This window comes from Stenella coeruleoalba (genome assembly GCF_951394435.1).
Source record: "Stenella coeruleoalba genome assembly, chromosome: 7".
NCBI classification, from domain to species: domain Eukaryota; kingdom Metazoa; phylum Chordata; class Mammalia; order Artiodactyla; family Delphinidae; genus Stenella; species Stenella coeruleoalba.
In genome coordinates this window covers 32,915,784-32,987,363 of record NC_137153.1, presented here as the reverse complement: position 1 = coordinate 32,987,363, position 71,580 = coordinate 32,915,784, and the positions used below count along the sequence as shown (strand labels likewise).

At 44.3% G+C, this 71,580-nt stretch overlaps 1 protein-coding gene and 1 pseudogene across 12 annotated transcripts; both read left to right on the top strand.

Moving 5' to 3' along the window:
* The first annotated feature begins 36,466 nt into the window (after window positions 1-36,466).
* LOC307188485 (uncharacterized protein) lies at window positions 36,467-65,355 on the top strand. Of its 11 annotated transcripts, XM_079925638.1 has the most exons (11): window positions 36,467-37,419; window positions 39,384-39,490; window positions 40,524-40,599; window positions 41,584-44,812; window positions 57,426-57,516; window positions 60,881-60,943; window positions 61,360-61,559; window positions 62,031-62,163; window positions 62,592-63,144; window positions 63,239-63,322; window positions 63,746-64,003. In XM_079925638.1, the coding sequence occupies exons 9-11, from the start codon at window positions 62,780-62,782 to the stop codon at window positions 63,999-64,001; spliced, it is 705 nt and encodes a 234-aa protein (XP_079781764.1). In that variant the 5' UTR covers window positions 36,467-37,419; window positions 39,384-39,490; window positions 40,524-40,599; window positions 41,584-44,812; window positions 57,426-57,516; window positions 60,881-60,943; window positions 61,360-61,559; window positions 62,031-62,163; window positions 62,592-62,779; the 3' UTR covers window positions 64,002-64,003. The 11 variants fall into 11 exon arrangements, with proteins under 11 accessions (XP_079781764.1, XP_079781763.1, XP_079781761.1 ...); XM_079925637.1 differs by lacking the exon at window positions 60,881-60,943; XM_079925635.1 differs by having other exon boundaries at window positions 60,224-61,559.
* On the top strand, window positions 64,501-68,668 carry LOC307189548 (serine/arginine-rich splicing factor 3-like; annotated as a pseudogene). The gene is made up of 2 exons: window positions 64,501-64,679; window positions 67,863-68,668. The product of its transcript is annotated as a serine/arginine-rich splicing factor 3-like (transcript).
* Window positions 68,669-71,580: the final 2,912 nt, after the last annotated feature.

Sequence of the window (71,580 nt, the reverse complement as noted above, 5' to 3'; positions counted from 1 at the left end):
GTCCAAAGTAGAGAGAGGAAAAATATATTGGTGACATGTGGGACTGTTGAGGTTGTTTCCTCAGGAATTGGTGGGTATTGATCCTACTCTAGCACCTGCCATGAAGGAAACTTACTGTCTTCAGCTGATATGAGCCCCTAGGGGATATGTTAGCATCCCATTGACACAGGGTTATTCTTTCCAAAGATAATGGGCTCAAAATGCAGAGCTAGAAAATCAAAGCCCAATGTTGATCTACCTGGCACCAATCAGTAGGTACAAATGGTGTTTAGGGAGTTTGCAGCTTTCCTATCACCCTTTAAATGACATCATATAATCAGTAAGTCTTAAGTCTACCCGTATTCCAGGGAACAGAAAATCACCCCAGGTCTTTACTTCATCCTGCATTACTACATATCACCATTAGATGACAACAGTTGGCAAATAACTGCGTAGTCCAGGCTGGGAGTGATTTTTTTTTTTTTAAGGCAGAGCCGGGTCCACACTTGGGGAAGTAAAGCGTGGAAGGTGAGTCACATGAAATAGCTTTCAGTAGGCTTCAATTTTCTCCATTGTTCCCCATCTGATAGCCCATTTGGAAAAAAATGCCCCTGGGTATTCAGTATGTGAGGATTCCAAAGAACAATAGAACAACATCCCCTGAAGAACAGAATTCTGTCAAAGTGTTCTTCCATTGCTGTATCACAGGCCTTTGACTATTCAAGTGATACTGGAGGTATAAAGAAAATACTGTAGCAAATATGGCCTTGCAGTAGATCATGCATCTGCTTTAAGATTAGGTAAGTAATGATTTTAGGTAACTCAAGGATACATTTGGTGAAATGTTACCTAAGTAACATTTTGACATGTATAGACTTAACAAGACTTAAGTTTGCTTCCTTTGAGTGGAACCAAGGACGATGTTACAAGAGGAGAAGGGAGACATTTTCAAAAGTAAAGCTGGAACGAAATAAAATAAGGCCCGCTTGAAGAAGAAAAACAGCCAGTGTAAAAAGAGAAAAAGTGATTTATCCAAAAGATCAAAATCGGTAACTGCTGTTTCACTGATTTGGGCTGAGTTCTCTTAGCCAGCATTCTGCTCTAATTGACCAATCACAATCGTCCCTCTGAGAGAGAAAGGAGTATGCAAATAAAGCTATGTAGAAGCAAGGACACAACCCCTGGCTCCTATTCTCTCTGAATGAAGAGATCTACAAGTTGTCTCTGGCCTTGGGAAAGCTCTCCAGGCATTGGATGTGCTAAACACTCGAATTCCATCAACTCACCTGATACTCCCGAGGACCGCATGTTAGAAGCAGGGGTTATGGGTTGGATCCCTGGTCCGCGGAGCTAAGATCCCACACGCCTCCCAGCCAAAAAACCGAAACATAAAACAGAAGCAATACTGCAACAAATTCAATAAAGACTGTAAAAAACAAGGAAAAAGAAATGCAGGGTCCAAGACCAAGACTCTTTCCTCCTCCAGGGCAAGATGTGGCAAAGTGAGAGGAGATAACACCAGCCGCTGAGGGCTGTGAATTCAGCGCAGGCACCTGACCCTCTCCTCCGATAGGTGGTTCTCCATCCGGTTCCACTGACGGAAAGAATCAGAAGAGTCGGAGGTGGAGAAACGTGGGTCCTACCCGCTGCCAAACTGAGACCACAGCCTGCAACTGTTCCTTACCACCACCCACGATGATTGGGCAGCTCACGTCTGTGTTTGCAGTAGAGACAGCCATTTCTGTGCTACAACCTTGTCTGTTGTAGTAATAAAACTGCTTGCTATTTGTTTTGTTTTGAGCATCACATGGCCACTTCCATCGTAAAGTTTCTCATAGGTCTTCGCTTAATGGTTTTGGCAGATATTGATGACTGGGATGGAGTCATCAGAATGGAGGGTTTTTTTTTATTTCCAGCTTTATAGAGATTTAATTGACATATAACATTCTGTAAGTTTAAGGTGGATGCCTGTTGAATTGATACACTTGTATGTTGCAGAATGATTTCCACCAAGAATGGAGATTTTTTAATCCTATCATTCCTCCTGCATTTATTAGCTAGAATTATCCAATAAAGAATGTTCTCTCAACAATTGTTGAATTACCTGAAACAAAAGAGGCGGGGTAGATGCTTCTTTCTTACCGTCTATTTGTCTATTTTCAGAATAGTGAGCTGGTGCCCACACAACCTCCAAACTAACTTGTTGATTTTACATACTTGATGTGTTTCAAAGTGTTGTAATCATTATTTGTTTTTACATTCTTCCCAAATTTGGCCAGTGGGAAATCCTTCAAGTTGGCTCGTATAATCTTGCTCTGGGGCATAATAATATGCCCCTAATTCATCTCACTTTCTTCCCCAGAAGTAAAATTAGGCATTTTTCTAAGGAGCCCTGTTCCCTTTAAGATGGAAGTGGTACTTAGATTTTACATTCTGGGTACCCAGAGTGATCATTTAAACTGAGTTGGTCATGCTTCTAGGCCTTTTCAGTGGACAGGACTAGGAAATTTGTAGTTTTTAGAAAGAGAAAAATAAATCATAAATACTGATATTTCTAATTCAAATCAAAGATTACAGAATTTTTACTTCAATTCTTTTACTTTGTTTGTCTTTGTTTACTCTGAAAACCTTATCTCCTAAGTGTATTAACTTAATTTCTTAGTTGCTTTATCTTGCTCTCTATATAATGGTATTTAAAATAATAATGTGAATATTACCACTAACAACTAGCTGAAAGAATTCAATCTAAAAGATCTTTTTTAAAATTTATTTTATTGAAGTATAGTTGCTTTACAATGTTGTGTTAATTTCTACTGTACAGCAAAGTGATCAGTTATATATACATATACATTCTTCCATATTCTTTTCCATTATGGTTATCATAAGATATTGAATATAGTTCCCTGTGCTATACAGTAGGACCTTGTTGTTTATCCATTCTCTATATAATAGTTTTCATCTACTAACCCCAAACTCCCAATCCATCCCTCCCTCCCCTCACCTCCCCCTTGGCAACCACAAGTCTGTTCTCTATGTCTGAGTCTGTATCTGTTTCGTAGAAAAGTTCATTTATGTAAGAGATCTTTATACATTTTTTTTGTCCTTAGGATATATCTCCCTAGGAATGTAAAATCGAAATATGTCTTTTAAAATCAGTTGAAATAATTCTTGAGATGGTTATGCCACAGAATTGATATAAAGTTAAGTTCACTTTTTTCCAGTTTATTTTAAAGTTTTAGGGCTTGTTGTGTTTTGGTTGCTTTTCTCTTTGATTTAACTTTGTTTTTAATTATGTAAAATATTTACATGATTCCAAAGTCAAAAAAACAAAATAAATTTCATAGAGAAGTCTATGTCCCCTCCATATCCTCTAATTCCTTGTTCCCTCCATCCCATTTTTAATTAATTTTTGGTTTATCCAGCTACTGAAATTATAAATAAGTACGTATTTACTATGTCTCCTCCTTTCTTGTCTAAACTATAGCATTGTGCAAACACTGTGATGCATTTTGTTTTTGTTACTTAACAATATGTCTCAGCTGTCACTCTATATTACGATGTAGAGATCTTCCTGATTCCTTTTCACAGCTACATAATATGGCATTGTGTGGATGCTCCAAAGTTTATTTAACTAGCCTCCCTTCGATAGACATTTGGGTTGTTTCTAGCTTTTTGCTAATTGGTTCTCTACCTTTGTCTTATTTTGCCCTCCCAAGAGTCCAGTATGTTTGGCTTAGTCTTATTTTATAGAAAAAGAAACTACTGCATAAGTAGTTAAGGACTTGGCCAAAAGTCACAGAGTTAAGTGGGGAGGAGGGAACCAAGGATTCTCCCGCTTCCATAATTTCTGTTCTTTGCACAAATCTATATAGTTCATACTTCGGTGTAAATAGCTGGTAACACCTTTGTTTTAGAGTGAGAAGGAAGGGGAGGAAGTGAGAAGCACATGCTTTAGGGTAGATTGTGGAGGAAAATTTAGCCTTAAGTTCAAGGCTGGAATTTCAGGTCTCAGCCAGACTGTGGGAGGAGTATCTGAGGGAACAGCTGGCCTCTCTGGCATTGTCCCCAGTCAAAGGAATGCCACACATCCACAAGCAGGTGGGTCTATTTTTGGCAGAAGGACCTTCTCAGTGCCTGCTAAAATCACATCATGTCCCCTTCTATCGCAGGGCACTTTGCTCTTCTGGTAAATCCACTCAAGACTCCCTTTAAAGGATATAAAACAGTCCCTTCTCGACTCTTCCCTCATCTGTGACTACCCCCTTTGTCTTCTTTTGTACTCTAAAGACCAGGCAGAAAATGTTACATATACTAAACCACACAGAGCAAGCCCAGTTCTGATAAGTAAACATCATTTTACAGTCTTCTTATGGGAGAAATTAAGCTGATATTTACAGGAAGACTTAAAGACTTTGAACAGAATCTTTCATTAATTTTCCCTTTTTCCATCACTCTATTTCTTTAAGGGACAGTGTCAATTCTGAAGGAACATAAGCCCATATCATAATGTTATTTTAAAATGAGCATCTCAAGGTAGTGCCTCATCTAAGAATATGTTTAGCCCAATCTCCTCCTACCTTCTCCTCTCCGAAATAATCATATTTAAAATAAAGCACGGAGACCACTGTAAGACAGGAGGATCAGCAGCTTTTCAACTTCAAGACACAAATCATATTCACTGCACAGTCCTTCCCAAGGCGAAACAGTGGCCACTACATCTTATAGAGATTTTCCAAAAGGTTTTAAACAAAGGAGATTTCATCTCTGCCTTAGTAGTTGGAATACACCATTCCCTCAGTAGTCTTGTTAATAAAGGTTGTATTGTGCCATTGCTACACTTCTGAAACCAAACAGCACAAGTAAATTAGGCACATTATCATTGTACTGCAGACGAGGCAGCAGGGGGGGATCTGATCTGACTACGTGAGGATCTGATCTCATCATGGATCTGACCAGCTTTCAAAGCTAGTCTGGCTCAGGACTCTCCCCAGCTCAGTTGGGTGGACCCACTCAAGTAAAGCCAGTACCCCATAACTCTGACCTTTGTCTTGTCAACTTTGACATGTGAGTCAATGCCTGAAAGTTCACTCACTCAGCATACATGAAGTTACTTTCTGCCATGTGTCAGAGATGAGGAAGAAAGTTGTGAGCAAGACACACACACTCCCTGTTATCTGAGAGAAATGGGGAGAAATAGGGATATAGAAAGACAAATCTATACAAGTTAAGTGTTACAGCAGGACCTTGGGTACATTTTTAAGCTCTTTGTGCCTGTTCGTAAAGGAGGATGACAAAAGTAGCTAAATCACAAGGTTGTTATGAAGAGTAAAATACCTAGTATCAGGTATTATCTACCATAAATGTTAGATAGAGTTAGTTATTAAGTGAATTTAAAATTAATGTAAAGCTAGGTCTTCTCCCTATTCTTTCTGAAGTATATCTTTCTCCTCCAGAGTTTCATTTAATGAACCCAACAAGTCTGTAACATAGATGCTACCCACATTTGGAGAAGTTGAGGTCACAGAGATGAATGGGCTTCTCCAAGTCTTACACCTCACATAAAGTAGTGGTGGAACCCAGATCAACTCATATCAATTCAGCCCCCAAAATTCCTTATGCTTTTAATCCATACTTTATGCTACATTACCTGTGAGAATCAAAACTATGAATAAATACCCAGAAGAGAGAGAGATTAATTCTATCAGGAGGCATCTAGAGAGGCTTCTTGAAGAAAGAAAGTGGAGCATGCACTGCCCTGCTAATCCACCCATGGCTCCTTACTGCTTTACAATAAAGTACAAACCCTTTACCAAAGCCGGAAATCCTCTTTTCCTTTCCTTTTCCTTGAGTCCCCAACAAGTCCTATAAGTTATAGCCACGAATTTTATCCCAATACATCATTTTTATCTATCTGTCTACTGCTACCACCTTAACCCAAAGTACCACCATCTCACGTTCAGTTTGGTTTCCCTACTGATCTCCCTGCACCCCTTCCTGCCAACCTAAAATCCATTCTCTGCACAACAGCAAGGGTAAGGTTAAAATGCAAATCCGACTGTGGCACTCCCCCACTTTAAAGTCCTCCAGTAAATATCATTTGTATTTAGAATTAAATCTAAATTCCTTTCCGTGACACTACGTATACATGATCTGGTGTCTGCTTATTTTTCCCACTTCATCTAGTCAATGTCTTCTCTCCACTCATTATCCTGCAGCCATAAATGCCTCCTTTATTTTATCCAACAGAAAACATTTTTGATCTCATCTCATGGCTTTGCACTTGCTGTTTTCTCTGCCCAGGATGCCATGGTCTTTTCTTCCAGACTTGTTCCTCCTTATTGTTCAGATCTCAAATATCACCTCCTTAAAGAGATCTTCCCAAGACACTTCATTTAAAATAGGACCCCATTCCTCCTGCCCCTCCCACCCGCCCCGTTTTTTTCTATTACTACACACTGTTTAATTCCTTTAAGGTGCTAATCACACTCTATAATTTTTAATGACATATTTATTTGTTGACTGGATCCCCATTGAAATGTAAAACTCCAAGAAGATGGGGATTTTGTCTATATTGCTCCATATGATATCCTGGGCTTATAGTAGACATTCACGACATAGTTATTAAAAGGATGCAAGGAAGGGAGGAAAGGAAGTTTCAACAGCATTTTTTCAGCAGCATAAGACTTGAGCAGGTAAATGTATAAGGAAAGTAGGGAGGCAATTCATAGCAGAAGGAACAGCTTGAACACAAATCTTGAGTCAGATGAGTTCAAGATTTGTTTAAAGAAAGACACGTGTAGTAATGTGCCCAGAAAGTAGCTGTATAAGGAAACTAGGATCTTCAATCAGTTTACAAATGCTTGTCAAATGCCTGTGATGTCACAGATACTGTGCTGGATGTTCCCGTTACATACTGCTGCATAGCAGATTATCCTGAAACTTAGTGGCTTAAAACAATCACAATCATTTATCTTCCTGACAAAGCTGCAATTTGAGCAGAGCTCAGCAGGGGCAGCTCATCTCTGATCCACGTGGCATTGGCTTGGTAGATTCAACTAGGGGCTGGAAGATTGACTTCCAGGATGGTTCACTCACATGGCTAGTTAGCACTGGCTGTCGTCTGGGAGCTTGGCTCCAACTGTGAGCTGGGGCCCATGCTTCCTCTCCCTGTGGGCATTTTTACAGATTGTTTGAGTTTCCCCACAGCACAGTGGTTGGATTCCAACAGCAAGGGTCTAAAGGAGAGAAGCAAATGTGCATGGCATTTCTATGACCTATCTTTGGAAATAACATATCACCCTTCAGCTCTACTGTTTGAGACAGTCACAAAGTTCCATCCAGTTTCAAAGGGAGGAGACAGGGAATCCACCTCTGGATGGGGAAGTGACAAGGTTCTAGAAGAATACTTGAAATAGGAGATATTGTTGCAGCCACCTTTGTGAAATAGCAATATAACCTACTACTCAGGGATACAGCAGTGAGCTCGGAATTACAGTACCTGCCCTCAGGAAGCTCAGACTATAATGAGGAAGACAAACCCATATGGTTTTGTAAAGTGTAAGTTCAGGGATGGAGGAAAAATAAAGTGTTAAGCTGAGACCAAATGACCTGTTGCTACGCTCAAAATTTAACAGCTTAAAATAATAATCAGTTGCTTTCTCACAGTTCCAGTGGGTTAGGGATTCAGGAGTGATCTAGGTGGTTCTGGTTCAGAATCTCTCATAAGGCTGCAGTCACCACAGCAGACTGGACTGCAGTCGTTTAAACTCTTTCGCTTCCAAGATAGTTGCTGGCAGGAGGTCTCAGTTTTTTGCTACATGGACCCCTCCACAGGGGGGTCACAATGCTGGAGGCCAGAAGTCCACAACCAGGGGTCATACTCCCTCCAAAGGCTCTAAGGGAGGATCCATTCCATGTCTCTTCCAGCTTCCAGTGATTGCTGGCATTCTTAGCTTGTGACCACATATCACACAAATCTCTTCCTCCACCTTTACATAGACTTCTCATTGTGCCTGCCCTCTGCACATCTCCTATAAGGATACTCGGCATTGGATGTAGGGCCCCCCCAGATAATCCAGAATGATCTTCTCATCTCAGTATCTTTTACCTCAATTACATCTACAAAGACCCTTTTGCCAAATAAGGTAACCTGCCCAGGTTCTGGGGATTAAGACATGGATATATCTTTTGGGGGGCCACCATTGAGCACACTATGAGAGGCAAAGGAGAAGGATTATTTATTTATTTATGTGTTGACAGGAGAAGAGTTATTTTCCCGAAGGTCAGAAGGCTTACAAGTGGAGTGAATCAAAGATCTGCTGCACCACCAGTGATGACAAAGCACTCTTTTCCAAAGGTGACCTTCAACTCATTTACAAATTTTGAAAAGATCTAAGTGGTCCATAACACATTCTCTGAAAAGATGCCTTGCCATCAGCTTTGTCAGCTAACTGTGGGTCATGGGCTAGAGGGTGAAAATGTATCCAACAAGTAGTGACTGGCTTACATGCTTAGGCATGTGCCCTGTTTACACGATACTTTCTGCCAGAGTTAGCTTCATGCCAAGAGGCAAACTTGAAAAGCCACTATTGAAACAAGAGCTCCTGTTTTCGTCTGACCAGAATATCAGATTCTTTGCATCATTCACTCTCTTGGAGAATCAACCACTAGACCATCTGTGCTTCTCCCATTGTCCTTTAAATAAAGATTAATATGTGTTTGTTTCCAACTCCAGAGCTATGTCTGTGATGTGTCATAATCTATAGAACTCACATTTAAGGCACAGTCTTTCAGAGGCTAGTGGCAGCTCTACTGTATGCTTATTCTTCCAAGGGAAAGACACCTTCTTGTTTACAGTCTCCGAAAGAGAAAAAGAAAGGAAATACGCTTACTGAGCATGCTGGGCATGTTCCATTTGCTCCCAGATCCACTCTCCATCTCTCTCTACTCTGCTCCCCAGATCACTTCCTGTGACCTTAATGGACTCTCTTACCAAATGGCTTCAGGTTGGGTTTGGCCACTAGAGAATTCTGAAGGAATTGGAGGGAGAGAAAGCAAGAGGGAGGGAGGGAAGCTACTCTGTTCATTTCCCAGGCCCCCAGTTGTTTCCAAGGCTGGCAATATCTCTCACAGAGGTCTCAGCACCTCTCTGGCAGCTCCCTCGGCACAGCCTTCTCCATCTCCAAGTCCCAGGAAACACTGCTTTTACCCAGACTTTCAGGCCTGGAGCTGGTATCCCTAGAGTATTGCACTATCTTAATTTTTTATTGAAGTATAGTTGATTTATAATGTTGTGTTTGTTTCAGGTGTACAGCAAAGTGATTCAGTTACACATATACATATATATATTCTTTTTCAAATTATTTTCCATTATAGGTTATTACAAAATATTAAACATAGTTCCCCGTGCTCTACAGTAGGCCCTTGTTGTTTGTCTATTTTATATACAGTAGTGTGTATCTGTTCATCCCAAACTCCTAATTTATCCCGCCCATCCCACCCCATCCCACCTCCTGCTTTTCCCCTTTGGTAACAATAAGTTTGTTTTCTGTCTGTGTGTCTGTTTCGGTTTTGTAAATAAGCTGATTTGTATCATTTTTTAGATTCCACATATAAGTGATATCATATGATATTTGTTTTTCTTAGTATAATAATCTGTAGGTCCATCCATATTGCTGCAAATGGCATTATTACATTCTTTTTAAGGCTGAGTAATAGTCCATTTTGTGTATGTGTGTGTGTGTGTGTGTGTGTATATATATATATACACACACACACACACACACACACACACACACACACTACATCTTTACCCATTCATCTGTAGTATATATATATATATATATATATATATATATATATATATATATACACATACTACATCTTTATCCATTCATCTGTTGATGGAAACCTGGGTTGCTTCCATGTCTTGGCTATTGTAAATGGAGTATTGCATTATCTTTTGTGGTTTTCCTACACTTTGCATATACATTTTTAAAATAGTCCTGCTACTACACTTTCCTCAAATTTTCCTACTTTGAATGGACCACCTGTTTCCTAAAGGGACTCAGGCTGATGAAGCCCAATCCTTTCAAGGTTTTCTTCTAGATGTCCCTTTATTTCAGTGATTACAACAGTCCTACGGGGTAGGTACTCTTAACCCATGTTACGATGAGGAAATTGAAGCTTACTGAGGTGATATAACTTGTCCTAGGAGACAAGCTAGCAAGTGAGGAGTTAGGATTCAAACCCAGATTTGTCTAACTTCAAAGACCTTGGATTTTTAGCTATTTCTCCTCAACACTGAAGAAATGTCTTTTTTATTATTGAGTTATAATTGACATATGATATTAGTTCCAGGTGTACAACATAGTGATTTCATATTTTTACACATTGCAAAATGATCCCCATGGTAAATCTAGTTACCATCTGTCACCATATAGGGATATTATGATATTATTGAGTATATGCTCTATGCTGTAAAATACATCTCATTACTTATTTATTTTATAGCTGGAAGAAATGTCTTAAAGGATGCCTGGAGAAACAAAGCATTTTAAGGCACAAAAATGCCAGAATGGCTTAAATGCTTTATCAAAGTTAAACTTTATAAAGCCATTCTGAGGACCCATCTCTCCTTAGTATTGCATAAGGAAAGAAAAAAAAAAGACAACCCTACCCAGCAGCCACAATAATTGGAATGTAATTGACATCTTTACTGTATTCTCCTAAAAAGATGCCAGGAGTAAATTACATTTTCAATGCAGAGCCAGACTTCTTAAAAGCCTCTTTCTTTCCTTCATCATTCTTTCTATGTATTCCATATATGGCAGCTACTCACAAAATCTTTTCCAACCCATCCCAAGCTTTCAAGATTTCTCCCAACAGGCTCCCTGTCTCCATCTTTTCTGGATTCCTTTATCCTTTCTGGATATTTTCCCTCCTACCAGTAACTCTGCCTTTCCAATGAAAATCCCTGTTGTCTCTTCCAGGCTTTTCCAGATTTCCCTTTGGCACCATGTCCAATTAACACAGCTAAAGAGATGGATTGATTTATCAATCAGAGCAGCACAAGCATCTTCTGGGGAGAGTGGGAGTTACGTTAAGATTTCAAATAATTTTTTCTCTATATAATATAGATGTACTCAGGTTTCAAGGAGAAAAGATTTTGGTAGCACATATGAAATCTATACTAACGATGAAGGATAAACTATAAGTACTGGAGCATGGGAAGGGCAATGAGAGGGGTAAAGGGAATATTCAGTTCACATCTTATTCATTCCCTCAACTTCCCAGTGGGCTGCCAATGTAGTACAAATATTTGTTTCAGTTCAATTGTGTGAAACGCCAGACATATTTTATTTGAGAAACAGCATTATGGCTACATATTTTATCCATCGTAAATTGTGTTTGCACTTAAAATTATAATTATTAATAATGATATTTATTTCCCTATCAATCGATTTACCATTAGTTCTTCTGTGTCCCAATTTCTAACCAGGTAACTACACAGTCATCCCAGCAATACCCCCAAAGCAACTTCTACCTCCTGGAGAGTGATTATAAAATCCACTACCTTTCACATCTTTCCTTAAACACCTTAACTGATGGAAATTCAGGAAAAGATAGAATGGGTCTACAGTCAAGACAAGCTATTTGCAGTAGGTGCTTTTAAAAAAAGTCATTTATGGGTTGAAAGTAGTTCATCTGGAAGTATTCTCTTTGGCTAGCCCAAAAAAAAAAAGTTGATTAGCTCTGGGACTTAAAAGACAGACAGACCCTCACAGGAACATTAGACAATAACCCAATTCATCCTGAATCCACAGTTCATAAGATGACAAGGATCTTCATTTTTCTGGCCTCAAGAAAGGCATCAACCAAACTGAAAAGGAGACAGTTTGTTCTTTTTCTAGAGCCAAGTAGGGTAGGGAGTAGAGGAGGTGAGAAAGCTATCATTTGCTGAGCCCTGCTGTGTGTGAGACACTATTGCACAAGTTAATAACTTACCCTAGGGCACAAAATAAGGAAAGAAAGCAAATACAGAGACCAAGAGTTAAGGAGTATTTGTATGTTCATTATCTGGTCTCTCCACCTCCACTGTTCTAGAAGTTGTAACATCTAGGGGAGCAAGCAGCTCTTCAGTCTGTTGCTGAATCCCCAGAGCCTCACATAGCACTTGACACATTAAAAGGAGCTCAATGAACATATGCTAAGTAAATGAGCAAATGAATGAGTTCTTTCTTACTTCATAGCCCAGGGTTATCCTACTCCACCTTACTTGTGGCTAGAAAAACAAAACTCAAACAGCACTTGCTCTGAGATTTTAAGATGTCTCCTCTGCGGTGTATTGATATCAGGATAGACTTTCTTCCTTTACAAACCAAACCTCCTCGTCCAGATAAATTATCATGGAAAATGGCACAGTACCATCAAATTGGAAATGAAAACCACAATTCCTGTTTGCAAACAAACACAATACCCTTAATGGTCATGAGAACACCTAACTTCGACTCCCACAGTTAACTTGAGAGCAAATTGGAAAGTTCAGCAGAAAAATTACATTATAATGAAAATTCCCATGAACTAATGTTGCTTTAGGTTTGCTTTGGCTGTATTTGCAGCCAAAACCCAGTCAATCAACCAATTGTTCACCCTACACTATACCAAAAGAGTGGTTTGTCTGATTTTTTTTTTTGTCATTGAATTGATGAATTACTTTGGCATCATGTAGCCAGCTTTTATCTTGGCAAATAATAATTTTCTACTGGGAGAGCTATTCAACTGTGTGGTAGTACTTTATCACCAGCTGCGCGTAAGTGGTGCTGTTTGCAATTTGATAAACGTGCACAGAGGCTCAGAGGTCCCCAAACACAAGTCTGATATGTAAACATAATCAAATCGTACTATTAACCAGGGGATCGAGTTGTGATTGTTCATCCTTCTCTGTCTTTTTCAACTTCTCGGTAAAACATCCTCATACCTCATTCTGCACAGGTGAAGGGAGGGATATTTTTCAGTCTTAGATGGCACTAGAATGAGAGTTAAGTATTTTCCACCTGTTCTAAACTGAATTTGTGATTGGAGAAAACCACATCAAAACAATTTCATAAGAAAATGGAGCACTTCCAAAGGCTTTTAAGCTCATTTCAAAATATTGAGCAGTACCTAAGGAATGCAGAATAGCTTATTCTTTCAACTTTTCTCTACAAAGACTTTGGAATCATAGAATTTCAGGTTAAGAGGAACTAGAAATGAAAAACACACACACACAAATAATACACACACACACACACACACACACACACACACCTCCTTTCTAGACAACTAAGAACGAAAGTTAATTATTTAATTTAAGCCTTGCCAACAATTATGCCTTTTCTTCATTTTAAAGATTATGAAACTGAAGCAGAAAAATGAAGCAACTTACTATGTGTCCTATACGTGGTAAGTGCCAAAACTGGAACTCAATTCCATCCCTAAGTCCCAACTAATACACTGCACCACTTTGTTTCTATGATACTGCTGCCAACCTACGCTTGACTTCCTTTTTTGGCCATGAACTCCGTCTATCCAATCCTCAGACATCTCTGTTTGAGTTGTCTGCTCTGTGTTAAAAGTTACCTTTCTATAACTCCTACCTACTGAACCTAGATGTGGCCTAGGGCCATACTGAATAAGTGTAATCTCTCTTCCAAGTGACAGGGTTTTGAATATTTGAAGCTGACAATCGTGTCACATGGAGTTCTCTTTCTTGTGGGTTAATATTCCCAGATCCTTCAGCCATCCTTCATATAACATGGTTCACTCTCTTAATTGCTTTCTACTTTATACATGTTCCTCTTCAACTGTCATCTGGCCTCACCAAGAAGACCGGAAATCTCACCATCCTCAATCTATTAATGCAGCAAAAATCGAATTAAGATTTCTCCATTCTGCACCAATCCTATGTTTTGAAACCTCCACTTTATGGGCACCCAACCTTGCCTCAGAGTCTCGCAACCCTCACACAGAGTGTGAAATCTCTAACAATGCTCATCTGAAAACACTAAGCAAAACCTCTATGAAATTAATCAGAGATCCCAATGGGACTCTGCATTATGCATCCTAATCCACTTGAATGTCCTGTCTCTCTCCTCAAAGCCACATGGTCCAAGGATACCCTATTTCTAAATTCTTATTTATTCTCATAAATTCTTAAGTGCCTGCCACAAACCCAGTCACTCTTCTAGGAAAGTGGTCCCAGGTGGCCTTCCTTGCCAGAGTTGTCATTAATGTTAATAAGGTATAGTCACCTGTCACCCTTGCCATTGCTGACAAGACTGTCCCAAGGGGCTGTACAAGGTCTGGTTACCTTTGGAGCAACTATCATGAGCTACAGGGAAAATGATGAGATTCTTATCAAATGGTGCCAAAAAAACCTCATTATATACTCTCCTTAGAAAATATGTCAGAAAGGTAGTCTCCAAGCTCAAATGTGTGAGAAATATGTTTGTTTTAATTTCTTGACTTTATTTCTATTGCAAGTTCCCAGATTACTAGAGGTTTAATCTTAAGAAATTGAGGAGTCCCTCTCCTTTGAAAGGGGTTACCTCTAATTTGAGGGGATTTTATGGAGTGCTACTGCATCCTGCATGGTTGGGATGAGGGCATGTGATTTGGTTTATTTAACCTCACAGGCATCAACTGAGCTGTCTCCCTTTTTAGGTCCCCTTTCCTTCTTCAATCATTGATTCAATCATGTTTGGAATAGATGGTCTCCATTCTTTATTTTTTAAATTTATTTTGGCTGCGCCGGGTCTTAGTTGCGGCACGTGGGATCTCCATTGTGGCATGCGGGATCTTTTAGTTGCGGATTGTAGACTCTTAGTTGCGGCATGCAGACTTCTTAGTTGCAGCATGCACATGGGATCTAGTTCCCCAGCCAGGGATCGAACCCGGGCCCCCTGCATTGGGAGCACAGAGTCTTACCCACTGGACCAAACAGGGAAGTCCCTATGGTCTCTATTCTTGACTCTAGGCTTTCTCCTGGCTAACTTCCTAAACACTCAGGGTCATTCTTCGTACTTATGCCAGACAGAACTACAGGAAACTCAGTAGGGCTGTTTATGACTCTTTCCTCTTTGCATTTTCCCAAATCTCTGGGATAGTCTGTTCATACGCATCCTTTCAGATTCCCCCTGAATGCTTAGACTTTTGAAATACAAATATCAAGGAAGAACACTTTCGCCTTCTGATGTGCCATCATATTCCTGAGACAATGAGCTCAGAACCTCTTTCCTGTTATGTAATAGCAGAACGAAATTCTAGGAATAAACACTTTTAAAATGACATTCCAAAAAGCATTAGTCTTTTGCAAGTATAAGATGAGGGCACACAAAAAGATGGAAAAATCACTCAAACTCAGCAGCTGCCCCAAATGAGAATACAGGAAGTTTTCTGGTTACCATTACTATCCTTATTTCATAGGTGACCAAACTAAGATTATGAGAGGTTAAGAAACATGTGCACAGTCACCTACCTAGTAAATAGTAGAACCAGGATTTGAGCCCCAAAATCTGACCCCAGAGTAATGCTCTTAACTACTTCTGTGACAAGGAAAAGAGGCAGGAAGGAAAACCATAATGAAGGGCAATAGTGAACTAATGTTATGAAGAAACAGAAATGTATAGTGCCACAGAAGTGTGTAATGAGGGTCAAAGGAAGAATGGGGGGATCTGATCTAACCTGAAGCTTAAGAATAGATCTCTCTGAAGAAGTGACCTTTGGGCTGAGATCTGAAAGGTTGCCTAGGAGCTAACTGGTCACCAGGAAGAAAGAATAGCACGTGCAAAGGCCCTGAGGCAGGATGACCACAGCTTTGTGTAGACCTGAAAGGAGGCCAGGACGCCTGGAGCAGAGGGAGTGTCAGGGAGACTGGTGAGCGATGAGGTTAGAAAAGGAAACAGAAGTCACTTCTGGCTGGACCTTTTAAACTATGTTAATGAATTTTACTAGAAATGGCCATCCCATCAGAAGAACCTCAAGTCCTGCGTTTATATTATCTCTTCAAGCATTCATCATGAATGAACTAACAAGACTTCGAACTCACAAGGTGTAAAATCTGATTGGTTCAACTTGGCTGACGTAGTCCCCACTTATCCAATCAGCAGGAGGGGCAGGATCACGTGGTCTTCAGAGCCAATCATCATGAGGAAGAGTGGGCGTTCTAATACAAACAAATATATGTATCTGGGCACAAGTTGCTGCATTGACCAGCATCTCTGAAATTACAAGATCCCCAGACATACTCAGGTTTACCCTGGGCAGTGGGTTTTATTGTAAAGATAAAACAGGACATTAAGTAAAACCTGATGTTCATTCAGAAAACATTAGCTCTAGCAATGCACTGCACACAGCAAAAGCACTAGCCATTCCATCATGTGATCAGCCTCTCAGCAGCAGGCCTCCAGTCTGAATGCGCTGCGATTAAGGTTTCTTGGCATTAAGTCTCAGGGTGTGCTTCTTCTCCTCCTGTTATTATGACATAACTCTCTCTATCTTCGGGTCCAGTTCCACAAAAGCGAGGGTCTGACTGAGCCGAGCAGTCACCTTCTAGTATTAGGCTTCCATGTTGAAGAGCATGCTTCCCACGGGTCATTTCTGGGCAAAAGCTAAAGAGACCTGCCATCACCCCAATGACATTTCCTCCCCAGAGAGCAGAAGGCGGCACAGTGGTGCTGTGGGTGGAGCATGAAAGCTTACACAGTGTTGTTTTTAAGTTAATGTGCAACCAACATTTTTAAATAGAAAGCTTTCATGTAAAATTCCAGATTTCCAGCTGCCCTTGAAAACTTGGAATATCAGACAACACTAGCCACAGTCAACAGATACTGCATAGTGAGTGACCCGTGACCCCTTTAGAGGCCCATAAGCTCTCAGTTCAACATAGTCTCCAATATCCCTACCGTCAACCAGCTTCACTGATTTACTTACATGCCTGACCCTTGTAGGCATCTGAGTTGGCAAGCACTAAAGTATGTAATTACGTGCACTTTTCTCAAAAGGGAGTTCATGGTGAGGCAGGCACTTAAAGAGTCACTGACTACAGGACTGTCACAATATGAAGTTCAGAAACTCTACCCTAGTATAATTTCACTGCTACTGGCAACCCCTGAAACAATTTTGAGATAGTCTCTGAACACAGTTAACTGGGGTCCCTGCCAACTGTTGCCTATAAGGCAAGTGAACCTTCACTCTACTATGATAGCCTAACCAGACTCGACCTGATGATTTTGAGAAAGGTTAAGGATAGAGGAATGGCTCCTAGACATTGGACCAATTCCATTCCACATCTTAGGTCATCCTGCTCTGCCCTAATAATACCTGTTACAAAACACAGTAATAGGATCTCCTTGACAAGCTATGTGCTCCTCCTGGCTATCAGATGGCCCTGAGGAATGGATATTCATGCTGGTAAAATTGGGCACTTAGCCCCTAAACTAGCACGTTCAGGCTAGCATGTAGCATGTCTCAGTCTTGAGATGCTATGGCTTGTGGTAAAAACACATCTTACGGGCCAAACTGGTGTCCACCTACTGGCCAACCACGTGAACTTGGCCGAGCCCCTTCATCTTTTTCAGCTTCAATTTCTTCATCCACAAAATGTAGATAATAATACAGACCTCAGTGAATATTTTGAGGATTAAAGGCAGTGATGGGTGTCTTCCTTCTTTACCCAGGTAGGGTATAAAATAACTTCAAACCCAGCTATTTGAATTAAATTAAACCTCTCTAACCACCCCCAGCCCCCTCACCTTATCATCTTAAGAAGTTTCTTCTGGCCTTTTTCAGGTTACCACTCCTCCCAGGGCTTTCCCCAGTTCGAATATTTAGCCCTCGTTTTACAGAGAGAAAAGCTGCTCAGTCCCACAGGTGGCTGCATACTTTCAATGAGGCTGCAGCTGCCACTGTTTCAGAGTAAAAGCCGCCTGCCCCTCTTGGCTAATTCACTACCAAAATATCCCACTGTGCTGCCACATGCCCCTGACCACCAAACCCACAAGGCCAAGATGGGGCCCAGCTCAGTGCAGCTGCTGTGGTCAGCAGGCACGCAGCATGGGTGCAGAAAGAACCTCTGTGGATGATACAGGAGGGACCTGTCTCCCCTGGAGGCATATGTTGCTATGGAAGCTTCATTTGCCTATCCCAACTCTTGGGTCAGTTTTCATATTACTAACGTTTAGGCTACCTGGCTGATGTTTAGGTTATAACTGATGTCTTCTCTCCCCTATCCCTGCCTTAACCAAGAATTGGTTCTGATTGTCCTTTGCTTTACTCTAGCATAGAGACAAGAAAACTAAGTATTCAATTTTCCTAGCTGCAATCTAGCTAGAAGTGGTGATGTGACAGAGTTCTGACCAATGATATGTAAGTTTAGTGACACACACTCTAAGCCACTTTCCCAAAACAGACCTCCCATCCAGCATGGCTGAGTTGGAAAGCATTTCTGACACAGCATCACCCTGTGACAGAACCATTCTTTCTCCCGACTTCCTTAGTCTCCCAGGTCCCTGGAGATAGAGAAAGACCTTCCATCTCACACTCTCCAGCCCGTCTCCTACAATGGGATGAGTTTGTTTCATCCATGAGAAAACATCACAAACGGATAAAAGTCCTGGTCCAGCAGCAGGCACAGGGTGGATGCTCCTCTTGACCTCTTGATACTATTCAAAAATTCAACTATGTGCATATACTATTTTCCGACTAAAAATTTACTATCATTAGTGTATAACTGAGGCTTTTTCATTATGTTATTAGAAAGAAGCAACAGAGCATTTAGAGGGAAATATATAACTGTCCCAAGCATTTTGTGTCTGAAACAAATACTTCAGGATTTGGATAAGTAGGAGGAAATCTAGATTCTATTTCCAATGAACAAAATGCTTGACTAAGCCATAGAATCAAGGATGTAAGCTGTCTGGACTTAGACTACTCTACTCCCATTTTGGACACAATGCCCAGTATGTTTTTGGCCTTCAACCTGGGCAAAAGGCAAAGTCTGTGACCCATTTTGAGTCACGACAGCTTATTGGCTCATACCGAACAACATCTCTTCTATTCTTAAAAAGTGGATTAATGTGGAATTTGCTGTCTCTGCTATGATCCCTGAAAAGGGTTACGATTACGGAGACAAGCAAGGCCATCCGAGTTGGAGGCTCATTCTTGCTGTGTGTGCACTTGACAGTTTTCTCTGCGTGGTTCCCCAGTCCCATGCTTCTAAGGCCACAAGTGTGCTATCCTGCGGGGCCCAGCCAAAGAACTCCGGGTCGTGCATTTCATCAGTACATTCAAGGCCAACGTCACGCAAAATTTATTTCAGCTGTCTCCCAGCTCAGTTCTCACTTCTACAGAGAGAAGAATCCACTAATGGAGACCTTTGGTTTCAGTGTCAGTATGAGATTATGCTGAAAGAAGAGACTCTTTAATGTAAAAATAGAGAGAAATTATTTAATTAATCATCAATCAGCAACTTTTCTTTAAGAGTTTGCTGAGTACCCGGAGCGGGGCAACATGTGAGTGCAGTGATAAATAACATGGGCCCCGGAATCAGAAAGACCTGGGTCTGAGTCCTGCTTCTGTCAGATATTTAAGGTTGAGCCACACGATATTTCCAGCATTCAGTCATTCTGAAATGTAATTCTAGGCAATGAGGAGGCACATTCTCTCTTAGCATAGCAAAACCAGATGATTTGTTTATTATATGAAATGGGTTCTGTGTTATGGTAATAGGAAAAAAACTAATCTCTCATGAAGGATAATAAAAGTTTTTTTCTGAATGAAATTTTCTGCCTGTCCGGTATCTTTTAATATCCATTCTATGGTATTGTTGGGGACCAGGCTTTTACTATCCTCTGGTCCCACCATCCTTAGGACATGACTCTCATCCTCATGATGGCAGGAGATGTGTTGCACCTTCAGCCATCATGCCTGCTTCCCAATCAAGAAGAAGATAGGAGGACCACAGGTCTACTACCTAATGGAAGCCCTTCCCATCAGACTAAATTTACATACCATTGGTCAGAACTGTGTCATATCTCCACCGCTAGCTGGATTGCAGCTCAGAAAATTGAATACTTAGCTTTCTTGTCTCTGTGTGAGAGCAAATCAAAGGAGAATCAGTGTTTGAGTGAACCAATTCTTGATTAAAGCAAGGATGGGAGAGAGAAGACATCAGTTATTTAATGAGCTATTCATTTATGTTATGTTTATTTCCACAGTCAGATGAGGGACTAGGGTTCAGGGAAACTGCAACAATTACCCAAAACGTAAAGGTAGGAGTCCCGCCCAAGTCATTCCAACTGCAACATTTTTGCTCTTAAAAAGAACTTTCCTTGCTTTGGACAAGAATGTGGAGTTTCCCTTTAAGCACCTCAAGCCAGAGTAATGGTCTCCCCGGGTCCCCACTTCGGGCCGGTGGGGGTGGCCGGGGGCAGTCGAAGACGGGCGTACGTGCGTGCGTGCGTGCGTGAGAGCGAGCGAGTCCACGGGGCGGGCCGCGCGCGCCGCGAGTGTTTCAGCCCGGCTCCCGGCTCGTTGTGCTCGCCTCACGCCGGCCCGAGTTGGCGGCAGCACTGGAGGCCCCGGGCCTCTGAGCACAAAGAGGGAGCCGGGGGCCGGACGGGAGCGCGGCGGCGGCAGCTGAGGCCCAGGCCAGGCCCCCTCCCCTCAGCCTCCCGCCTGCCCGTCTGCCCCGACCCCGCAGGCGGCGCCGCGCCCCTCCCCCAACCGCCAGACTAGCGCGGTGCGGGCACCGCGCGCGAAGACATGGGGGAGAAGCTGGAGCTGAGGCTGGAGTCGCTCTTGGGGACCGAGCCCGCCGTCTACCCGTGGCCGCTGCCGGTCTACGTAAGTGCCGCCCGTCCCCTCCTCTCGGACCCCCGCCCCTCTTCCCCCACGGCGCGCGCTGAGCCCACCGAGAAACGGAGCGACTCGAGTTGCCAGAGCCTCTTTGGAGCCCCCCTTCCCGTCACGCCGTGGTTCTCCGCGGCAGTTTCCAGCCCCCGCGCGCAGGGTGGGCAGAGGGGAGCCGGCGCCGGCCGGGGGCGCAGACTCGGCCGCGGGAACCCCGCGCTTCTGAGGGGCGCCCGAGCCGGTCTGCGGTTGGCTCTGCAGGGCTGGGGACCCCGGTCCCCCCAGGCCTGGACTGCCGGCGGGCTTGCCCTTCTGTACTTTAGGATCTGACATGTAGGGTTTCTTTTTCCTGGTAGTTTATTCTTAGCGCTGTCAACGTGCTCAGTTTTTTTTTTATTTTTCAGGGCACTCTTTTCTCCCTCACTCCAGTTTTTTTGTGTTTCTGTTTTGTTTTGTTTTAGTTAGGCATTTTGTCCCTCTGATCTTGAGTGGGTGGGCTGGCAGGACACTTGGAGAGGAGGCGTTCTGTCCCCTGATCTTGAGTGGCCTTTGGAAAATGACAGGCCAGACGGAAATGTACACAGGCGTCCGGTGGTTCCAGAAATGCAGGGTGTCCGGCTAGCTGGGCGCCCGGCCTCTCGTCCCCCGTGGCGGCGTGGTGCGCGTGTTCCTTGTGTCAGGGTTTACGCTTGGGCCCCGCAGCCCACCTTCCGGAGGGAAAGCGCAGCGGGCGCCTTGGGCCGGCGCCTTTGGGGCACCCTTTCGTGCACTCGGCTTGCGGGAGACCGTCCTCCAGGCGACCCGGCCCTCGCGCGGGCTCCGTGTGTGTCAGTTTGTGGAAAGTGTGTCGCGGCCGGGGTCGGGGTCGGGACGCTGGGACCGCCTGGGAGCCGATGTTGACTCCCGGGCCCCGGTTCTCCGCAGTTATCTGAGGCCCGAGGGTTTCCAGCCCACCACCGCGCACTGGCGCTTTCTATTTTTGCCCTTCCTGTGCCCGGAGGCGCGGCTGAGCCTGGGCTCTGGCTTTTCCGGTTGGGTAACTCCGGGTGGCCCTGGTGGGCGGCCTGAGCAGTGGGCAGGGCGGGGAGACATCCCAGGGGAGGGAAACTGAAAGTGGGGAGAACCTTCAGAAGTCCAGCTGATCCACTTGCCTCGCCTTCCCGCCCCTCTTACTGCACTTGTCATGCACGGGTTGGCTGGCCGGCGCATTTTTCAAAATGTAATCATTTGTTTATCCTTAGTAGCCGTGAAGCATAGTTCACTTGTAGTGCACAGTTGTAGGAGTTTTGACAGATGATCGCCGTCAGGCGGCAGAGCAATCCTGTCATGCCATTTGCTGCCCTTTGGCGCCAGCATGCCTCTAGCTTCTTGGCCGCTAATCTCCTGTCTGTCCCTAAGGTTTTGGCTTTTCCAGAAAGCCAGATTAACGGAACAACAGCATGTAGCTTTTTGATTCTGGCTGCTTTGGCTCAGCAAAACCTATGCGAGATTCATCCCGGGTTTGTTTTTTGTTGTTGTTGTTGTTTTAAACATTGATTTAGTTAGTTATTTACTTGGCTGTGCCGGGTCTTAGTTGCGGCACATGGGATCTTCATTGGCGCATGCAGTATGTTTTCGTTGCAGCGTGCGGGATCTAGTTCCCCGAGCAGGGATGGACCCTGGGCCCCCTGCATTGGGAGCGCGGAGTCTTAGCCACTGGACCACCAGGGAAGTCCGTCATCCCTGTTGTTGCGGATATGAGAAGCCACTCCTTTTTCTGGCTGTGTTGTATTCCATGTTCCGTTTGTCCATTCGGCTGCGGGTGGCAGGACTTGTGGGATGTTTCCAGTTTTGAGGGGATCAGGAATAAAGCTGCTGTAAACATCCCAGGGCAGGTTTCCATGTGAACTCGGGTTTTTACCTCACTTGAGAAAATACTCAGGAGTGGGACTGGGATCTGTGCTAAGTGTATGTTTAACAACCCTTCTGCATCTTAGAAATTGGTATTTTTGAGTATTGGAAGAGTTTAGAAATGCACCGTGACCCAGCACCCAGGCACTTGAAACGAAGTTGAAAGTTCATCTGGAGATGGTCACGTTGTCCCCGTCTCTGTCTTTTATTCAAGGCAGAACAAGGCCACAGATTTGTAACCCTTGTAAGGAAGGCCTCATGCGTCCAGGCCCTGGCAGGACCCAGCTTTCTAGTGGTGGGCGGTTCTGAAGTGGAGAGAGCTCTTTCCCTTGCTGGCCAGACCTCGCTTGGCAGGGTGCGGGGTGTGCTGCCTGCCTAGCCGGGCGCTCTTTCTGCCGGTCAGCAGCCGTTCCTGGTGTGTCTGTCCTACTACCAGTCAGGCGGTCAGGGGCCCTAGTGAAGTGCTCAGCGAGCCGCAGCCTTACCAAAGCTTTGCAGGTAATGTCTGCTACCCTCCCATTTCCCTGCTGAGGAATTTTGCTTTCTCATGGGAAGTGAGGGGGCAGTACTTTATAAGAGTTCATATTTTGTGATGACTCGATGCTGAATACGTTAAGAAAATGGGCTCCTTCCAGAAGCTTAACTTCTTAGAAGGTCAGATTACTCATGTGACCGCACGTTTGAAATGAGTGAGCTTGTTTGTTCATTGATTCATTCATTCTGCAAGCACCTCCTGGATATTTAGAGTGAGTGTTCCAGGGGGCACGGAGGACAGTAGACAGTATTCTTTTTTTTTATTTTTGAATTTAATTTATTTTTTTATACAGCACGTTCTTATTAGTCATCAGTTTTATACACATCAGTGTATACATGTCAATCCCAATCACCCAATTCATCCCACCACCATCACAACCCCCCCGCGGCTTTCCCCCCTTGATGTCCATACGTTTGTTTTCTACATCTGTGTCTCAAATTCTGCCCTGCAAACCGGTTCATCTGCACCATTTTTCTAGGTTCCACATACATGTGTTAATATACGATATTTGTTTTTCTCTTTCTGACTTACTTCACTCTGTATGACAGTCTCTAGATCCATCCACCTCTCAACAAATGACCCAATTTCGTTCCTTTTTATGGTTGAGTAATATTCCATTGTATATATGTACCACATCTTCTTTATCCATTCGTCTGTCGATGGGCATTTGGGTTGCTTCCATGACCTGGCTATTGTAAATAGTGCTGCAGTGAACATTGGGGTGCATGTGTCTTTTTGAATTATGGATTTCTCTGGGTATATGCCCAGTAGTGGGATTGCTGGATCATATGGTAATTCTATTTTTGGTTTTTTAAGAAACCTCCATACTGTTCTCCATAGTGGCTATATCAATTTACATTCCCACCAGCAGTGCAAGAGGGTGCAAGAAGCTAACCTTTTAGCTTCTTTTTGTTCCTTGATTGTAGTTAAGCTTCATCTTGCCTCAGGGCCTTTGTATTTGTTTTTCCCATGTTTTGGAAATAGTATTTCCAGAAAAATTGTCCATAAATGATTCCTTTCTATTCTTTGGCACTCATCTCTTAAAGATATTTTTTCCTTGATTGTTCTACCGGCCTAACTTAGTTCCAATTTATCAGATTACCTTACTTCTTTCACAGAATAATCATAAAAACAAATATTATCTTTGGTGTCTCTTTGTATTTAGATGAACTTCTTCCCAAAGAACTCAAGCCCCACAGTGACAGAGGTTGTTACCTTTCTTATCCCTTATTCTGTGTCTTAGAACTGTGTCTGGCATGTAGTAATCACTCGAGGACTGTTGACTGTGTAAAGAATATGTGAGTAGGGCTTCCCTGGTGGCGCAGTGGTTGAGAGTCCGCCTGCCGATGCAGGGGACACGGGTTCGTGCCCCGGTCTGGGAAGATCCCACATGCCGCGAAGCGGCTGGGCCCGTGAGCCATGGCCGCTGAATCTGCACGTTCGGAGCCTGTGCTCCGCAGCGGGAGAGGCCACAACAGTGAGAGGCCCGCGTACCGCAAAAAAAAAAAAAAAAAAGAATATGTGAGTAGATGAACAGATTTGGAGTTATTTAAGGTCGCTCTTAATGATGACTGGTGTTGGTGATTAAATTAAAATTGTAGGTTTTAGAGTTGGAAGTGATCTTGCTGAGTCTCAGAGCTATGGCAAAACTCTCCCTACTGTAGCATCCCTGACAGATGATCAAGTCTGAGCTTGAATCACTGTATATGAAAGACCCTAACCAGGGCAACCTCGTAGCTTTCTTCAAGCAGATCACAGCCTTCCATGGGAGTTTGCTCCCTATTAGTCAGCTGTAATTAGGAGAAAACAGTTTGATTTACCCAGAATCATCTTCTCTCAGTCTCCTTGTTCTAGTTCCTAGAGAATAGACAGGACAGAGTTTCCTCTAAATTACATCCTTTGGGTTTGCACTCCTGCTTGTAACAAAATAAGCACCATGCTATGGCAAAATTCCCCTTGATTGTCTGCCACTTGTTGCTACATTCCTTGTTAGTGTTTAGAAATAATTTGTCTTAATGTTCCACATTATAATTGATGGAGTACAGAAGTAAAAGAGATCTCGGGGTTATGTCAGAAGCAATCAGACAGATATTTTAACTTACCCTTTTAATGTATTTAATGCTGACACTGTGAGGAATTGAGCAGTATAGTCACCGCGTTATTGCCATTGCTGAAAAAATGTCTTTATGGTGAAATTTATGGTCACTTAGAAAGCATTAGCTGATGGGGGAATTGTCAGCTACATCTTAGAGCGCTGAGCATTTCTCAAAACGTTGTGATACGAAACACCCCTGTCTTTTCTTGTATTTCTGTGACATTCACCTACTTCACAAAAAGCATTGGTCATATTCCTGAAATAATGATGGGCTTAGTTGAGATTCTTTTGGGTCCTAAGGGACCAACATGTGTGCATAATAGTGTCCAGTTACACAGAGCCTGGATGTTTGGCTCCAGACTGAAAGCCCCATGGAGTCGTTTTTTCACATCTGTTCACCAATGTGTATGAATGGGAGAAAACCAAAGTTCTGGTTTGTTTGATCAAGGGAAGCCACACTCCTTTTACTTTTGCTGTGACAAACAAGTAAGGAGGTGTAAAATATCTGAAAAGAGCCTCTGAAGGTTTGGTAGAACGCTTAAGTGGGATGTAGAGAATATAAAACAAAAAGAAAAGCAAGTGAGTACTGCTGGCAGACTTTTTCAAGGACAGCTAACAAATTAATAATAGTAGTAACAACAATAGTAAGATTGATTTTCAAAGACTGAAGAGTGGCATGGATTCCTAACCACTCTACATGTATTAACTCCACGCCACAGCCCTGTAAAATGGGTGAGGTTATTAAACCCTTGATTTTCAAAGAGGAAGTGGAACACAAAGAAGTACCACTCCTGAACTCCCACCACTAATAAGTGGTGGAGCTGGGGAAAAAAGATCCAGGCAAATGAATTTTAGAGTTAGTGCTCTTCACACGTAGGTTATATCCCACAGGTAATATTTGCACATTTTGAAATCACTTTACAAATACTATTTTTACCCCTAAAGTACACAGGGAATACCCAGGAAAATTGGCATTCTAATTATTTTTATATCTTTGCCAATAATCTGTTAACTAAAATATTCCCTTTTTTTCTGATACTTTTACAAGTCATTAATTAAATGTTGCTCACTTTTTTTTTGTTGTTGTTGCTCACTTTTAAGGCCAATCTGTGAGACATTATTTAACTTGTCTACTCTAAAGTTCCAGCATTAACTCAGGCGGGGCTTCACCAAGTACTGATCATGTGACCTTGGCCTCTCATTGCCTCAGTTTTCTCATTTGTAACATGGGTATAATAATAGTCTTATTTCATACGCCTATGAGCAGGAAAACTATATATGTGTGTGTGTGTGTGTGTGTGTGTGTGTCTATATATATGTATTTAAACGTCTTAGAATAGTGTCTGGAACATGATAAGCATTATAGAAGTATTGACTGCTGCTACTAGTACTGTCATTATGAGAACTAACTGTTGAGAATAATCCTTCATATAGTGGTTTATTCCACTGAAGATAAAGGAAACTCATAGAATATTAGAAATCAGATTAAACACAGAAAGCCAGTAAAATATACCAGGACAGAAGATGATGAGAGTGTGAAAGCATAGAGAAAAAAATGCTTTTTCTTTTTCTTTTTCTTTTTTAAAGAAGGAAAGAGCCTAGAAATAGGACAAAAACTATTCATTGGCTATACTGACATGGAGACCGCTGGTGACCTTCATAAGTAAAATTTCAGGACAGGGGGCAGAGAGATTACGGTGAGAGAAGTCAGGTGGATGTAAATTATACAGTAAATGGGACGTGAGGAAATGGAAACAATATATGATGATAACAATTTTGAAAAGTTCAGACATGAATTGGCTAAAGAAGATATGCAGGGATTAGAGCATGAGGGAGGCTTTCATGTTACACGTGTAGATTTTAACATTTTAAGTTGGAGTTAGTAGTCTAGAATGAGGTTGAATTTTGGCAAGAATCATGCATAAGGAGTAGAATGGGTTGTAGAAAATGCAGTGCTGTGAAGTACTTGAGAAGATGAGAGAAAATGAAATGCTATCTGTAGTGCACGTGGCCTTTGAACTTGAACTCCTGTAGTGAAAGGGAATACAAAGATCAATGCAAATGCTAATGAATTAACGGATTTGGCAGTGGACTATTTACTGACTTCTGTGTTCCTAATGAGTTATGAAGCACCTCACCAGCTCAGAGTGAAGGAAGTAGAGAGGATGGAGGAAAATTTGAGGAGGGTAGGGAAAGCTTCTAAGAAAATAGTCCTTAAGGAGAATTAGAAAGAATTTACTGTAAGAGCAATATTTCCAGTCTTGAAAATCTATTTAAAGTTGGTGATTATTAATTTATTGGAATACCAATTTGCCCTGCCACATGATTTTCTCCAGGTACCTGGATATAAGTTACACAGAGGCAGAAAAGAATGAGAGATAACAATCGAGGGAAAATACAATTAGTATTTTTTTTACCTTTTTCCACTTTCCCGCTCCAACTCTGGGAAGCCTTCATGGACCTGGCTGCCCTCCCAGCCTCCAGCAGCACTCTGTTATCAAAGAATTCAAAGAAATGGAACATAGATTTCCAACTTATTAATTTAGCAAAATCAAAAATTGTATATAATGTTTTCTGTTGCCAAAGATTTTTGCAATATAATTTGGTTCCGTCTTTTGACAAGTAATTTGGCAATGTCTAGCAAGATAAAAATGTTAATAGCTTTTTACACGTTAACTCTAATTCTGGAAGCTTATGCCGATAAATAATTTATAATCCAGAAAATTATTATATAAAGATGCTCATTGTCATGCCATTTGTAATAACAAAAAATTGGAAACACCTTTAATTGTTAACAATAGGAAAACAGTTTAGGAAATTATATCCACTTAGTAGAAAATGACACAGTTACTATATTATAATTACACGATGATGAAGCAAAATAAAATAATGCTTAATAAAGAAAGAATGAAGAAAGCTGACCTAAAATTGTGTCTTCCTTATGACAGTAATTATGTAAACATATCAATATTTATTAAAACTTAAAACCAAAATAAAGTTTTAAAAGCTCTGTACCAGTAATGGGGATTTTATGTTTGTTTCAAAATATTTTTTAACATAACTCTTATAATTTTGTTTTGTCTACTCCTTTTCTTAAGAATTTCTGACTCTTACCTCATTTTTCATTTCATAGTTTCAAATAAAGTCAGCAATTTTATTATCAGAGAAGCTTAGACTTATTTGACAGTTCATAATTCTAAGTTATTTGGTATAAAAAGACCATATACACTTGTAGGAGCTTTCAAAATAAAATTTCAAGAATTTTTTTTTTTTTTTTGCTTAGTCTTTCCTAGTATGGAGATGAAGCAAACTACCTAAAATTGCTAGCCATTCTTCTTTCATTTTTCTCATTTTATTGATTTATCTTGCCCTTCACAGAAATGATAACAAATGAGTCTGCAGTTGCATCTGCCAATTTCTTAAATCCTCTATTATCCACATTATGAAATCATACTAGTATGAATGCTTCCAGTATTTTCAGAGCTCTTTAGTTAGTATACTTTAGCATTCTGTATGAAGTATCTCATGTAAGTGTAAAATTTAGACTCAACTTCTGGAAGCTTTTGATTTCTTAGTTCAAAAGTGAGAGATCCTTAGTTCAACCATATGATTAACAATTACTTGTATAGTAAGAAGCTCCTAAATTGTTGTTTTATGGATACCTGGCAGTTTTTTTGCCATTTCTCAGAAGTTCTCTATTAAACACATTCTCTCTCTTTCTCTCTCTCTATCTCTCTGTCTCTGTCTCTGTCTCTGTCTCTGTCTGTCTCTGTCTCTGTCTCTCTCTCTCTCTCTCTCTCACACACACACACACACACACACACACACACACACACACACACTGTGATTAAAAGCACAGATTTTGGCATTATGAAATCTAAGGTTCAATTTCCAGTTCTGTAGTTTCTGGGCCACTTCACTTTAGGCAAGTAACCTAATGTCTCTGAACCTTGTTGTTTTCATCTGTAAAATAGAAATTACAATTATATCAGACATTCCTCAAAACATTCGTAATGATTTTAGAGTTTCAGAGTCAGGTAAAAGCAGGCACTCAGTAAATGGCTAGTGCTTTTATTACTTTATTATTATTTCGGTCTTGGTTTTCCTTGAGTCTGTGAGTCCCCATAATGAAATGTAATTTCCAGTAGATTGAGTAACACCTGTTTTCACCAAAAATTTTAACTGAGTTCATTACTTTCTGTGCAACCCAGATTAGTTTTCTGCCTCTTTTTCTGTGCCGTATGTAGGTGTTCAGTAGATTTATTTAATAGATGTATGAATGCGTGAACGCGTAGATGAATTTTTAAATGCTTCTTTTTGAGAAGGTAGAACAAATGTGACACAGTAGAACAGATAAGAAAATAATCCATGGAAAAAATGGCAAAGTCATGTATGTGCCCAGGGCCAGCCTAAGAAGAATTCCTTTTTTTTTTTTTAGGAAAAATATGTTGAATAGCTTATTTTAATTATTTTTAGAAGTTAAGTACAGGGACTTCCCTGGCGGTCCAGTGGTTAAGACTTCATCTTCCAATGCAGGGGGTGTGGGTTCAGTCCCTAGTCGGGGAGCTATGGTCCCACATGCCTCACAGCCAAAAACCCAGAACATAAAACAGAAGCAGTATTGTAACAAATTCAATAAAGACTTTAAAAAGTGGTCCATATCAAAAAAAAAGTTAAGTACAAAAATTTGCTGATGACTTACATATTTAGGACCAATAAAATAATGTGAGATTGGCTGCACTAAAACAGAATGTTGAGCTACATTCACATTAAGTGACATTATATAGTCTAAATTTATGGAAAACTTCTGAGATGGTGAGTGACCTTTGAGCAGAAAAAGACAGAAGGAGAAATGGCCTTTTCTACATTCTATTGTGCCTCTAAGTAAAATGCTTGGTAATCTAGCTACAAAGCTCTATGTCATTTGGCTTTAGGCACCTACTGTGATTTACCTTGTGAAGATCAGATTTTGCCATGGAGAGGATTTGTAAAAGTATCACACGTTCCAGTACCGTTGGCAACCACAGCTACCAAAAACTCCCATTTAAATTGATGAACCTAATATCAGATGATAGTATCATTTCCTTGTGGGTGTTCTGAGGAGAGGTGGGTAGGAAATGTATAAAAGTGAATACTTTATTGACTGAAATAACAATTCATCATTTTGAAAACATAAAATACATTAAAGTTGTTATAGCATCATCCATTAATATTTCACTGTATTTTAGACATGGCCTACAATCAATGTTTTCTGCCCTTTGAAACAGAACCATGCTTGTGGTATGCATTAATCATATAAAAGATGAAACACTGAAAAGAAATTCAGCCTTTAAAGACAATTTGCTTTGATTTATTCAGTGGGTTCTCCTAAAAAGTTAATACCAAGAATTATTGCTTGTTAAATTGGAGTTACAAATTCTTTCAGAGTTACTTAGTATTTTCTTTAATATCAGTATCAAGGAAGGCAAAGCAAATTTGCATATTTATTAGGAAATACAGGCACGTAATCATAAAACAAGAAAACACAACGTTTTTATAGACTTTATCTTTTAGAAGTGTTTTAATTTTACAGAAAAATTGAGAAGATAGTATAAAGTGTTTCCATATACACTATACCCATTTCCCTCTATGATGATCAACTTATATTAGTATGTTCCATTGTTACAATCAGTGAACAAATATTGATACATTATTGTTTACTATAGTCCATACATTAGTCCAGTTCCTTAGTTTTTACCTAATGTCCTTTTTCTATTCCAGGATTTCATCCAAAACATCACATTACATTTAGTTGCCATGTCTCCTTAGGCTCCTCTTGGGTTTGATAGCTTCTCAGATTTTCCTTGCATGACCTTGGCAATTTTGAGTAGTTAGGTTTGCGTAGGATGCCCACTACTAGAATTTGTTTGATGCATTTTTCATGATAATATTGGGATTATGTGTTTTGGGGAGGAAGACCACAAGAGTAGAAGGGTTATTTTGTCAGATCACATCAAGTGTACAAAGTATCAATATGCATTATGAATGCTGAAGTCCACCTTGATCACCAGGCTGAGGTAGTGTTTTTCAGGTTTCTCCATTGTAAAATTAGTGTTTTCCCTTCTCCATATTGTACTTTTTGGAAGGAAGTCAATATGCTCAGCCCACAACTAAGGAATGGAGAGTTATGCTTAAGATGGAGTACTACATAAACTATTTGGAATTCTTTTGCACTGGAGATTTATCTATTCTCCCGCATTTATTTACGTATCCAATCATTTATTTATATCAGAAGAACTCATGGATTTTTATTTTATACTTTGGGTTATAATCTAATTCTACGTTAGTTACTTTGTTCCTCAAATTGCTCTAGTCCTGACCCTTGTGAACTCTTTTCAGTTCAGTGGCTCGTGTGCCACTCTGAGGTATCCCCATCCTATATATTTTTTTGGAACTTCCTTACTTTCTGACACTATAAGATGGTCTTGTATATAAATCTTGTATATTTACTGCCCCAGTCCTAGAATCAGCTACTTCTTCAAGGATAACCAGGTCTTTTTAGTGGAGCACAGTATTAGACAGCAGGATCTGGGTGTGGGGTGTGCTGATTGCTGCCCGGATGTCATTGTTTCTAGATCTTCTCAGCTGACAGAGCAAAGAGATAACATGTGTGTACATTACCCATGTATATGCACACATCTATAAGTATCTCTCTACATAACCATGTGTATTAAGGTAATATGAAGCAATATTAAGCTAAACATGAATGTATATTGATGTTTCCAACTTTAATCTGTTACCACATAGACCATCTTAGCCTCATCTCTTGCTTATCTTTAAATTTCAACTCCAGCAAAACACTTGACTTTTAGAAGTATGGAAATCAAATTGTAGCTACTTTGGGAAGCCACATCATCTAGCAGAATAATTCTGAAAGGGCAAGGTGTATATCATCAAATTTTAATTTACAGTCAGCAGCACTTTGTAACATCCATAGGCCTCCAGACCTCTGCTTCCAAGAAGATGAAGTAGCCCATTTCTCCCAGGTTCTTCCACTTAAAACTAAAACCCTGAACATAACAACAGACAAACATAGGAAGACACTGAAAGGTGGAAATGAGAAGGCAGGCTTAACTAGGGACTTTGGGACTTGAGGAATAACATGGTGATGAGTCCCCTGTGTTTCCTGTTGCTTCCCATACATCCTGGAGAGGGTATTACAGGAACCCCCAATCAATAACCACCAACAGAACAACAGACGAAAAAGCTTCAAAAAAGAAAACACAAAACCCCCGTTCCCCCTAGCCAAGGTGTGAGGAAAGGGGTTGCCAAAGACAGAAAAGCATTTGGGCAATAATATACACACTACTCGAGCCAAGTGCCAGTGGAATATTGCACCCGTCCCCTATGTCCTGTGGTTTCAGTTGGGCCAAGCTAGGATTTGATCTTCCACACCACCCCACTCCTGCCCTCCAGAAGAGGCAGCGCTCTGATTCGCCACCAGGGCTATTTCAGTGTGGTGCAGTGGTGAGCTGAGCCTCCACCCCTTTGCATTAGCAAAGAGACTTTCAAAGGTGGTGCCTGACAGGCTAGTTAACACTGGACTGCCCTCACACAGTCGTGGGGTCCAATTGTGGGACCTAGCCTCCGTCTCTCCCTGACATCGATAAGAATAGGATGTTACAGGTTGGAGGGAGTAGGCACCCCACTAACCCCCAACACATGGTGCCAGTGAGACCCAATGGGGTGCTGAATCCCCATAACCGTCCTGAGGCAGTAAGACAGAATGAGATGGCACAAGCAGGGCTAGTTGGCAGTTCTCTTCCTCTTACCCTGGTGTCAGTGGGGCCAGCAGGTAGCTGACCCTCTACCCACACCCGGCATCAACAAGAAGGAATGAAGTGGGAGGAAGGACAGCAAACACTTCACTTCTCCCCTCCCCTGGTGTCAAGAAATCTACAGGGGAGATGAACTTCCACTCGTACTAAAAGGCAACACAATGATATTAATGTTCCCACTTTTGGGGGGAAGGTGTCAGAAGGGCCAATAGGATAGCTGAACTTCTACTTGATCTGTCTGCAGTGAGAGAATGTAAGTGCCCACTTTTGCTGGGGTATTGACAGTAGGGCCCAATGGAAATCTGTACGTAACCCCCCAGTCCTCATACTACACCTCCAATAGGATGACTTCCTTCTAAAAAGTAATAATAAAATTAAGTGGGATACAGAGGCATGTAATAACTCACAATGTTTAGAATCCAATTGAAAAATACTCATGGCACCAAGAGCCAGGAAATCACAGAATAAATGAGAAAAGACAATAAACCTACACCAGCACTGAGATAAAACATCTATTGAAATTATCAGACAGGGATTTTAAATAAGCTGTCACATAAATGCTTCAGTTAGCAATTATGTGTTCCTTGACGGAAATGGGAAAAATAGAAAATGTAAACAAAGAACTAGAAGTTATAAGAATAAAAACAAATGAGAACAGTAGAACTGAAAAATACAACAATCAAAAAACTTTGCTCAAGAGTAGACTGGAGATTACAAAGCATAGAATCATGAACTTCGAAGAGATCAATACAGTGTACCAAATGTACAGAGAAAAATAGGCTGAGGGGTAGAGATGGGAGAAAGAACAGGATCTCAAGAACCTGTAAACAGTAACAAAAGCACTAACATTCATATCATCAAAGTTCCAGAATGAAAAAAGAGAGCACGTAGGACTGACAAAGTATTCAAAGAAATAATGACTAAAACGTTCCCAATTTTTTAGAAGACATAAGCACACATTCAAGAATCTGAGCAAATCCAAAGAGGAAAACCACAAAGGTATCCTTGTCAAGACGCGTCGTAATTAAACTTCTGAAAAGTAGAGACAAAAAAAATCTCGAAAGTGGACAGGCAGAAACGATGCATCACTTATTGAGAAACCAGTTCCAATGACAGCATATTTCTTGTCTAAAATTATGGAGTCAGAGGCATTGACATAACATTTTTCAAGTAGTAAAAGAAAAGAACTCTCAGCCACAAATTCACACTTTTTATATCCATTTCTTGTTTGACTTATATTAATGGACTACTAACTCATCTTTCTATATCCGGGTCTGCCATCACACTTCTCCAAAAATCTAGTCACAGTATTTCCAGAGTGATCTTTCTGAAAAAGAAGCAAATTTTTCTTATAAAAATACCTGACTGTGTTATGAAACTTTTCTCTCTTCTAAGTTACCAGGTAAAACCCTTCAATGGATTCCCATCTTTCTTGGAGTAAAAGCTCCCATCCAAACTCTCTTTGTCCTTTTGGGCTGCTGTAAGATTATCCTGCAGGTTGGGTGGCTCCTAAACAACAGGAATTTTTTTTTCTCACGGTTCCGGAGGCTGCAAGTTCAAGAATAGGGTGCCAGTATGGTCAGATGAGGGCCCTCTTCTGAATCACAGACTTCTCATTGTATCCTCACATGGCAGAAGAGCTTAGGGAGCTCTGTGGGGTCTCTTTTATAAGAGCACTAATACCATAATCATTTCCCAAAGGCCCCACCTACTAATACTATCAGCTACGGAAATTAAGATTTCAACGTATGAATTTGGAGGGGAACACAAAGACTAGACCATAGCACTTACTATACATACATGGACCATGCATGATCTGGCTTCTACCACCCTCTCCATTGTCTTCTTTTCCTACACTCCAGTGAGCATTTCTCTCTTTTTTTTTTTTGCGGTACACGGGCCTCTCACTGTTGTGGCCTCTCCCGTTGCAGAGGACAGGCTCCGGACGCGCAGGCTCAGTGTCCATGGGTCACGGGGCCTAGCCGCTGCGCAGCATGTGGGATCTTCCCGGACCGGGACACGAACCCGTGTCCCCTGCATCGGCAGGCGGACTCTCAACCACTGCACCACCAGAGAAGCCCCAGTGAGCATTTCTTATACTGATTATGAATGGAACTCCTTTCTGGACTGATCCTTAACCATTCATTTTTCTGGCAACCATGAATTTATCTTCTCTTTTCCTCAAAACTTCACCCTTCCTTCATGTTACATATCCATTTCAATTGCCTTCTACAGGAAGCCCTACTGATATCACCAATATACTACTGTCCACAGCATGGATTAACGTCTTACCGTGTCTTCCTATAGCACTCTGTAATATCTTTTACGGTAACTATGGATTTTCTTATTTGAGTGTCACAGTACATTGAATTCTAGGTGGCACTCTAATGATTTTAGTAGCAGTAACACTGCTGCCTAGTTTAACCCGTGACATACTTTAGGTGTTCAATAAATGTTTGTTGAATGAGTGAATGAATGAATGGTCAATTTAAAATCTTAATCATGTTACCTTTCCAAAATCTGTTAAAAGATACCACCGTTTTCCAGAAGATTAGGGATTTAGGACCTTAAACTTGATTTAACAGAGGAAATTTTTACTCATACATCATGCTTAAATACCTCAAAGTAAAACCATAAACCCAGGAATGTAAGGTTATCCATTTGGACTTTCAAGCCAATAATTGATATCTCCTGCCCCGACTGTATTAGATGGTTTCGATGCTCCACTCATATCTCCCCAGCACTCATCCTTCCAGTATATGCTGATAGAATCATGCTGCCACCTGCAATTATCCACCTTAGGGCAGGCCAGAAGTGTACAGGAGTTAATGTATCTGGGTGTAGCTTTCAACCAAGGACAGAGGGGACTGGAAGATTAGTACTTCAAGTTTCTCACCGATTCTTGGGATAACTCTGAGACATGTTCTGTAGAGTTTCACAGAACTCCCCTGAAGTACTGGCAGCAGTTCCCTGCAGGAGTAATATTTATTCGGTAATGCACCTCTGTTGGCTGCCTTCCATGCCTCCATTCTCAATTCCCACTCCACTTCTGAGTTTTCTGGAAGCACCTCCCAGATGAGCAGTTTTCACTCAAATTATTGCCTCAAGTTCTGCTTCTAGGGGAATTCAACTGATAGCCTCCTAACAACCCAGTGCTGCTTACAGAGCCGTCACTGGTACAAGTACCAAGGCACGGCACATTACGTATCACTCCTCCTAAATCCTATTATTTTTAAACAAATAGGAAAGAGCATGACCTTGAAGAGAAAAAGAGTTTATATGAGGACAGCCAATGGATAAAGGGAAGGAGAGACAGTGCCATTTGTTTTCCGTTAATGATGGTGTGAAATGTATGGGCAGATGGTCTAACAGGTGTGACTATAATTTGAGGAGCCTGCTCCCTTGGTTACAGAAGACTGCTGTTGTTATTATTATGGAACCACAACCTCATGACTTTATTGTTTCACTTGATGTAACCTTCTCCTTTACCCTTAAATCTTTCTACATCACTGAATTGCAGCCAATAGATTTATTTTCTCCCTATGGCTCCATCACAAAAAAAGACACACATGTGCGCGCGCGCACACACACACACACACACACACACACACAGAGTTTTGTGTATGCCAGTGCTAGAAAAGACAAGCTCATGGTGCATGTATGCAATGGATATTGTACATTACAGGTCTCTGTGAAATAGTCTTCTGCAGGTTCCTATGTTTATTTTATGAATAATTAACTTTAGTAAAGTTAATTTCCTGAAGATCTTGTTGAAGACTGAAGAAAGGAAGTAAATTGTAAAGAAAAAGACTTTGAAACTTGCCCTTTTGCCCTCTCTTTGTGTCTTAATGAACAAAGGATAACTGGGCCTTTTTTGAAGCCTTTGCTTGAGTTGAAGACACAAAATGCAACCTGTACTCTTATCATAATATGTTCAGTTCATGAGTACACAAACTTATAAACAGTGAATTTCCCTAAAGTTATTATACCATGTAGAAGATGTTTGCTTGGACGTTTACTTAAAACCAAACAATTGAGGTCTATATGTCCAAATAATTTCCTTCTCTCTTGCTGTCTCCATTTCAGTTTCCTGAGTTTCTGGGAAGGCCTGGTTTCCCCAAAGGAACGATTTCTGCTAGAAGTCTGAAGGTCTGACCCAAGAAAAACAAATCCAGTACAACCAATGAATTGAGGACAAGAAGGTTTCCAATCAGGTAGGAACATTTAATCTCATACATTACGATCACCTTAAGTAAGGTGTGCTGATAGCTGGATGTGATTTAACTGCTTGGAAAAAGATGCATATGTATTATATAACCTACCCCACAAGGAAGCTGTTCTCAATTCCCTTAGAGGTTGTGGTGCTTATCAGAGAGTGCCTTGGGGGAAAATGAATACAATAACAGTATGATGCTTTTTTTTTTAATTTTTAGCTCATTGTTGCCAAGTACACTTGGTGATCTTGGTGCCTGTGGTTTAATCCCAGGAGGTTAGACATGTGGAACAGCACATTAACCCTCTTTAGTATTTTCTCCCAAGACAAATCATTTTTATAGGTTATCTCCATGGTCTTCTAGTTGCTTATCAAAATTAAGCATCAAGTCTTCTAAGTGAGCAATAGCCCCAGTCAGTGTGAGGAAATCAGCTTGGTTCTTATTGGGGCACAGCTTCTTGGTCTTGGCACAAAGTGAGTTCACATAGGGAGTTAGAAGGAGGAGAATGGGGCATGCGAAAGGGGAGTTCTGTGTTCTCATTTACCTATGCATGTTGAAACTCCACTAACAGCTTTATTTTCATTAGCAATTTGTGATAAAAACTTAGGGTAAAGGGAATAATGAAGCTGTCCCATTATATGGCAGGACAAAAGATAGTAGTGACATCAAAATCAGGGCCTATCCATCTCGTTTGCAGTTATGTACTGAGTGTTTAGCATAGCATTTGAGCCCTCATCAGTATTCAGTAAGAAGATGCGTGTTGAATGACTTAGGGATGATTAATGAACGAAAAAATTTAATATGGTAGAAAATGTGTTTTATCCTTGTATTTTCGTGTGTTGACTTCTGTATTTCAAGACCCAGCACTGTAACTGACCCATAGAGTATAAGCAATAAAATTGGTTGAAAGAATGAATGAGTCCCCACTATTCTAAGAATAATTTTAAGACCAACACAGACCCCATATCTGCCAGAGGTATCCAGAGGTGAAAGCCTGGATCTCAGCTAGTGGTAGAGCTGACAGAATTTATCTAGTTTTCATAATTTACAGCCCATCCCATTACATTTAGGCATAGTACCTACATGAGCCATACAATTAAATGTTGACTGAAAAACAATGCACAACCTAGAAATTGAGAATTATGTTTTATGTGGAAGACATACTGAGGACTGAAATCAGGAGACAGCCTCTCAGATAGCTCTGAGGGACTGTTCTGAAGAGGTAAGGGAGGGCACAGGGTATTTAGAGGTTCTTGCAAAAAAAAAAACCAAGTAGTTGGAACATCAAAAGATTACTGTTAATTAAAGAAACTAGACATCTTAAGTTAATAAATGTAGCAGTTTTCTATATATGGTGAGATGCAAGAATCTGGTCTCCTGGAAATCAGTCCCTTGATGTTCACTTTAATTATCTAGGGCCAGTATCCTGTTTTCTCCATCCTGAATCCCCTCAGGGTGCGGCTTTGGGTGTGGCTTCAGTGGCTGATGGCTTGATGGCTATAACATCCTGTGTTACTGATAAGGCTGGCTACCTTCTTTCTCCACAGAAATGACTTGAATATGGATAGTAAATCTGTGGATTTGCAAAACGTAATTCTTGGAGCACTTTTATAAGGACAAAGTTAAGGCAATTTCAGAATCACTAGCGGCTAAAATTGCTACTTACACTTTTCTACTGGTAGGTAGTCATCTGCTGTTGCTGTCTTCAGTAATCTGCTGTTGCTGTATTCCCAAGGGATAACAAAAGCCATTTAATTCAAGAAAGAAAGGTAAAATTTAGCACAATGCAGCTTCCACAAAACCAAACACACAAACACACACCCAACTCTCGCAGATATGAAGTTGTAATCTAAAATAGAATCCTGGAACTAATTGCAAAACAAGAGCAAATGTACTCATATTGGATCATTTTATTCTTTTATTAATGTTTGATACATATATGCATTTATTATTAAAATTCAAAGTTGCTATATGGGCCGCGCGCGAAGACATGGAGGAGAAGCTGGAGCTGAGGCTGGAGTCGCTCTTGGGGACCGAGCCCGCCGTCTGCCCGTGGCCGCTGCCGGTCTACGTAAGTGCCGCCCGTCCCCTCCTCCCGGAACCCAGCTCCTCTTCCCCAACGGCGCGCGCTGAGCCCACTGAGAAACGGAGCGACTCGAGTCGCCAGACCCTCTTTGGAGCCCCCCTTCCCGCCCCGCCGTGGTTCTCCGCGGCAGTTTCCAGCCCCCGCGCGCAGGGTGGGCAGAGGGGAGCCGGCGCCGGCCGGGGGGCACAGACTCGGCCGCGGGGACCCCGCGCTTCTGCGGGGCGCCGGAGCCGGTCTGCGGTTGACTCTGCGGGGCTGGGGACCCCGGTCCCCCCGGGCCTGGAATGTCGGCGGGCTTGCCCTTCTGTACTTTAGGATCTGACATGTAGGGTTTCTTTTTCCTGGTAGTTTATTCTTAGCGCTGTCAACGTGCTTACTTTTTTTTGTTTGTTTGTTTTTTTCAGGTCACCCTTTCCTCCCTCTCTCCAGTTTTTTTGTGTTTCTGTTTTGTTTTGTTTTAGTTAGGCATTTTGTCCCTCTGATCTTGAGTGGGTGGGCTGGCAGGACACTTGGAGAGGAGGCGTTCTGTCCCCTGATCTTGAGTGGCCTTTGGAAAATGACAGGCCAGACGGAAATGTACACAGGCGTCCGGTGGTTCCAGAAATGCAGGGTGTCCGGCTAGCTGGGCGCCCGGCCTCTCGTCCCCCGTGGCGGCGTGGTGCGCGTGTTCCTTGTGTCAGGGTTTACGCTTGGGCCCCGCAGCCCACCTTCCGAAGGGAAAGCGCAGCGGGCGCCTTGGGCCGGCGCCTTTGGGGCACCCTTTCGTGCACTCGGCTTGCGGGGGACCGGCCTCCAGGCCACCCGGCGGGGAGGCCCGCGCGACCCGGCCCTCGCCCCTCGCGCGGGCTCCGTGTGTGTCAGTTTGTGGAAAGTGTGTCGCGGCCGGGGTCGGGGTCGGGGCGCTGGGACCACCTGGGAGCCGATGTAGAGGGATATGATTTCCATTTTCAAGGCGCATTCATCCTATGCAGGGAGACAGCCTAACATAAAATTTGCCTAACAAAAAATATATTAACAGGTGGAAAGACTATCTCCCAGTTGAACAGCGGATGCCTGGGACTCATTTCATTGCTTTCAAAGTTCCTTTAAAAAAGGTGAGCAAAAGTTAATACCGTATTCTTCCAGAAATCTGAATTCACCATATAGAGCCCTGGCTCTCAAGCCCGTCGTACTCCATTTTCCCTTTTTATAGCAAATACTTTTTAATACCTCTTTTACTATCCAGAAATGGGATTCATAGACAAATACAACCAACTTTTGTACTTAATTAAAAAACAAAAAAAACAATGCAATGCCCTAACTATAAATAAAGAATAAAGTAATTTATAAGAAAGTAATATGTATCTCAGTATGTAAATGTTTGGGGATGACTATACTAGAAATAAAGAAATAGTCAGTTACTTGTACCGTGAATGCAATAAACTATGGACTTTGATTGGTAATGATGTGTCAGTGTTGGTTCATGAATTCTAACAAATGAAGCACACTGGTATGGCATGTTGATAATGGGGAAGGCTGTGTGGGGTGAAGGAGAGAGGGTATAAGTGGGAACTGTGTACATTTTGCTCAGTTTGGCTGTGAATCTCAAACTGCTCTAAAACGAGTCTACTAATTTTAAAAAAAGTGTGTGTTGCTGACACTTGAATAACCAAAGAGATCAATGGAACAGGGTACATGTATAAGCCAAATGCATGAAAGAATATTCAGCAGTGAAAGCCATCCTTCCTATATGTAGATATTCAAGAAGTATTTATTTCTGTGTCTATTTTCAGGCACTCTGCTTGGAGCTGGCAATACAGTGGTAGGCAAAATGGATGTGGTCCCTGCCTTCTGGGAGTTTAGAGTCAGGTTAGGAGACCAACATGAAATAAACAAACACAGAAATAACTATATAGAAGTGAGCTTATTTTCTTCCGTCTAATCTCTCTGGAAGAAAGGATTGTAATATCGCTTGTAAACTCCAGAGGAGGAAACTTTACTTTGAATCTCATATGTTAGCATCACAGGGTTTGAATAAATGGATAATGTAGTACAAGATTTTAAACATATGTTCTTCCTTATTTTATTCTTTCTGACAGAGTTTTGAAAAGAATCTTGCTCCAGAAGAACGTTTCTCCCCCTTGGATCTCTTAACAAAATCCAAGGACAGAATGAAGAACTTGGGCTGATTATTGACTTAACAAATAGTCGCCGCTATTACAAGCCAGAGGTAAATGGAAGCCGTAATTGAAAATGACCTTCTTTCTGATACTGTAATAATTCATGGTAGTTCAGTAATTATCATCTTATGCTAAGGTGAATCCTGGCCTTCTCTCGTGGGTTCAAAAAGGGAAGCTAGTGGTTTCCTTAAATACACATTTGTAATTGCTGTTTCAAAATGAGATTAAAGATATGAATTGAACTATAGTATTTGGCAGTAGGCTCTAGATATGCTTAAGAAATTCTATAAGCTTCCATGTTCTATATTTTGAAAATGAAGTAAACTTTTAGTAGTTACAGTAGTATCCTAAAAAGAAAGAAAGGTATGTCCATTATGTCTTTGGCACTTATTTTAAGCAGTTGCTTGAGCGTGTTTAAGCATCACTGTAAAAGACAATTGTTCTCTAAGTTTTATGCTTCCTTTTCCTAATGCCTTCTGATATAGTACAGAAACCCATATATTCTCTTGGCCCATGTAGGACATTCCAGTGCAAAAGAATTAACCTTCTTCTGACCTGTTCCATGGCCTTGGGAGACAGTAACACCTAATGTCTTTTAATATTTGTAGAGCAGTTTGCCATTTAGAAAGTTCTTTCATATCCATTGACTTAGTTAATCTTCACAGCAATCCTTTGCTCTTGAAGTGGAAGTAGTACTGCTATCTCCTACTGAATGCTTACCCTGCACTAAGCTCAGAGGATAGACAACTACAATTACTAATTTTACAGACGATGAAACTGACTCTCGGAAAAGGAAGAATTGAAATTTCAGCTCTGTTATTCCTTTTTTTTTATTGTGGTAAAATATAGAGAAATCATATTTATTTTAACCATTTATAAATATGCAGTTCAGTGGCATTAAGTACAGTTACAGTGTTGTGTAACCATCGTTTTCATCATCCTCGACAAAAACTCTGTAACCATCAAACAGTAACAACCCCATTTTCCCTCCCACCAACCCTTGGTAACCTCTATTCTATTTTCTGACTCTGTGAATTGGCCTATTCTAGGTACCTCGTGTAAGTGGAATCTGCAGTATTTGTCCTTCTGTGTCTGGCTTATTGCACTAAACATCATGTTTTCAAGGTTTATCCATGTTATAGCACGTAACGAAATGCCATTTCTTTTTTGGCTTAGAAAATCCCATTGTGTGTTATATAGACCATAGTTTGTTATTCAACGGTTGATTGACACTTGGTTGTTTTCCACCTTGTAGGTATTGTGAATCATGCTGCTATGATCATTGGTGTACAGATATTTGTTCAAATCCCTGCTTTCAGTTCTGTTAGATGTGCAGCGTAGGTAGTAGCAGAGTTGTTGGATCATACGGTAGCTCTACACTTAACCTTTGAGAAAGTGCCAAACTGTTTTCTACAGTGTTGTCTTGTTTTTAAACAATTATCACAAATTTTAAGCATATACAAAAGTATAAAAATACTGTGAGTGTTCCTTGTATACCCATGAACTCATCCAGCTTTCTTATTTACCAACTGATGGCTGTCATGTTTTATCTGTACCCCCACCTGTTTCACCCCATTCCATATTATCTTGAAGCAGCTCCGAGACAGCACGTAATTACACCTGTACGTTTTTGGTACGTGCATTTAAAATATAGGACTTTTATTCCTTAATATCATTTTTTAATATTAAATACCCAGGGAGTGCTCAAATTTGCAGTTGTCTCCTAAACGTCATAAAAAAATGTTTATAAGAATTTTGAATTAGATCCCAATAAGGTCCACACTTTGCCGTGGATTGTTAGGTCTCTGAAGTCTTGTTTAATCTATAGGTTCTCCCTCCATGTCTCTCTCACTTTTTTTTCCTCCTTGAATTTTGTTTTTAAAGAAACCAGGTAATCTTTCCCATCTAGATGTCGATGATTACATTCCATGTGTTGGTAACATATTCTTCAGTCCTTTTATTTCCTGTAAATTGGTAGTTGATCCGAATGAAGCTTGCATGTTTTGTTTTGGCGAGACAGTTTCATAGGTGATGATGTGTTCTTCCATGGAGACATATATAATTGTGTCTTTCTGTGGTATTAGCAGTCACTGATGATTCATAGCTACATCCATTAATTCAGTTGAGGCTTCAAAGAATGGTGAATTCTGTTGTTCTTTTTTTCACTTATTAGCTGGGTATATTTGTACGAGGAGAAGATTCCCCTCATCAACTGTTTGGTTGCCCAGTTGTAGAGGCATGATTCTCTTCTTTTATTTAACAGTTTTCAGAATAATGAGTTGATTCACAAATATCCTCCAGTGGTGAGCAGTTTTGTAAAATTTTATTTATTCCTATCACCGTGGACTCCGTTACAGTTATTATTCTAACTGAGGCCCTGTCTTTGGCCAGTTGGAGCTTCTCGGTGACTCCTGAGTCCTTTTGACATGACATCAGTTGTTTCTAGACTTTTTCAGTGGTCAGAGCTAGGAAATATGTATGTTTGTTTTTAATATTTTTAAAATATGTCATAGGTTCCTGCTGCTACTTTCCATTTAAATTCAGAACTAGAGAATTTTCACTTATCCTTTTCTGTCTTCTATTGATAGTCTACTTTCTCCCACCTCAAGAATACCAGTTCTCAACAATGCCTGAAATTGCCTCTATTTCCTAATTCGAATCCAAGTTCTTCTGACTCTGTTCTACTACTCTCCTTAAATCACAGCCGCTTTATGGCCCTTGAAATGTAAGATAGAACATAAGTGTAGGTAGAACTCTTTATATCATTTTGAGTTACATGTGCATTCATTCACATAGATTTGCTTTTCCTTTTTGCTTCCCTGGTAACTGTCCGTTCTGCAGTTTTAATGAAAATCAAGTGATAATTACTGGTTAAAGCAGCTTTGGAAAAAATGGCTCTCATCAGAATGACTGACATACAAAGTTTAATGTACTCTCCTGGTTTATAGTCTGCCTTCTCTAATTAATTTTTTATTCTTTCCCTACAAAGGAAATAATACATATTTTCATGGTTTTGCCTTATAGGACTTACCAGAAACTATTCCTTATTTAAAAAGTTGTACAATTGGGCATCAGGTGTCAGATGACGACGCTAGTTTTAAATTCCAGTGTGCTGTTAATGGGTTTCTGAAAGAACATAAAGATAACGGTGAGTTGCTTTTGTTTTTGTTTTTGTTTTTCCTTTACCTGAACTTTGGTATGCATTTTGAGTGGGCTTGGGGGTTTTTAACATTTTTAATAGTCCTGACATTAGTGTCAAGTTGTGTTTGGTAACATTAAGGTGGAAATGTCAGATGGTGCTAATAGAGTACGGTGTTTTTCCTGTTTATGGTCACAAACAATTTAGTTTAGTTTGGAAAGTGATTTTTGTGAGAAATATGAACTGAGCTAGCTTACTTATCTCTTTTTTAAAAATTTGAATGGAAAATACATAAAAACATAAGAATGTTCTTTTGTCCTATTTATTGGTTGAGAGGTGGAAGAAAAGGTTAAGACTCTCGGGTTCTTAGCGTACATAAAAGAGAAAACAAAAAGCAAAGGTTCCGAGTGAGACAGATCCCTAGAAGCAAAACAAAACAGAGTGGACCAGAAGAGCGGCTTCCTCATCATATATGTGTTGAAGATATTTTTGCCGCTTTTACACTTCGGTGCAAGTGAGGAAGAACACTACCACCTCTTATTCTTATCTTCAGACAGGAAGAACTTAAAAGGCTGGTGTTTTCTTGTTTCCGCTTTAAGATCTACTCTGTTGATAGTAGGTCTTAATAGCGTGTGAATTTTAAGGATCCACTTGCCTTTTTCTAGCATCTAACTATCAGAAGGAACGTGGTGTTTGCCATGTTTTAAGACTGAGGAATCTTTTGTCTTTGGAACACCGCTGACGCCCATGCGAAAGTGTTCATTTTGTCCTCTTTCTAAATTTAGCCTGAGGAGTGTGCACTTTATTAAATAAACGTAACAGACAGTAAATATTCCGTGTATATATAAAATGATGCACGTATATACATAAAACAGGGAGTAGGGGAGAAGGAATAGAGATGGAGGTGGGAAGATAGGGGACAGGAAGCGAGAGAGAGAGGGAGAGACGGGCATTTCAAGATAAATTTTCATTCTATAACCTGGTTGCTTAATGCAGGTACTAGCTCTTAAATATCTTAAGCCCTCTTCACAGATCTTCCGTGTACTTTAGCTTTAAAACTTGAGAGGCTTGGCCTGTCCTGTGATAACCAGGGTGTCTAGAAAGGAGGCAAATTATCTGATTTGTTTAAACTGTAGTCACAGAAATGTTCCCTCTTAAGATGTTAGGGCGCAGCTGCCGGCCTACTCACTTCCTCCAGGCTCCTTTGTGTGTGTTCTGTCTGTTCCGCGTGGGCTAGAAGATCCTTACAAGTGCATGAGAACACGTTTGTAAACCTTGATTGTTCACATGTTATACCAAGTGTAGTCCATTGCGTATGCTGACTCCTCTGTGGGTCTTCTGCATGCAGTGGGCTAACTTCACCATGCTGTCTGCCATTGCAGTCTCAGGACCTTAGTTATGATCCATTGGTGACTCTCCTCTGCTGTAAGGCCCTCCCACAGGTGCCAGGCTCACTGATAATGAGGAGGAGACTATACTATGCACTCCCTAGGATTGGTAGAGACTCAGAAAATAAATTGTTTCAGTAAACACCGAGAGCCTTATAGGTTTGTTGTTAGGGCACGGGGATACAGAGGTGAGTAGAAGTCTTTGTTCAGTAGCAACTTACAGTTATCTAGGAAGAGAAACATGTAGTGAGTATAAGTGGGTTAATTATGATAAAAGAATCAAGTGCAGCAGGAATATAGAGGAGAAATTGAGGAAGGCCTGACTGAGGAGACAGCGTTTGAGCTGGGCTTGGGGGAAGAGGATTTTGCCGGGATGAGGAAAGGACAGCCCAGGTATTGGGAACAGGTACAGAAGGCACAGGGCTTAAACTTGTGCTCTGGAGGGGCAGCCTCTGGTGTGACTAGAGGGTAGTGTGAAAGGGCAAAGAAGTCATACATTGATTTTCAGCAAATAGTTGTATAACACCTTCTAAATTGAAGGCACTGTTCTAGGAAGTAGGAAGAGAACAAAGTTCTTGCCCTTACGTACTTTCCATTGTAGTGGGGGAGAGAGATGAATAAATAAGTCAATATATGGAGTGTCAAGCGGTGGTAAGTGCTTTGGAGAATAACAAAAGAAGATGAAGAGGTGAGGGAATGTGGTAGGTGATCAGGGAAGTCCCCTCTATTAAGATGTCGATTGAGCAGAGCCTTGAAGTGAGAAACAAGCCATTGGCTATCTGGGAGAGTGGAGATGGGGTGGGAGGGTGTGTTCTGGGAGAGTGGAGATGGGGTGGGAGGGTGTGTTCTGAAGCAGAAGGAATAGTAGGTGCAAAGTCCCTGAGGCACGACTGTGCTTGGCATGTTTGAGGAATAGTAAGGAAGCCAGTGTGGCTGGACAGGGGAAAGTGAGTGAGGGCAGGGCAGTAGAGAATGAGATCAGGGGAGGCTGGCAGGGCAAAGGAGGGAGGTGGATGATGTAGGTCCTTGGAAGTCATAGTTTGAACTTCTAATTCAGTTGGAGAGACAGACTGATACTTGTTTATAAAGAGTTCTCAATGCTATGCTAACAACCTGGGCTGTATTCTGTGCTAAGTGAAGATGTTCAAGCAACAGAGCAATCCAGCCAAGTTTATATTTTAGAAAGATAACAGCGTCACTATCCAAGACACATTGTAGACTATGTATATAGTATGTGTATAGTGTGCTGCTCTTCTGTAAACTACAGGATACCTGTTACGTACAAATACTTACATACAAGATACAAGTGTGAATGTAAGCACTTGGGAAATATCTGGAAGAACCACACAAGGAACTGGGAGAGTCGGACAACTTTCCATGTCCCGTATGATTGGAATTCTGAAGGGTACACACCGAACTAATGGACGTGTGCTCCCAGCTTCCAGCTAAGGAGGGAAATTGCAGGCATCAGAATCCTCTTTACCAATCAAGCGCGTTAATCCGCCTGCGTGCTGAGAGTCATCTCGAGACGCCCCGCGGTGGCGCATGCGCGGTAGAAGGAGGTCCGCGAGCTGCGTGGGCTTGTGCCTAGGCGCCTGTGGTTCGTGGCCTTGTGCTGGCACCGGGGACGCCGGGTTGGCGACTTTGGCAGTCCTGGCGTTGGGTGGGCGGTATCTTGGGGGTGACATGAGCCAGTTCGTCGGCCACGAGGAAGGGCGGAAAGCACATCCCGGAAAGGTAATACGCCTTGGCCCCTGGGCGTTGCCGGTGGAGCTCAGAGCCCCTGGGCCTGGGCTTCGTCTCTTGTGCTGTCGCCTGTCACAGTGGCCCCCGCGCGCTGGCCCGTCCGCGCTGTGCTAGGGGGTACTGGTCGTCTCGCGGCTCAGTTCACAGTAGCTGAAAGGGACAGTGTGTGATGTTCTGGTTTCTCCCCATCGTTTTAAAAGGGAGGCTCTGGCCATTGCTCCTCGGGTAAAATGCAGGGGGACTGCTTTTTAAGATGGGACTGTCAGTGTTGGGGACCCTCCTAATTACCAGGATGGAATCCCCTTCAGTTCCTCAAGCTGTGTTGTTTAGGCACAGAAAATGTGAGTAATAGTCATTGGAACTAAGTTTGAGTGAAAAAAGGCACCGGTACCGCCGAATTTTCCATCGCAACAGTTGATCTGTGTTGTCTCGGAATTATAAAGGGCGTACAGTTACTTCCTAACCGGTGTCCTTTGAGAGCTCTACCTCTGTACGTTCAAAGGATTAATTTTGAGGCTTTGCTCATACGTGTAGTAAACCCTTTAATTCCCTAAGACCTTCCTTTCCTCCATCTCATACCCCATTAAGCCCGCTTCAGTTTATCTCCTGAATTTCTTCTGAATCTGTCAACTCTTCCTCAACATCCTAATACTGAACTTGCCTGTCTGTTGCAATGAGGTCCTAACCAGTGTCCATATATCTTGCTTCTTCCAATCCATTCTTCACACAAGAAACCTTAAAAGCAAGTTGGGACATTGCTCATAAACATGGCTCAAAAACGTTGTTTTGAGAATAGAAAACAAACTGTTGGCCTTTAACACTCTGCGTGGTCTAGAATCCTGTCTGCTTCTCTGCTACGTGGACTCCAGCTTGGTGCCTCTCCAACTTTACTATGGGTATGCCTCTCTTGTGGATCTTGTTAAATGCAGGCTGTAATTCAGTAGTTCTGGGTGGGGCCTGGATGCTGTGCTTCTAACGAGCTCCTAGGTGACGGTGACCCTGAGAGCAAGGGTCCAGCTCCTGCCTTTCTCCCTTCTTTCTGGAAGAGCAGGACGTCTGCCCCCCCACCCCGGGAGGAGAAAACATCCGCAACGTGACTACTAGTAACCAGCTTCCCTCACAGGCAAGGGACCTTTACCACAGCTCCCTACCATTTTGTCTGAGGCGCAGCAAGCCAAAACACTGACACGCTGAGGTTTGCAGCAAAGAGGTTTATTCACAAGGCAGCCAAGCGAGGAAGTGACGTGACAATAGGTCTCAAATCCGCCTCCCCAAAGGCAAGGGGCTTGGGGTATCTATGGGATAAAGAATAAAGAAGCAGGGCAGTATGAGGCATAGGGAGCATGAGGAAAGGTGATTGGAAAAAGGTGTGCTCATCATTGTTCTGAGCTGGTGTAACTAGGCTACGGGGCTCAGCACATTCTCGGGCTGTAGTTTTCGGCCCTCTGACGGCAGGAGGTCAAAAGGCACTGGCCCAGGTGGAAGATCGGTGGTCCTCTCCAGTCTCAACCAGCTCAGCCTAACTAGACACAGCTGATTCCAAGTTCCTGGACAATACCCGGGGCAAACATCTTATTGCTTATGCTACATGCTATTTGGAGGACGTGCAAGTGTTCAAGCTACCTTGAGGAGTGAAGACAGGATTTGACTAATCCTTACACGTGGTTTCGCCTCCAGATGAGCAGAAGAGGCCTGTAGGCTGAATCTGGCTCCTGGCACCTGGAATTGGAGGCAGATGGTTTAAAAACAGGCTCTCCCACCCTCTGTGTTATCTTAGGTAGATAGACTGTTGAACCTTCCTGTGTGCCTGTTTCTCCACCAGCAGCATGGGGACACTCAGAGTCCCTCTCTTGGGGGCTGTTATGGGGGTTCAGTGAGATATAGATGCATGCACAGGCACACGGGAGACACCCAGTGTGTGTTAGCTTCGTGCTTACTTTTATTAGGAGACCAGTATTGTTAGAAGATTTCTGGTTTGGACAACAAATTAGATAGGTGGTCATTACTATAGTTTATGCGACAGCAATTCACATTACCATTTGCAAAAAAGCAGTTGGTTGTCCAGTGGGGATTATAAACATCCATTTACCATGAGCTACTGAACAGATACTTCACACAGTAACTACTTCAAGTACTATTTAAGATCAATTCTCTATGTTGTCTTAAGCAGTTGTTAACCCCCAATTTCGTGAATAGTACCAAGTAAGGCACTTGAACATCAGCTAGAGCAATCTATTTCACTTAGCAAGCCTAAAGTTATAGTTCAACAATTTTATTTACTGTTCTATGACAAAAAATACTCTCAACAGCTATGCCCTGGATAAGTAATCAGCTAAAGCTAGTTTGACTGACCAAATCTGATTTACTGAGTTAATAAGCCAGTTGATTTAGAAAGGTCTAATGTATATTTCTCATCCATTCAGCATTAAACTGTTTCCCATGCCTAAAATGTCTTTTTTCCCATTCGTACATATCCAAATTCCTACTTCTGTGCCGTAGGGCTTGGCTGAACTACAACTGCCTTTAGTGACACTTTTCTCACCTGCACAATTGGAGATAATTTTAGTCTCCTCAAGACTCCCACGGGGTTACCTCTGTTGTGACACTTGACGATTTGGTGGCATATTTTATTTTATTTTATTTTATTTTACTTTAAATAGCCTTCCATTACTCCGTGCACATCAAACAGTAAATGCTTTCTCCTAGTAAAGGTGCATAACAATTTTCTGAACTCTTCTGCTCTGGGCAAGATTCATAAATACACCAGGCAAACATAGTGAAAGAGGAGACAGTACTTGTGTTATATTCAGTTGGGTCTTGATACCTAAGTGTGACTCTTAACCAAGGATTATGCAGTAATTAAGGACACAGGTTAAAGTTGTTTAGAGTGTGTCCTAAAGTCTCACTGGCAGAATTTAAATGTCTACTCTGGAAATTGTAGACCTGAGACAAATTACTTCCCTAAACTTCATTTCCTACATCTGAGGAAGATAATAGTATCTACCTTGTAGTAGACTGAATAGTACCATTGCCCCCAAATGTCCACCTTCTAATCCCCAGAACCTGTGAATGTCACCTTAAATGGCAGAAGGGACTTTGCCAATGGGATGAAAGTAAGGGTTTTGAGATGGGGAGATTCTTCTGGCCTACCTGGATGGACCCAGATGTAACCACTGGTGTTCTCGTAAGAGAGAGGCAGAGGGAGTTTTTACTCCAAAGAGAATGTGATGATGAAGTTGGGGTTGGATTGATGTGGCCAGAAGTCAAGGAATGCTGTCAAGGAAACAGATTCTCCCTTAGAGCCTCTAGAAGGTGGATGGACGGCCTTGTCAACTCCTGGTTCCAGCCCAGGGAAACTGGTTTTGGACCTCTGTCTTCCAGAACCATAAGAGAATGAGTGTGTTTTGTTTTACGCAAGCTCATTGGTAGTAATTTGTTACAGCAGCCATAGGGAACTAATGCGTACCTCATAGGAACTATTTCTCCAATTAAAATGTGTGACTGGAAACACACTTGGTGGCATGTCTGACACCCGGTAGGTATGCTACTGTGGGTAGTTCTTGGAAACTAAAGCCTTGGTTTTTGAGGAATCATCAAAACCAGTACAATGGTTGCCATGTTCCTCCTTGTTCATCCTGGTGACAAACCTGTAGAGAGAGCTCCATCCTTTCCCACAGAATACCCACCCCTAGTACTTACAGGGAAGAGGTTATGTCTCACTTCAGGCACCTTCGTCTTTTCCTTTCTACTTTTTTTTTTCATTAATCTTCATCCAACTGGCCTTTCTAAGTTAAAAAAAAAAACAAGACAAAACCATTTCTCAATGGATTCAGATACTACCCCAAGTTAATATTCCAACCATGTTCTTGTTCTTCCGGGTCTCATCACCAGAAATTTCTGAGCTGAAATCCTCTCTAGTTTCTAGGATCAGTCACTTTCTAATTTCTCCCTTCTCAAGTTCAGAGTCTTGTCAGTTTAGTCCCTTCCCTAACCACAACATCTATTAAGGTGACACAGCAAAGTGATGAAAGTCTCGACGGTCTGGTTTTCATCCTGGGTTTCTGCCCGCTATTTACTATGTGGCATTAGACAAGCTATTCAACCCCTCTGGGCCTCAGTTTCCCCCAAAAAAGGTGAATATTATGAACATTACCTACCTATAGGGTTGCCATTATGAGGATTAAGTGAGTTAATATTTGCTAAGCACTTAGAAGATTACTTGTTATAGTCTAAGCACTACAGTTGTGCTTGTTAATAATAATAAATGCAATTCCAAGCGTATAACTTACTCAACTTTCTGTCATAACTTTGAAGTGTTGGTCTATCTGTTGGCCAGCATTGCAGGTAAATGAGTCGAGGCATGGGCTGAGGCATTGCTACCAGTGAGTGGTGTGTTCCCAGAACTAGGAACAGCCGTGTGAAATAGGTAGCGGTTCTACGTGGAGACAGGGCAGACTGGAAAATGACAGCGCTGGGAAGGAGGTGTGGTGTCCATAGGTTTGGTGTCAGAGCTGCTGCCTGCTGAAGCGCCGATGCCGGCCTAAGCCGTAAATGGGGGGGGGGGGCTGGGGAAAACAGGGGCAGAATAGAAAGGGAAAACAGGGGAAGAACGGAGAAAGATAGCCTAGGGAGGAGGTGTGGTGTCCATAGCTTCGGGGTCAGAGGTGCTGCCTGCTGCAGCACCGATGACACCCGAAGCCGTAAATGGGGTGCTGGGGAAAAGGGGGGCAGAATGGAAAGGGACAACAGGGGCAGAACGGAAAACGATAGCCTGGGAAGGAGGTGTGGTGTCCATAGCTTCGGGGTCAGAGGTGCTGCCTGGTGCAGCACCGATGACACCCGAAGCCGTAAATGGGGTGCTGGGGAAAAGGGGGGCAGAATGGAAAGGGACAACAGGCGCAGAACGGAAAACGATAGCCTGGGAAGGAGGTGTGGTGTCCACAGCTTCGGGGTCAGAGGTGCTGCCTGCTGCAGCACCGATGACACCCGAAGCCGTAAATGGGGTGCTGGGGAAATGAGGGGCAGAATGGAAAGGGACAACAGGGGCAGAACGGAAAACGATAGCCTGGGAAGGAGGTGTGGTGTCCATAGCTTCGGGGTCAGAGGTGCTGCCTGGTGCAGCACCGATGACACCCGAAGCCGTAAATGGGGTGCTGGGGAAAAGGGGGGCAGAATGGAAAGGGACAACAGGCGCAGAACGGAAAACGATAGCCTGGGAAGGAGGTGTGGTGTCCACAGCTTCGGGGTCAGAGGTGCTGCCTGCTGCAGCACCGATGACACCCGAAGCCGTAAATGGGGTGCTGGGGAAATGAGGGGCAGAATGGAAAGGGACAACAGGGGCAGAACGGAAAACGATAGCCTGGGAAGGAGGTGTGGTGTCCATAGCTTCGGGGTCAGAGGTGCTGCCTGCTGCAGCACCGATGACACCCGAAGCCGTAAATGGGGTGCTGGGGAAAAGGGGGGCAGAATGGAAAGGGACAACAGGGGCAGAACCGAAAACGATAGCCTGGGAAGGAGGTGTGGTGTCCATAGCTTCGGGGTCAGAGGTGCTGCCTGGTGCAGCACCGATGACACCCGAAGCCGTAAATGGGGTGCTGGGGAAAAGGGGGGCAGAATGGAAAGGGACAACAGGGGCAGAACGGAAAACGATAGCCTGGGAAGGAGGTGTGGTGTCCATAGCTTCGGGATCAGAGGTGCTGCCTGGTGCAGCACCGATGACACCCGAAGCCGTAAATGGGGTGCTGGGGAAAAGGGGGGCAGAATGGAAAGGGACAACAGGGGCAGAACCGAAAACGATAGCCTGGGAAGGAGGTGTGGTGTCCATAGCTTCGGGGTCAGAGGTGCTGCCTGATGCAGCACCGATGACACCCGAAGCCGTAAATGAGGTGCTGGGGAAAAGGGGGGCAGAATGGAAAGGGACAACAGGGGCAGAACGGAAAACGATAGCCTGGGAAGGAGGTGTGGTGTCCATAGCTTCGGGGTCAGAGGTGCTGCCTACTGCAGCACCGATGACACCCGAAGCCGTAAATGGGATGCTGGGGAAAAGAGGGGCAGAATGGAAAGGGACAACAGGGGCAGAACGGAAAACGATAGCCTGGGAAGGGGGTGTGGTGTCCATAGCTTTGGGGTGAGATGGGCTGCCTGCCTGATCTGAGAAAAGCGAGTGAAAGTGGGAGAGCTTCTCCCTAGCTGCTAAGTCTTCTCAAGGTCTAGCACGCACTGAACACTGGCCGGCTCAGCCTGGGTGTTGACATTGCACTGTACGTGTCACAGAGCAAGGGCGGGTCAGGGGGTGGTATGGGGGCCCCACACAAGCCCAGCCCCTGGAGAAACCCGGCCCGAGGGCAAAGAGCCCGACCCCTTCTGGGCTTTCTAGTGGCTGGGACTTGTCGCTGTGGGTGGCAGGTGTTTGGCACCGGATGGGCCACCATGCGGAGACTGTTGGGGACTGTGGAAGTCTTCTCCTCCAGAGCTCACCCTGCCTGGGCACCGGCTCTGCAGACCCCTCAGCCCTGGCTATGTATCGGCCAGCCCTTCCCCGCAACGGGGCCCAGAGGCCAGAGCCTGCCCAGAGCTGAGTGGAGGAGGCACCCAGAGTTTGCCAGGCTGTGGCCCGCCACCTCCGTGGACCTCCCCAGCTTGTCCGCGAGCCCTGGAGACCAGGAGCGCCTTCTCCAGGGCTGCTGAGCTGCCAGCATCACCATGAGCCAGGCGGTGAAGGTTTCGGAGCAGGGGATGCAGAGCCCTGACGCGACTGGATGCTGCACCCCACGATGTCCCTTCCTGGCAGGTAGGTTCTTTCTTCACTTGTTTTTCGAAATTTGGTAAAAGAACATTTAAACCTTCGACTGTTCTTCAGGGTATACAGATGGTAGTGGCTTAGCCGGGATTTGAAGCAAGCCTGTGTGATTCCAGAGCTCGTGCTCTGGACTCTGGTGCCTCCTTATCATATATGCTTCATGTGTTACTTTTAGCCCTAAGTGCCATACCTGTAATGAACACATACACTGCCCTGTAGGAGGTGTTCTTTTGTTCAACGCGTGAATTGGTCATCCACCACACTGGGTTCTAATCTCAGAAGATAGGTCAGGGACCACCAGTTGTCAGCATAGCACCATCCCACATTTCTAATTGAGGCTTGCAGCCTAGATTTGTCCCTTTGGTCTAGTTTGAAGGATCCAGGTATGTAAAGCTTATATTCTAGATAAATCAGGGGCTCTCCTGAAAGGAATTCATCAATGAATTGTTCTGTATGGATTAGAAGCCAGTTTCTCTGGCCTTCCTGGAGTATATCCAGTAAGGCATCTCATTCATGTCTAGAAAGCAAATATATCATTTATTGCAACTTCAGCATGGAGCGATGTATTGGTTTAAAATAAAGTACGATCAACACAATTTGGTCATTGTGAGTATGCCGGCTGGGTCCACTCTTTACTACACATATGTAACTCTAGAGCTTCTTACGCCCCATAGAGGAGACATACTCTTGTGTGTCTAGGACAAGGGAAACATGTGTTGTTATTCAGGAGCTGGAAGCTACAGCATGACAGGAAAGAACTGAAAAATCCTGGTCTTGGTCTACACATCACTTTACCTTGTTCGAATCTTGTTTCTTTGGCTTGCTTCATTGGAGTGTTTTCTCTCTCCTGGGACTGACATTGTGTGTTATATATCAGGCATGTAACATGTAGAAGTTTCAGAACCCAGAATCATATAGATCAGTGAAAATTTATATATTTTTGTTTAAAATCTATTTAAAATCACACTGGGCATAATTCATATATTCCAAAAGTAGTTTGACCCTCTGCTCATGAGATTCTTTTTATGGTATGTCAAAGCAAATTTGGACTTCCATCCCCAATAAACTTTGAGGTTGGAGGACACAAAAGCTTTTGCTCAGACCTAAATTCTGTCTGAAGAAAAAGGGTAACTATTATAAGCCCTTTCTAACCTCTCCAGGAGCAGAAATGATTTACAGCTATGGCATTGAACCATAATTTCTTGATCTCATTTGAGAAGAGCTCAGTAAGAAACCGTGTCTTGATTTTTGTTTGTTGGTTCCCTGTTTTCTTGTCTTGCTTACCAACAATCCACTGTAATCCATGAGTGAGTATGGCAGCAGGCTGAGTGTTCCCTGGAGCTCATTAAGTGAACGTTTTTTCCTAAAATGACTTTTGTCTCCTTGTTTTCAGCCCCTCTTCTTTCCTCTGTCCTTTACTATAACCAGGGCTCAGCAAAAGCTGCCTGGCTTTGTGCAGACCCTACTTAGGGTAGTCTTTTCTTCATTATTTTATTCATGGCCCCTCCATTTCATCGTTTGCCTTCTCGAAATGTGTTGAAATCTTTCTGTGGTTGATGACTTCCACAATGTCTTGGCTTTTATTGGTTGATTAATTTTGGTATTTCTGCAGTTTTATTTAAACATGGTTTCAGGAGGACCAGAAAGTAAATATATTTCCTAGTCTGCCATCTTGAGCTGAAAATCCCTGTGGATTTTAGCATCCAAAGTTCCCATGGGTAAAAAACCCAACCTTGGCATTAATAGATGTACACTCAAGATTTCAGCTTTTCTTGAGCAATCACTAAGGATTTAATATGCGGTCACTTCTAATGGGAAAATAATAACTATCTCATGGCGTTGATTTGAGGATTAACTTAGATAATGGACAAGAAAATGCTTTGTAAGGTTTTAAAATCTATAAAAAATGTTTTTGTTATTATTTGATTTGTTGCTATTTCACCTTTAGCTGACAGTTGTTTGTGACCTTGCTTATGTGAGAAAATGCCTTCTGGTTTATTGTTTTGAAAGCCAGATGATATTTTTCAATAGCTCAATGGAAATGGCATCATTTGTGAAGTTGAAGGGTGAAGGCATAAATGTTTCTTGACATTTGAGTCAACTATTGGTCTTCTGGGGCTTGTCCTTATTCTCCTGCAGTCTCTAATCAACATGGCATCCAGAGAGATCCTGTTAAAACATAAGTCAGATCATGTCACTCAAGTCTCTTCAATGGCTTCTTCACAGGAAAAGCAAAGTCCTCAAAGTGCCCCCACAGCCCTAGAAATCTGGGCCTCTGTTTCCTCTCTGACTGTTTCCTTCTCCTCTCCACTTTGCTCCCTCTGTTTTCCACACACTGACATCCTTTCTGCTCCTTGGATACTCCAAGCCCACTCTTGCCTCATTGCCTTTCCATCTGACTGTTCCCTCTGCTTGTACTATTCACTTCCCAGATATGCACCTTGCTCCCTCTCACAACCTTAGGTTCCCTCGTAAATTTTATCTTCCCCAGAAAGCCCTCAGTGATCACTTAGTTTCCGATCGCAGCCTCCTCCTACCAGCTAACAATCTCCATCCCCCTTCCCTGCTTGCTGTTTTTCTCCAGCACTTACCTGATATACTAGTTATTCTACCCATTTATTCAATTTTTATTTACGTATTTACACTTATGATTTTATATTTGCTTCCTTACTTTTGTCTCTCCCCTCAGCTCGAGAGAGGCTATATTCATCTGTGTTAATCACTGCTGTGTTTCCTGAACATGCCTAGAAAACATCCTGAAGAAGGGTGCCTGAAATTTGGTAAGGGATCCATCAATTTTCTTGGCTGAATGAAGAAATATGTTCATAAATTACTGAACAAATCTCTGGGGTTTCTGAATTAAGGACTAATGGGAAGAGGAAGGCAAATGGTTGGGACAGGGTACTGCAAGGAGTAGTATTTGGAGTACTCTGATAGCTATCCTAATAGATAACATTTTGTTCATTTAAATAGTTTGAACGAGAGAGCCGGGAACTAGGGACACACAGCATCGAGGTTTTATAATGCATTCTGTAGAGTTCTTTTCAAGTGTGTTCAAATATCATTGAAAATATATGCATGCATATAAACCTCTGTTACTTGATTTAGTGCTTTACAAGAGCCCCTCAAGGAAGGGGTAGTAGCAACTCTCAGTATCCTTCCTTTATGATGAGCTTAATTTATTCAAAATTACATCATAATTTATTTGTAACTGTGAAACTAGACTTAGTTATTTAGTAGACCCCCCCTAGAAACCTATGACGTTAATAAAACCAACAAAAATGTGTTCAGTTTCCAGTGATACACACACTACAGACTCAATTATGTGTCATCCATTTTAATGAAGGGAAGAAGTGATTTAACAAACACAGAGCAAACAGAATATGAAGTTTTGTCCTCCATTAATATTAGTAATGGATAAAGTGGGCTCCAACGCCTTCAAGGTAGCTTGAGACCCATCATCTGTGTGTCATGGGCAGGGGGATGCTCGGCCAGGATGTCTTTCTCTGTCACTGAGAAAAATTTCCATAATATATAATGATACTTACTGAAACAGATATGGGGCATTTGGGTAATTAGGAATCCGTTAGCATATTTTTCCGGAAGCCTTGACTACAAAACGAAGATAGTAGATTTGGACACTTCCAGCTATGCAGAAGTTGTTTGGGTATTCATCTTTATGCCGAATGCAGTAAGCTTATTTCATCTCTGCAGCTTCCCATATACCATTTTCCCACCTCTGTTTTGTGTTTGGAAAGACTTTTAGAAATTAAAACTCAAGTTAAAAAGTGAGTGACGGGCTTCCCTGGTGGCTCAGTGGTTGAGAGTCCGCCTGCCGATGCAGGGGATACGGGTTCGTGCCCCGGTCCGGGAAGATCCCACATGCCGCGGAGCGGCTGGGCCCGTGAGCCATGGCCGCTGAGCCTGCGCGTCCGGAGCCTGTGCTCCGCAACGGGAGAGGCCACAGCAGTGAGAGGCCCGTGTACCGCAAAAAAGAGAAAAGAAAAGAAAAGAAAGTGAGTGACAACTTAAATGATATATGGACTATTTTGCTGACTTACAAGAGCATGCAGAATTAAATATGACCCAGTTGAAATGTTAATTTTATTTTAATGTGTATATTGGGGTGGAGTCTTAAAGGTGCCAGAAAACAAGCATTCACCCGTCCTGTTTGGAACTGCAGCACACAGGCACCTTCAGTTACCAGTTCTGTTCATTCCACAGAATCATCTTGGGAAAACATAACTGTTTTTTATGTACCTGGTATATAAATTAGTTTGAAGAATTTCCCAAATACCTGTTAATATGTAGTTCTCCAATTCCAATCTTGCCACGTCCTGTACCAGTGACACAGCACATAGGAGTTTTATTTCTCTTTCTTTCTCTGGGTTGCTGAGAACCCAACGAAAGAACAATGGAATGGCATCAAAGAGATCAGGGTTCTTGACTCAGATTTGCCATAAAATAATAGTGTCCTCTTGGGAAAATTATAGTTATTCTAGGCCCCTTTCCTTTTCTTTACTTTGACAGAGCTGCACTAGATGACCCCAAGTAACACTGCACTCTTTGCAGTAGTAGCTTAGAGGTTATTGGTTTTCTGAAACAAATGAAGACAGTGACACAGGAAACTGTGCAAAATCTCTGTAACTATGTTTTCTTAGAGTTGCCTCCATTTTACAGATGATAAGATGGCTGAGCACAGAAGTAGGTGTTTTGACCAGAGGTTCCAGAGTAGATGGAACTGAACCACAAGTTTCCTTCCTTCCTGAAGCTCACTTAGCCAAAACATAGGCTTCTGAATATTAAGCTGTAAAGCATATTATCAGTATGCTTTAAAAGAAGCGGTTCTTCTAGGATTTCTAATTACTAGCAGGCGGTTTTGAAATTGTTAGAAGATCATCTAATTTTGTGAGATTTACAGCTCTATTTTCCTGTCAAGCAAGTTGTATTAGTGCCAGACAATCACCTGAGCTTCTGGATGCTTCTCTGACCCTCTTGAATTTTTCTTCTTGCTATCTGAAATTCATGCCAGATAAGCCTTTTTGTAGAGAGCATGTACAGACTTGTCTATTTTCATATAAGAAAGCGATGCAGTGAGCCAGGTCGGGGGTTAAGCCCTCATTCTCAGAGTGGTGTTGAGCTCCTGGTGAAATATTATCATCATTTCCTCCGAATAGAAAAGCAGTTATCTCAAGTTTTTAATGCCATTAACTATTTATACATTTATGTATAATACATATATTTATTGTACCTACGAGGTGTGCTCTCTTTGGGAAGTACAAAGCTATTTGAGACGTAAGTTGTTCGTTTGTTTGTTTTCCCACAAATACTGTGACCCTTTGAGCAGGAAGGTCTATGTTTTACTAACATCTAGAGCAAGCAGCTAACACGGTGTCTAAGATGTAGTCAATAAATATGAAATAGGTAAATGAACACATTTTTAAGGAAGGGCCAGGACATGAACAAATAGAAAATTTTCATTTTCAGTCACAAAGCCACAACAGACATAAAAATGATACAGACAACAAGTGCTACGGTCATTCAAAGAAGGCATAGAGTTGATACAACAAGGATCTCCTCTATGGCACAGGGAACTGTACTCAATATTTTGTAATAACTTATAAGGGAAAAATCTGAAAACGGAATCACTGTGCTGTACACCTGAAACGGACACGAAATCGTAAATCAGCTATATTTCAATTAAAAACCAAACAAACAGACAACAGCAACAACAAAAAACCAGAGAGGTCATAGAAGTTCTTATGAGATTCCAGAAGAGAAGAGAAGCCAGATGAGGACGGGAGAGGAGGCTTTTGAATCAGTTCAGAGGAGAAGTTACAGAGGAACTAGTCTTTGATCTGAACTTAAGATTAAGATGAATTAATCTGAATTAATTAAGATTGCAACACAGGGATATTACAGATGAAGGTAATCACATAAACTTGCTCTACTGAAACTTGCAGAGGTTATGAGTGTTGTTCAAGATCCCAAAGCAAGTGCATTGTGGAATCAGAATTTTAAGTGAGGCCTAATGAACTAAAAACAAAGAAACACAGAAACAAGCCCTTCCTGTGACACCACGTTGCCTTTGAAGTCATTTTTCTTTGGCGGGTTGGCAGAAACTGGTTCCAGTGTTTCTTGCAGGAATGACTGGCCACAGGACTGGGCGTCGTAGCTTCCTGCCAGGCGGCCGAAGGTCGCAGGCAGGTGGGTCACTGGGACACACGCGGAGGGGCTCCTGCCCGGCTCCCTGGCCGCTCAGTGCCCCTGCCCCAGAGCGGGGGTGGGGGCCCCAAAACAGCCTTGTCTGAGTCCCCTGCCAGTAGAGAGAGTATTGGCCCAACACTTGCAGAAAACGGGGACCTTGCTGGCAGTTCCGTGGAGGGACACAAATAAATCTTTGCCGACTTTCTGCTGAAGCTCAGGAGGGTTCACTCCTAAGCCTCTTACAAGGTCAGCTGCCGAGGCTGCGAGAGATGAGTCGGGGCTCGCCCTGCACCGCGGGGAGATCGCTGGTTAAAGCGCTCACGAGGGAGTGAACCGCGTGTCCGCACCGACACGCACGGGCAGACCTCGTCGATGCCTTCTGTTCGGGGTATGAAGCCCTCTCCTGCCTCTTCCAGGCTCTCTAGAAAGCATGTGCAGAGCCTCCCACCCCACCCTCGGACTCCGCGGGCCACAGCTGGAGGGACCAGCCAAGGAACCGTGGCAGGAAGAGGCCAGAGGTCAGCGGGCCTCGGCCGGAGCCCGTCAGTCGGTCCCCATTCACACACCACCAGACGATCCTCTTGACCTGGGCAGTAGCCGCCAACCGACCGCTGAGGTGAGCCCGGTGCGCGCTTGGCTACCTGGCATGGCTGGGAACCCCAGGATCTCCTGGCAGAGGCGGGCATTCTCCTGGGCCGGGTCCGCGGGCGTCTGCGTGTGCAGGGCCTGAACCACCTTGGCCAGGATGATCTGGCACAGGTTGAAGAGGCCTGGGGGGCGGGAGGAAGGAGACGGGGGGCTGGCACCGTGTCCAGGCCGCGCTTTCCAGCCGGAGAGACCGGAAGCCCCCTTCCCTTCCCTCGGTCCGGCCGCATCTGGGTTGGCCTCCCGGGACTTGATGAGCTTGTCCAGCAGCTCCTGAGGGACGGTGCTGCCCGTGCCCCACCAAGACTGGCAGCAGCGCCAGGGCCTCCCAGGGCACGGCGCCCCCGGCCCCAGAGCCTTCCCTCTGGTTCTCGTCACCGGCTGTCACCAGACTTGCATGCAACGTTCTTTTCTTTTCTCTTGTCGTCTTTACGTCCCTCAGCCACGCAATGCGGTGAAGCCCTGACGCTCGCTGCCGCGTCGATACACCCTGAGAACACGATGCTCAGCGAGAGAAGTCATACACAGAAGGACACACAGGGCGTGACCGCACTGAGGAGAAACGTCCAGAGCAGGTAGATCCACAGAGTCAGCGAGTGGGTTCCTGGTTGTCAGGGGCTGGCGAGGGGACGGAGTGATAGCTAAGGGCGTGAGGGACATTTTCGGGGTGACGGAAATGGTCCAAAGCAGTAGTGACGTCTGTACAGCTCAGTAAACTGTCCCCACACGCCCCGGTGCAGCCTGTGAGAGCATCGCGCTCAGGATGAAGGGCTGACCACAGGAAGACTGAACGAGCAGTGGGTCCTGGGCCCAGACGCTCAGCTGGCGCCCCCCACGTGGGGAAGTCACTGGGACTTGCTGAGCCTCCACGGAGACTGGCAGCAGCCCCCGAGCTCACAGGGCACTGCGCCCCCGGCCCCAGAGCCTTCCCTCTGGTTCTCATCACCGGCTGTCAGCAGACTTGCAGGTAACGTTCCTTTCTTTTCTTTTGTCTTTTTTCAAGGCAACTCTTGAGTGCATGTATTTAACATGCAGGGAACCAGCCCTGACTCCTTGATCTGGGTCTTCCAGCCTCTAGAGCCTCGAGGACATCCATTTCCGTTATTTACGCGCCCAGTGCCTGGGGTCTGATGATGGAAGCTGACACCGAGGGCGTCACCATGTGCGGGGTGATGTCAGTGGAAGAATCCCATGGCGAGGGCCTGCCTGAGGACCACGCACGCCCGGGCCCTCCCCGCCCCCTGCCTGCAGCCCTGCGCCTGGGAGCGGAGCTGGTGCATCGCGTGCCCGACGTCGTGGAAGTTGGTCTCCCGCTCATCATGCTGCAGCAGGGAGGGCAGGTTGGGCGTAGGCTTGGTGAAGTTGGCCACCATGGCCGCGATGGCGATCTGGCAGCTCCCATCGTGCTGTAGGCAGCCCGGCTGCAGGCCGAAGCAGGCCGCGTGCCCGGACTTCCCCACCCTGCGGAGGGACGTGGATGGGGCCCCGCTTCCACAGAGGAGCCCCGGCCCACGGCCGACAGGTTCCCCCACGCACGCACCGAGGATAGAGGTCAGGTAGAACTTGCCGATGGATGACCTTGCCCGAGGCCGCGTCCCAGACCGTTTAGAGCCTCACGTCTTCGTGACACATGCTGGTGCCCTCCTCCAGGTTGAAGGTCAGCCCCAGCAGCTCCTGGGAGATGCCCAGCAGCCCGCGTGTGAGCGCCTGCATGGGGAAAGCCTCATTGAGCAGGTACTGGTTCACGTGGTAGCGCGTCTCCTCCCCCTGTTTCATGTAGTAGCGCAGGTCCCAGGCGTTGATGGGGCCGTCAAAGTGCAGGCCCCGCCTCTGGCACTCGGCCTTCTTTAGCTCCAGGATCACGGCCGCTCCTGCTCCCCGAGGGGCTTCAGCTCCTGGGCCAGCTCACCTGCGGGCGGAGGGGAGAGGCTCGGCTACGTCCCTGGGGCGGCCCCCCAGCCACCCCCGACCCCGCGCCCCTCGAGGCAGAATGAAGGGTCTGGGAAGGTGACCCCCAAGGGCTGACACAGTGGGATCTCAGGCAGCACCACGTCCGGTCAAGGTCCGCCTGACCCCATCCCCACTGGGACTCGGGGAGGCGGTGTTACCTAGGACAGTGGCCACCACCTGGCTGGTCTTGTCCACATTCATCTCCAGCACGGAGTCGGCATGCGTGCGGAACCCCAGCAGGCGGGACTTCAGGGCCTGCAGCCTCACCAGCTCCCTGAGGATCACGCAGTTCTCCTGGAACCCAGAGACGGAAGGCGCTGGGGACCGAGGGCCACGGTCTCCCCGCGGGCCCCGGGCCAGGTCTCTGCAGGCGGGCAGGGCTCCCAGGCCACTGGCGGGCACAGCCAATCCCCCTTCCTCCTCCTCCTGGCCCGGATTTCTAGACACTTTGGTGCTGTCCTAACACGTGGTCTTTATTAACACAGGTCCTTTTGGAACCAGAAACGGCATGAACGTGATGGGCTCTAAGGCCAAGGGCAGGAAGAAATGCGGCCAGTCTTTCCAGGAGCCACCAAGGGGCCTCCCCGGGCTCAACAAGACAAACACGGCTGCCGTGCAGACAGTGGCTCAACCCCACGGCGCCCGAACACCCAGCCCCTGGCCGGTGAGACACCTGTTGCTGCAGGTCGCCCGTGGCTCACTGATGAGGCCCGGCCCCAGGCGTACGCCACCTTCTCTGGGGCCACCTCTCCGGTCTGCAGTGGGGTTCTCCTGGGAGCCCCCAGTCACCACAGGACCAGCGTGGCCTGTCTGTAGCCCAAGAAGGTGGGGACACAAGACTGTCCCCCGTGCCCCCCGCATCACCCGCGAGGCCGAGCGAGCACCAGTGGTGTCTGCAGGGAAGATGAAGGGCTCACGCACAGCCCCCATCTACAGAAGCACAGACTGCAGCCACCTGCGCTATGGAACAAACACAAGTGTCCGTGCAGGACCCGATGTCTGACTGTCAAGGCCATGCCCGGGCCACAGTGAGAAGGTGCATCCCCCATGCAAGCCACAGAGAGGGGATGGGGGGGCCATCTGCGATTCTGAGCTCATCGGGCATCACCCCAGAGGGAGAGGGAGAGGGAGAGGGAGAGAGGTAGACAGAAGTACAGAGGGAGAGAAAGAGAGAGGGAGGGAGAGACGTCTCTCCCTTCCCTGGGGGTTCTCTAGTGCAGCCAAGGCTGAAAACCACTGCATTTGGGGAGATGGGTCCTCGTGGAAGAGTTAAATAGTAGCTCACGGCATTATCGACACATACTAAAAAGGCCCCAAATCTTGGGGAGTCAGGGAGGGGAGTGTCGGCTGCCTCGTAAACGAGGAGAGACTGGGCATCAGGGGAGGTGCCTGTGCAGCCTGCGCCCAGGGCCCCGCAGACTTCATCTCCCAGCGGTGGTCCTGGGCTGGAAGTCAGCGGGGAGGTCAGGCTGTCCAAGCATCAACGTTGACTTCAGGGCTGATCTAAAAGGCGCCTGGTGTTTGTTGAAGCAGAGAAAAGAGAAAGCAGTAGGGAGAGGATGGGAGTGGGAGGGGGAGGGAGCCCCCCTCCTCAGCACTTCTACCGCTCTCCCTCTCTCTCTCCCTTTCTCCCTCTCTCCCTCTACCTCGCTGCCTCTCCCTCTCCCTCCATCTCTCCCCCTGCCTCTCTCCCTCCCTCTCTCCCTGTCCCTCTCTCTCTCTCTCCCTCTTTCCCTCCCCCTCTCCCTCTCCCCCTTTCCCTCTCCCTCTCCCCTTCTCCCTCTCTCCCTTCCTCTCTTCCTGTCCCTGCTTCCCTGTTCCGCACGCTCTGGCTCTACCTCTTTCCCTCTCCCTCTCCCTCCACCTCCTTCCCTCTCTGGAGAGGGAAGGAGGTGGAGGGAGAGGGAGAGAGAGATGGAGAGGGAGGGGGGAGAGGGAGAGAGAGATGGGGGGGGGGAGAGGGAGAGAGAGATGGAGAGGGAGGGGGGAGAGGGAGAGAGATGGAGAGGGAGGGGGGAGAGGGAGAGAGAGATGGAGAGGGAGGGGGGAGGGAGAGAGGGGGGAGAGGGAGAGGGGGGAGTGGGAGAGAGTGATGGAGGGAGCGAAAGATGTCTCTCCCTCCCTCCCTCTCTCCCTCCCTCTCTCCCTCTCTCCCTCTCTCCCTCTCCCTCCCTCCTTCTCCTCCCTCTCCCTCTCGCTCCAACTCTCCTTCTCCCTCCGTCTCTCCATCTCCCTCACTCCCTCCCAGAGAGGCAGAGATAAGGCAGAGGGAGAGAGGGAGAGGGAGAGATGGAGGGAGGGAGAGAGGGAGGGAGAGGGAGGGAGAAAGAGGTCTCTTCCTCCCTCCCTCTCCCTCTCCCCTCCTTCTCTCCCTCTCTCCCTCTCCCTCTCTCTCTCCCTGTCCCTGTTTCCCTGTTCTGGTCTCCCTCTCCCTCTCTCCCTCTCTCCCTCTCCCTCTCTCCCTTGTCTCTGCCTCTCCCTCCATCTCTCCCTCTCTGAGAGGGAGTGAGGGTGAGGGAGAGATGGAGGGAGAGGGAGTGACAGAGGGAGGAAGAGGGAGAGAGGAAGGGAAAGGGCGAGGGAAGGAGAGGGGGAGACGGAGGGAGGGTGAGAGAGGGAGAGTCGGAGGAGAGAGGGAGAGGGAGGGAAGAAGAGACCATTTTCCCTCTCCCGCTCTCCCTCTCTCTCTCTCTCTCCCTCTGTCCCTCTCTCTCTTCCTCTCTCCCTCTCCCTCCATCTCTCCCTCTCCCTCTCTCCCTCTCCCTTATCTCTGCCTCTCCCTCCATCTCTCCCTATGTGGGAAGGAGTGAGGGAGATGGAGACATGGAGGGAGAGGGAGAGTTGGTGGAAGAGGGAGAGGGAGGAGAAGGAGAGAGGGAAAGAGAGAGGGAGAGACGTCTTCGCCCCCTCCCTCTATCCCTCTCTCCCTTTCCCCCCTCTCCCTCCCTCTCCCCCCTCCCTCTCCTGCTCTCCCTCTCCCTCTTTAGCTCTCCCTCTCCCTCCACCTCCTTCCGTCTCTGGAGAGGGAAGGAGGTGGAGGGAGAGGGAAAGAGGGAGAGGGAGAGCGGAGCAGGAAAACAGGGACAGGGAGAGAGGGAGGGAGAGGGAGAGAAGGAAGACAGAGGGAGAGGGAGGGAGGAAGAGACCTCTTTCCCTCTCCCTCTCCCCCCCTCTCTCTCTCGCTCTCCTCTCCATATCTCTCTCCCTCTCTTCCTCTCCCTCCCTCTCCCTCCATCTCTCCCTCTCTCTCTCTCCCTCTCCCTTGTCTCAGCCTCTCCATCTCTCCCTCTCTGGGAGGGAGTGAGGGAGATGGAGAGATGGAGGGAGCGGGAGAGTTGGAGGGAGAGGGAGAGGGAGGAGAAGGAGAGAGGGAGAGGGAGGGAGAGAGGGAGACAGGGATAGAGGGAGGGAGGGAGAGAGGGATAAACGGAGGGAGGGATAGAGGGAGGGAGGGAGAGACGTCTTTCACTCCCTCCCTCTATCCTTCTCTCCCTCTCTCCCTTCTCTCTCCCTCTCCCCCCATCCTGCTCTCTCTCCCTGTCCCTCCACCTCCTTCCCTCTCCAGAGAGGGAAGGAGGTGGAGGGACAGGGAGAGGGAAAGAGGTAGAGGGAGGGCGTGCGGAACAGGGAAACAGGGACAGGGAGAGAGGAAGGGAGAGAGGGACAGGGAAGAGGGACGGGGGAGGCGGGAGAGAGACGGGGGAGACGGAGGAGGTAGAGGGAGGGGGAGGGGAGAGGGAGAGGGATGTGGGAGAGCGAGGGGGAGACGGAGGTGGAGTGGGAGTTAGGAGAGGGACGGGGAGAGGGACGGGGAGGGGGGGAAGGGGGGGGAGGGAGAGAGGGAAAGAGAGAGACGCAGAGGAAAGAAGGAGAGGGAAGAGAGAGCGAGAGGGGGACAGAGGGAGAGGGAGAGAGGGAGGGGGAGAGGGACGAGAGGAAGCAGGGAGAAAAGAGAGAAAGAACACACCATCTACATTTCTGTCAAATGACACCGGGGATTCTTACACAACCAGGAGAAAATAACACAGCGAGGCTCTTTCTCAGCTGGAACTGGAACTGCAGATGGGGCCAAACACCACCAGGGTGGCCACACATGTCCAGCTGCCGCCCCAGCCCCCTGAGTCTGGTCACCAGGGCTCTGAGTGTTTGCTCCAGGGACCTGGGGTTCACCCTGTCACCCTGGAGGTCGGGCCTAGACAGCAGGGCCCCGGGCTGGACACATGGGGGGAAAAGCATCCCCACAGGACAGCTTGTGCGAGCCGATTCAGCTGCGAGATTCTAGAGGCCCAGGATCACCCTGTGGCCCATGAAACCCAGGAGCCAGGAGGGTCTTGCATCGGGATTCCTGTCCGTTGGACTGTAACGTTTGTGTAAGGAATCTTGGAAACAGTGGTAACAAGAGTGAATTCGAACGAGCTTTAGGATATTATGGACCACTCCAAAGTGTGTGGGTTGCTAAAAACCCTCCCGGCTTCGCTCTTGTTGAAAATGAAGATCCCCGAGATGCAGCGGATGCTGTCTGAGAACTAGACGGGAGAACACTCTGTGGCTGCCGAGTAAGAGTGGACCTGTCCAATGGGGAAAGGAGAAGTCGAAATCGTGGCCGCCTCCTTCTTGGGGTCGTCGCCCTCGAGATGATTATCGGAGGAGGAGTCCTCCCCCTCACCACAGATGTCCAAGACGGAGAAGCTTCTCCCGCAGCCGGAGCAGGTCCCTTTAGTAGATATAGGAGAAGAGAGAGATCACTGTCCCAGGAGAGAAATCGCAAGCCCTCCCGATCTTTCTCTAGGTCTCCTAGCCGATCCAGGTCAAATGAAAGGAAATAGCAGACCACTTTGCAAGAGGAGTGGTGCACAGGAAATAACTTCATTTGACAGGAGTATGTACAGAAAATTCAGGTTTCGTTTGAGACTTCCGAAGCTTGATGCACTTTTTAAATGTTTTAGCTGTTCACATTTGTTTGTCTCTTGGGACAGTGACACATAAAGGTGTCATTCTCTATGGTTTGAAATGGGTCATATGAGGCATGTAATATGAAGAATTGTTTCTTTACAATGTTCTCTTAAGCAAAATTGAATTTGCTTTGAATTTTTGGTCTTGCCTAGACTGATAATAAAACTCTTAACTCCTGCCCACCTAAAGTGTGATGTTTATTATTATGGAAACAACACTGGCAAACATTGAAGAGACTTTCTGTAGCTGGGATATGGTATGCAGCTGTAGTTAAGCAAGCAGTCTTTAAAAGGTACTGTGAACACAAGCCAGCAGGTACAAGTGAAAGCCGCACCCTTACCCTAGATTAGAGGTTTAAGAATTCCACTAGTCTTCACACTGGACAAGAGGTTGTCCAGTGAGTTTAGAATCTAAGAAGTTTCAAGGAAGTTAGTTTCCCTTTGAGTTAGGTCATAAGTCCCCTCTGTGATTGCTGTACAGGAATACATAGCTCTTTGTAATGTTTTCTGGAAGTTGAGATTATCAAGATACCACTGTCTTGCCAGATGAAGGGTATATTGTAGAGCTGAACTTTGAGTTACTGTGCAGTTTTTTTTTTCATGCTGTCATTTGTAATATGTTTTGTGAGACTCCTTGGGATTAAAGTTTTGGTTCCAAAAGGAACAAAGAAAAAAAAAAAGGATCCACTTGCCAATGCAGGGGACACGGGTCCGAGCCCTGGTCCGGGAAGATCCCATGTGCCGCAGATCGACTAAGCCCGTGGGCCACAACTATTGAGCCTGCGCTCTAGATCCTGGGAGCCACAACTACTGAGCCCCCATGCCACAACTACAGAAGCCCGCACAGCTAGAGCCCGTGCTCCGAAACAAAAGAAGCCACTGTAATGAGAAGCACGTGCCCGCAACAAAGAGGAGCCCCTGCTCGCCGCAACTAGAGAAAGCCCGTGTGCAGCAATGAAGACCCAACGCAGCAAAAATAAATAAATAAATAAAAGACGATACTGGCCAGGTGATCAAGGGTAAAATTGTTTGTCACAAGTCCCGTTGATGGGGTGTATCCTTGATGTGTGTATCCTTGATGGTGTGTATCCTTGATGATGTGACCTGAGGAGAATGACATTTTTATCTCTGTCTGGATCTTCTGCCCCAAACCCCGTAACTCCAGCCCAACCATAAGAAAAACATCAGAAAACCAACAGACAAACAAATTGAGGGACAAAATACCTGACCGGTCCTCCTCAAAACTTTCAAGGTATCAAAACCCAGGGACGTCTGAGAAATGTCACAGCCCAGAGGAGACTGGAACAGAAAAAGGATGTTAGGGGAAAGCTAGGGAAATTCTAGTAAAGTGTGGACTTTAGTTAATAATAACGTATCCATCTCGGTTCCTTAGTTGGATAAGCATGTCGTACTAACGTACTAAAGTACTAACGTGTTGGAAATAGGGGTACTGGGTCGGGGGTCCACAGCACTCTGCACACTCTGTACAGATCTTTGCAACTTTTTTGTAACTCTAAGCTATTCTAAAATTAAGCAACTACTAAACAGAGATAAGAATGTTATTTCCCTGATTTGAACATGCCTGAGTTTGTTTTCATGGTCACATTTGTGCTATCTGGATGTGTCTTGGAATCAGTAGCAAAGGAGAGTTGCCAGCCCCTGGGAAGATGCGGCTAGTTTGCAGGTGGCTTGCTCTGGAGCTGAAGACCACGGTGGGAAGTCTGCAGCCTCGGGCTGCACTTAGAACCATGGGAGGGGATGGGCCAGCTCAGTTAGGGATGGAACCTATAAATAAAACTCTTTCTTTTCCATTATGGCTTATCACAGGATATTGAATATAGTTCCCTGTGCTAGACAGTAGGACCTTGTAGCTTATCCATCCTATATTTAATAGTTTGCGTCTGCTAACCCCAAACTCCCAATCCAACCCTCCCTCCCTCTTTCTCCCCCTTGGCAACCACAAGTCTGTTCTCTATGTCTGTGAGTCTGTTTTTGTTTCGTAGACAAGTTCATTTGTGTCGTATTTTAGATTTCACATATAAGAGAGATCATATATGTGTCTTTCTCTTCTGACTTACTTCACTTAGTATGATAATCTCTAGGTCCATCCACGACGTTGCTGCAAATAGCATTATTTCATTCTTTTTATGGCTGAATATATTCCATTGTATATATGTACCACATCTTCTTTATCCATTCATCCATCAGTGGACATTTAGGTAGCTTCCACATCTTGCCTATTATAAATAGTGATGCAATGAACATTGGGGTGCATGTATCTTTTCTTTCTTTCTTTCTTTCTTTTCTTTCTTTCCTTTCTTTCTTTTTCTTTCTTTCTTTCTTTCTTTCTTTCTTTCTTTCTTTCTTTCTTTCTTTCTTTCTTTCTTTCTTTTTCTTTCTTTTCTTTCTTTCTTTTTCTTTCTTTCTCTCTTTCTTTATTTTTTTGTCACACAGCATGTGGGATCTTAGTTCCCTGGCCAGAGATGGAACCCATGCTCCCTGTTCCGGAAGCACAGAGTCTTAACCACTAGACCACCAGGGAAATCCCAGGGGTGTATGTATATTTTTGAATTAAGAGTTTTCTCCAGATCTATGCCCAGGAGTGGAATTGCGGGACCCTATGGCAGCTGTATCTGTTCTCTGCACGTCTCACATCAACCACCTGCACTCTACTGTTTGCTCTCAACGTCATCTTCGGGAACACAACCTGCGACAGGGACCTTGACAAGAAGAAATGGCTCAGGGAAAAGCTACCTGCACAGGGAGGAGATAGAGGCCATCGACCCTGGGGTGCGGCGGGGAGAGTGGGCACAGAGATTTGTCATTTCATCCCTGATACTCAGCCCTCCTGGCTGCCCCACTCTAGGTCACCTCGGGATACAGAGGTGACCCGGTTAGAGTCCCAGCCTGTGCAGGAATCTAGGGGCACCAGCGGGTCTGAATAATATTAGTGCAGGGTCTCCCCCATGGCACTGGGGTTATTTGGGGCGGGTCATTCTCTGCTGGGGGCCTCTCCTGGGCACTGTGTGGGGTTCAGCAGCATCCCTGTCCCCACCCATTTGATTCCAGGGGCCCCTCCCCCCCAGTTGT

Excerpts from the sequence above, each read along its gene's own strand:
- LOC307188485 (XM_079925637.1), top strand. The coding sequence starts at position 62,780 with ATGGCGAGGGCCTGCCTGAGGACCACGCACGCCCGGGCCCTCCCCGCC. Across the intron at positions 63,145-63,238 it reads GCACCGAGGATAGAGGTCAG|GTTGAAGGTCAGCCCCAGCA; the intron begins GTAGAACTTGCC and ends GCCCTCCTCCAG. Across the intron at positions 63,323-63,745 it reads GGGAAAGCCTCATTGAGCAG|CACGGAGTCGGCATGCGTGC; the intron begins GTACTGGTTCAC and ends ATTCATCTCCAG.